The 72,089-nt window shown below is 32.1% G+C and overlaps 3 protein-coding genes across 4 annotated transcripts in view; 1 reads left to right on the top strand and 2 right to left on the bottom strand.

Moving 5' to 3' along the window:
• Positions 1 to 23,133, bottom strand: part of PolrMT (mitochondrial RNA polymerase) — a 25,183-nt gene extending 2,050 nt beyond the window's left edge. Inside the window, exons 1-22 of the mRNA XM_088236923.1 lie at positions 22,884 to 23,133; positions 22,629 to 22,745; positions 21,213 to 21,822; positions 20,760 to 20,843; positions 20,379 to 20,556; positions 19,526 to 19,636; positions 18,858 to 19,019; positions 18,309 to 18,638; positions 17,892 to 18,032; positions 17,574 to 17,692; positions 16,143 to 16,311; positions 15,796 to 15,917; positions 14,191 to 14,406; positions 10,987 to 11,136; positions 10,097 to 10,294; positions 8,780 to 8,989; positions 3,647 to 3,801; positions 2,858 to 3,009; positions 2,393 to 2,552; positions 861 to 990; positions 647 to 787; positions 1 to 172 (exon numbers count right to left, since the gene is read on the bottom strand). Coding sequence (XP_088093049.1) covers positions 1 to 172; positions 647 to 787; positions 861 to 990; positions 2,393 to 2,552; positions 2,858 to 3,009; positions 3,647 to 3,801; positions 8,780 to 8,989; positions 10,097 to 10,294; positions 10,987 to 11,136; positions 14,191 to 14,406; positions 15,796 to 15,917; positions 16,143 to 16,311; positions 17,574 to 17,692; positions 17,892 to 18,032; positions 18,309 to 18,638; positions 18,858 to 19,019; positions 19,526 to 19,636; positions 20,379 to 20,556; positions 20,760 to 20,843; positions 21,213 to 21,822; positions 22,629 to 22,745; positions 22,884 to 23,025 — 3,969 coding nt within the window. The 5' untranslated portion in view covers positions 23,026 to 23,133. The remainder of the gene's footprint in view (positions 173 to 646; positions 788 to 860; positions 991 to 2,392; positions 2,553 to 2,857; positions 3,010 to 3,646; positions 3,802 to 8,779; positions 8,990 to 10,096; positions 10,295 to 10,986; positions 11,137 to 14,190; positions 14,407 to 15,795; positions 15,918 to 16,142; positions 16,312 to 17,573; positions 17,693 to 17,891; positions 18,033 to 18,308; positions 18,639 to 18,857; positions 19,020 to 19,525; positions 19,637 to 20,378; positions 20,557 to 20,759; positions 20,844 to 21,212; positions 21,823 to 22,628; positions 22,746 to 22,883) is intronic.
• A 5,843-nt stretch (positions 23,134 to 28,976) lies between these two features.
• On the top strand, positions 28,977 to 57,949 carry LOC148274576 (uncharacterized). 2 transcript variants are annotated; one of them, XM_088236925.1, is made up of 12 exons: positions 28,977 to 29,159; positions 29,771 to 29,873; positions 32,532 to 32,608; positions 50,685 to 50,904; positions 52,153 to 52,422; positions 53,031 to 53,223; positions 53,310 to 53,477; positions 53,897 to 54,048; positions 55,385 to 55,702; positions 55,968 to 56,027; positions 56,220 to 56,385; positions 57,557 to 57,949. In XM_088236925.1, exons 3-12 carry the CDS (start codon positions 32,538 to 32,540, stop codon positions 57,616 to 57,618), a joined length of 1,680 nt encoding a protein of 559 aa, XP_088093051.1. In that variant the 5' UTR covers positions 28,977 to 29,159; positions 29,771 to 29,873; positions 32,532 to 32,537; the 3' UTR covers positions 57,619 to 57,949. The 2 variants fall into 2 exon arrangements, with proteins under 2 accessions (XP_088093051.1, XP_088093050.1); XM_088236924.1 differs by lacking the exon at positions 29,771 to 29,873.
• A 4,047-nt stretch (positions 57,950 to 61,996) lies between these two features.
• On the bottom strand, positions 61,997 to 63,705 carry LOC148274575 (uncharacterized). The gene is made up of 3 exons (XM_088236926.1): positions 63,357 to 63,705; positions 62,931 to 63,067; positions 61,997 to 62,853 (listed from the first exon to the last, which is right to left on the bottom strand). Exons 1-3 carry the CDS (start codon positions 63,511 to 63,513, stop codon positions 62,647 to 62,649), a joined length of 501 nt encoding a protein of 166 aa, XP_088093052.1. The 5' UTR covers positions 63,514 to 63,705; the 3' UTR covers positions 61,997 to 62,646.
• Positions 63,706 to 72,089: the final 8,384 nt, after the last annotated feature.

Below are 72,089 nucleotides of genomic sequence, written 5' to 3'. Positions count from 1 at the left end.
CTGGTTCATCAAATCAACGGTAGAAGCGTGGGTCCAGAAGCAGTCATGAACAGACACAAAGGTGATGTCTCGCTCTTCGCAGTTAAGAGATGTGAGCATCATGTGACTAGAGTCCAGCGAATGGATAAAGTTTGGAGGAAACGCATTCTTCTGCTTCATGACACAAGGTTTACTGAAAGTAATACAATAAGTACCTTAAAACAATGTAAATAGGCGCAATTCTTAACTTTAGAACTGAATTTTATGGTGTCGAGGAAATTTTAAATACTACATATGGCGGTCCAGGGGAACAATGAAATATTTTAAATAAAAAACTTTAATATTTAGTCTACTACACCACATTATCATTCCCTTATTCAATTCAGCAATCGCAGCGTATTCCAATTGGTCTTTGTCATATGAAGAGAAACATTTCAATGTCAAAACACATTTTAAAATAAATATTTAATATCAACCTTGTCAGTAATTAAACATAAGACCTCATGTATGATAGGCAAACAAGCTAACCATTCTTATAAGTGACCAAAAAATCTGCCGAGAAACATGCTGTCCACCTGGAATATATACAAACTTTTCATGCATAAGTAAGTTAAATACATTTTTTTTTATTTTGACGGTCCAATATACCATAGAACTATCAACTTACTCATACTGATCACAGGGAGAATATTCCAGTGTACCATCTCTGCTGTATAATGCTTTGGACGTTTTGAGATAAGGTTGGACTACAGGAAGGCCCAGGGGCGTAATCCATTCCACATTTTCGTTGCAAACTCCTGATATGACCCTGGAAATCAATCAGTAAGTAATTTCCGTTAAACACACAAAATAAAAAAATACATATGTGTAGATAAGCTTACTTAGCGCACTCCGTAAACCAGTCTTGAATTTCTTTTGTAGATGTAAACATTTCTCTGAGACTCTCAAATGTTTTAGAAGTTAGATACGTTGACGCCGTCCAAACGTGTTCTTTAGGAAAGCCCTTCAGATCTGCAATGAAAACGGAAAAACCATTAATGTTAAATATAAATCAATAAAATATCAAAAAAGTAATTATGTTTATCTGATCACTGGCAACACAATCCGGAGGATCAAAATTATTTGTCTTTTTTTTTTTGCTACGCTGACATATTTACATACAGTAAAATCTTGTTTTTACATTCCTTCATTTTATGTTTTCCTGATTTTTACGCCGAAATGTTCAGGTCCCATTTTTCTCAATACATTCTCATAAAAATATTTCCACCAATTAATATTTTTCACCAAACTGGTTTTACAGTTAAAAATTTTCAAAATTTGTTTGATGAGCCGATCCATGATTTGGTCAACATAAAAACGGTACCGAGCGCCGCATGTGCGCAAAATGAAAAATAAAACCAGGTAAACAACAAATAAATAGTAAATTATTGTCTCAAACTAAACTCAAAGTGGGTGCGGGGTAATTTACCATTCGTTTAAGTGTCTAATTTTGTTTAAGACTATTTTGTATTAAATTTTTATACATTTTTCAAACAGATACACTCTTAGTGACGTCTCAATCTCCTTTTAAGTAAGTTTTTATTAAATCCTTATAGGTTTTTTGAAAAAAAACGCCATATTGCCATTATATTAAATTGTGATGTGCAGTTGACGCAAATTTATGAAGAATAAAGTCTTTACATCAATAAATTGCGATGCAAAAAGTTTAAAAATGTAGTAATAGAAATATTATTAAAAGTTATAAAGGAGTAATGTGAAAAAGAGAGTGTTTTAAAAGTTATCATAAAAGTGTGAAACAGTTTTGCAGCAATCTAAATGACAGTTGAAATTGCAGTGATTATATGGGATGCCATAGTAAAATAAGTGAAACCATATCAATAAAATCTCCAATATTTACTTATCATTAATTCGTTTTTTTTTTTTCAATTTTAGTATTTACATATAATATTATTAATAAATGATGTTTATAAAATAAAAAACAAATTACAATATTTAAAAAATATTTAAAATACCATTTTTTTTTAATTAAATCATTGAAAATAGGTAAAAATATTTACAATCCCCAAATAAATAAAAAAAACAATTGCATTTTTTTCCTCCATATTTATATGAAGTCCGGAACAATAATGTTATTTTTATTTAATTCCGCTTCTTTCATATATTTTTCATTTCCTCACAAGCATTTTCCTCAGTTTTAAACTTTTTTTGCTAAACCTTGAAAAATGTTAGGGCTTTACTGTAGTTGTTAACGTGGTGTATTATTCATAAATTCTTTCCATATCCTTTCTTTCCTACCTGCAGACAAGCCTCTAAAATAGAGGCTTAGCAGGTTATTCCTTTGAAAAAATATTTAAAAAAACAAAAATTTATGTGTGTCAGTATTTTATACATTTAAAAAATACACATAAATTACCTTTCAACTGTTTAGCGATCTGTAGTCTAGCTCCGAATCTTGTAACCCCATAAACAGTTGTCATGACAGTTTGTTTAATAACCTTCCTCTTGATGAATCCATCTAAAGACTTGGCCACTTCTATTCCTGCTGCCGCATCTCGGGCCCTACTTCCTTCAACCTATAATATTAACAATTAGTAACTTATTCTGTGTTTTATTAACCTATGTCCATATTTAGTAAATACAGTCGCACATAATTTGTCAAATACAGAGAATCTTTGAAATAATGAGTTAAAAATCAAGTAGATAGTTCAAGTAGACAGTTCCAGACAGATTGTTTAAAAAAACACAGACTTATTTATCGCTACCATCCCTGAGAAGTTCCAAAGAAAAAAGCATGTTTCTTTTTATTCCAAACTACATGTTTTACTACTGCTTTGTAAAAATGGTGTTCTTTTATACAATAATAGAAACCTGGTATTACCAGAGAGACCACAGCGCTGTAAACATCCTGGGGTACTTCAGCAGGAGCCAGATTCACACTGTGCGCTCCTGCAGTATCTCCTCCGAGGGCCGCATAGTGCTGAAGCCCATTGCATGAACCATCCTGGTGGATGGGGAAATGGCAAATATATTCTGGAATGGAAGAACACACCGTCTTAAAAAATATTAGTACTGACAAATTAGTTCTCTTAGAATTTATAAGTACTCTCGTCTCAGAATTATTTGTCCTCATAGACCTTAGCCTACATACATTTAACATAAATATAGTTTTAGAAAATTTTACCAACCAAATCTGCCGAGAATACAAACATATATTATTTTCAATGATTTTTTATATTTTATAAAACACAAAAATTAATATTAGAACATTCACGGTGTGGATTCAGAAATCTGATTATTATTCAGAAGTCTCCTAGGAAATCCATTGGTCAGATGCACTTATGTACACATTGTTTTAGCATTTAAACATCATTCGTTGATATAAAACTTCCTAAAAAAAATAAAAATTTAATAGCAGTGAATACGATGAACTACAAAAAATATAATCAAACAATGGTTTAATGAATCATACATTTTTTTTCAATTTTGGCAAACTATACGTGGACTGCTCGACCGGGAAGTATTGAAAATAGACTGGAGCTTGGAGAAGTAAGTGCCTGTATTGCAAAATTATTTACTTTATGAGAACTACAGCAAGTATGGCTGGACCTAATAAAGAAATGAAAAAATCACAAATTATTCACAAAAATCTACATAAATTAAGAGATACCTTCAGGATTGGGTGAGCGTGAAGCGTTTGCTATCTCCATACAGCAAGCGAGGGTCTGCCACGGTTTCTCGGACAATGCCCACCAAAGTCTTCCCTCCAGGGGCCTATCTGCTGAGTCCAGGATATTATCCATTTCTTTATTTGCTTGATTTAACCTGTGGTACCAAATATTTATATTAGGATAAGAATATAAAAAGATAAAACATACTGCACTTTCTAAATCATTTGAAACTTGTTGCAGTGTCATAGATAAGAGATTTGCAAGTTCTATTTCAGAATAACCATGATCTTACATGGCATTTTTTTTTTTTATACGAAAAATAAAATTTCAAAATATTTTTTTACTAAAATATTTTCTTTTAAAAATGATCGGAATAAAAGGCTTCGTCCTTGAACAGTAACGGTGAAGTGATTATCTAGTAAATTAGAAAATTCTGACGAAATGATTGTTTCTTCTGAACCTCGTACACTTTAATTACACTTTATGTGGAATTTTGTCGAGCACTGTTGAATATGATAAAAAAAGGCTAAAAAGTACACTCACATACGTAAGAAACAGATTACTAGATATGTTTGCTCAATACAAGAATTGCTTTACTGAAATAAAAATAACAGATTACTTCATTTGGTAAAATAAATGTTTTTAAAGCAGTAAATGATGAAGTTTCCACCTTACTTTCTGATCTGATAAAAATGATAGCTAAAGAACAAATTCATATACAACATATTAATTAACTGATAATTTTATTGGATAAGAAAACAAGGTGTCCTTTTATCAAAAAAAATATATACATATTTTTTTAAATTACCATAATTTTTAAAAATTTGATTTATATTTAAATGATAAAGTTAAGTGCTACGGGAAATTGGATATAAAAATTGATAATTAGCAATCTTTTTTTTTTTTAATTCGACAATCTCCAAAACAAACGCATCAAATGATGGTGTATTATAGCAACCCCACTCAAATGGTTGACTTTGATGACCTTGCTTTTATTTTTTTCTCGCTCACACATCATATTGTCTCATTTAAAAAATATCAATTTCAATTTGCCCTTAAATAAACATATTCATAAAGGTTTGAAGTTCAAATATGATCAAAGTCACCCCATTCCACAGTGCTCTACGAAAAATAGATATTTTTTAGGAAAATATATATTTTTTAGGAAAAACAATATACGACATCACACATCATCCGAAAATGTCGTACTTGATGACGTTACGAATTATATGTTTTTATATTTATCCAAATTACTAGACTTTGATCCCGTTTATCTCCCTTACTTCATAACAGATTTTAATAAGAATAGTACATATTTATTGTGTATGCAGATAATTGGTAGAGTTCCATATTACATATTATATTTTATATTTATATTATAGATATTTTAATTTGTTGGAAAGGGACATTAATTAGTTTTTCAAATTCACTTCATAAAATATAAAAAATCACACTAGAGATAGAAAAAGATAGAAGCATTAATTTATTAGTGTTATCTATTAGTCGAACATTTGAGAACAAACAGATTTGTAAAATCTACAGAAAACCTACCTTTACAGACACCACAATCCACGCATCCTCAATGCATCCGTGGACACATAAATTAGCAGCATACCATTCTATGATTTATAGGCTAATGAACTACCCACTAGGTATAGTCATTCAATGGAGAATTAAAGAATAACAACTAGACAAAAACAAAACAAACAAACCACATCACTCTATCTTTGCATACAGATCTCGCTTCCTCTACATTCATACATCTTCTAATGCACGCATGCTGATTATTCCGACTTTTGACATGTCCATCTTCAAGTATTTATTGGATTTGGTCATGCCATGTCTTTCTCGGTCTTCCTCTATTTCTGCATCCATTAACATTCACATCGTAAATATACTTAGCCGTTCTTTCGCTTTCCATTCGCTCTACATGTCCAAACCAACGCAGAGTTCACAATTATAGAACCATTATAGATAATATTTGAAAAAGAACGTACATACGAAAAACTTTAAATTAATTTACCCCAAAGATTCTAATAATTTAGATAAGAAATATGGCCCCATTAAATATATATGAAATATTTGGGGAAAAAATTGGGAAAAATCTTCAGAAATAATAATATAAACGTTGCCTTTAAAACAAATAGCATAGGGAAAAAACCAAAAAATTTTATCAAAAATATTAATATTTTGGATAAAAGTGGTATTTGTAAATTAACATGGGAGGAATGTGATACCATTTATATCGATCAATCAGGAAGATCTTTCAACATCAGATCCAAAGAACATGAAAGTGCGTTCATTAAACAAAAGCCAGAAATCTTCAATAACAAACATAATTTTGCAAACAACAATAAACCCGACTCAATTTGTTAGAACAATTAGAAATAATAAAAAATGACAATTACCCAGTGTATATACTTATAAATGAACAGTTAAATCTAGTTAATTCACCTTTGCTTAATATTTTCAAAAAATAAAAAAACTCTACTATTTGTAATTGTAATCTTGTAATTGTAAATTTTCAATTTTGTAATATGTATAATAAACTTATTATTTACCCACTCAATATATAAAAACTTGTTTTATTCTTCTCAATAAATGAAAAAAACAGCATTCCCAATTAATTCAATCAAAACGATAACATATGAGAAAATAATTTTATAAAATCTGAATGTATTTCTACCTTAGTTGACATTGAACATAAATCTTAGTTTTATAATGAAACCTATATTTGGGCTCTACATTATTGTATGTATATATTTATATATATATGTATGTATGTATGTACAGTAAAACCTGGTTTTTACATTCCTCGATTTTACGTTTTTCCGCTTTTTACACTGAAATATTTAGGTCCCTTTTTTTTCCATACATTCTCATTCAATATTCCCCCAATTAACAATTTTGACATTTTTCATAACCCCGGTTTTAAGTCGAAATTTTTCCATAACTCATTCAATCTGTCAAAATATGAGCCGCGCGCCGCCGCGTGAATGGAGAATAAAATCGAGGTAAATAAAAAAAATGTGTAAATTCAAAGTAGGTGCAGTGTAATCGACCATTTTGTTTAAGTGTCTAATTTGGACATTTTACTAAATAGTGACATGCAGTTGAAGCATGTTTAGGAAGATTAGTCTTTACATCAATACATTACGATGCAGAATGTTTAAAAAAATAGCAATAGAAATATTATTTGATATTATATACATAATGTGAAATTTTTTCCATACATTTTTCATTTCCTCACTTTAAAGTTTTCCTCAGTTTTACACTTTTTTGTTGCTCCCTTGAAAAACGTAAAACAGGGGTTTTACTTACTTTGCGTAGGTACCTATTTTTTCAGATTAAAATGTCTTAAACCAGCCGGAGGAAAGTAGGAGGGCGGCCGTATTTGCCGTACACAGAAATTAAGTTAAATTAATGTTTGGCGGCAATCATGGGGAAAAAAATGAGTGAACGACAGGTAAGCAAACATTTCAACATCCCCAGAAGCTCAATAAGGTTGAAAATGAAGGCCATCAAAGAGAACAATGTGGCATTACCTGGTCGAAAGACGGTGTTCACCAAAGATGAGGAAGTACTCGAATTATGCCTTATAATTCAAGATTATTTAGATTCAAGTGGCAAAAAAGAACACCGATTTACCGACAACTTACCAGGGAAGAAATGGATGAGCCTGATTTTTGAAAGACACGAAAGACTCTCAAGGCGTTTATGTAGTAATATTCACAGAAATCGTGCTGCTGTAACTAGATGTGGCATACTTTCGACCTATGAAAATGGCAAGGAGGAAAATTTTGGATGATTAGAAGAATACAGCAGCAGATCGTAGATCACCCACAATACCAAAGGATGTTTTCCCTACATTGTTACGACAACTCATGCAAAATCTTGAAAATAATGGACCTTCAAATTAAATATCTGGATTTAAAAAATGTGGAATATTTCCACTGGATGCTGAACCAATTTTAGCAAGATTGCCACACTTTTCAGCTGATCCTACACTGACTAATAATTTTAGCGAGTCTTTCGTTGAAGAAGACCAGAGAAGCGGACACCAGCTGCAAGTCAGAATTGAACCGGGAACCAGTATTGGTGTTGAGATTATGATGGCTGGTAATTCTGAAACTGCACAAAATGTGAACGGTGAAATGATTCTATCGATTGCGAGTACATCTGGTGCCAAGAAAAAAACTACAAAGCGCCAACTAAAAGAAAAAAAGCAAAACAAAGACACATATCGGATGAGAGTAATGAGTCTGAAGAGGAAGAACCACCGTTACTGTCTGAAATAGACTCAAATTTCAACCCGGAAAGTAGTGATGAATCTGCACATGAACATCAACGAATGAATAACAATGAAACATTACAAGTGAATGACTGTGTCCTTGTGCTATTCAAGGGAGAGACAATTCTCTCCCTGGCCAATGCCAGGGCAAATAAAAAAATGGATGATGCTGGAATTACGGTGAATTGCATGTTCAGATGCGGAATAAATCATCATTGGGTTTGGCCAGTCAAGGAAGACTCTTCAATTTATAAAAGCAAAGATATTATACAGAAAATAAAAACCCCAGAAAAGATTTCTTCTACCAGGGCAGCATACAAAACTCCAGAGCTGGATAGGCGTTGGGATTCTTAAATAAAAACAGTTTGTTTGGATTTTCATTACTTTCACACCTACATACCTTTTTTCAGTTCAGTTTAATTAGGTTATATAATTTCTCAATTTTTCTTTTATTTTTGCAAACTAGATTTTTTTATCTTGTTGAAATAAATTACTTTTATTTAAAAACCTGTGTTTTTATTTTAAATAATACTTGTAACTTGAATACAGTGTTGACATTTAGCGTTACAACTATCAACAATACTTGTTTTTTGAGAAATAAAGTGGTAATTTCCAAGGTGGTACATAGTGGGTACTTAGATGCCTATCTATGTACCACTTTTAGAAAAATATTTTAATATACTTCCAATGAATATTTTCAAGAAATTGTAACTTCGGAATATTTCGTAGATAGTATATTATTTTAAAAATACATAATAAAATTGATTCATACATAAACAAGGTAGTTCTTTGTGAAAATACACTAAAATTGGTACATAGTTAGGGAGTTCTACGGTATTACCTTTCTTGTGCGCTATCTCTCTTCATGGTTCCACTGAGGTTGATGCAGTGGAGCTTCAGCCAGTCCAGGCCTCGGGGGCCTAGAGGCTGCCCACGAGCGAACAGTAACACTGCCCTGGAGCCATCCCCCCCGAGATGAGACAGGTGAGGGTTGACAGGGTACACACGGCCACGAAAATCCATGTTGTGGGGCAGCCAAAATATATCATTCCTGGAAATTATATTTAGTAGACTCCTTTTATAAAATTTCTGAAGAGTTAGAAACAGCAATACGTATTGCAAAAACATTTATTTTAAATTATGCTACTTTGCTCCAAAGTCATGTCATGAAGAATATTTTTTTGTAACATGAAAACAGAGTGCAAATACAGTTGTAATCCAATACTTGAAAAAAATATTAATTACACAATGTTTTGTCAGTGAATATTAATAAAACAAAGATCATGAGTCTAACTAGGAAAGAAATTTTCATTAACAATTATAAAATCGAAGTGGCTGCTGAATACATATATCTAGGACGCAAAGTCAAACTTGATAAAGATAACCAGACAATGGAGTTGCCAAGAAGAACATGGCTAAGTTGGGCAGCTTTCGGCAAGTATATTTTTGAAAATAAACAAGTCCCAGCATGTTTAAAAAGACAAGTCTAAGAACCGTGTACATTGCCAGTGACGACATATGGACTAGAAACTATGTCACAGAAAAGTGACAGAAAAGTAGCCAGAAACTGAAAGGCATGTAATGATTCATGGAAAGACAGATGATCGGTGTATGTCTAAGAGACAAAAAAAGAAATGAAGAAATAAGGCGCCGAACCGATGTCGTGGATATCATGGATCATGCAGCAAAATTAAAATGGCAGTGGGCAGGACACTTGGTAAGGCAAAATGATGGCAGGTGGACATCCACAATAATAAAGTGGAGACCATGGGCAAACAAAAGAAGCGTTGGAATGCCACAAATGAACCAGAACTACATATACTCCAAAACAGATTTGTGTGATTTTTATCTCAATTTTCTTTGATGCAAAATATTGAAGAACTATCCACACAAACCAAGATTTAACATACATATTTAAAGTGGAACATACATCAACTCGTGGAAAATAAACTCAAATTATGAGCACAGATTATTTCGTATTTTAGGTTTTTTTACTGTTACCAGATTTTACTATTCTATGTAATTTACACAATTCCCTTGCCACGTGTAATTGTAAATTATCTTACCCTACTTAATGCATAATTGAACAAAAAAGTGTAATGGAGCATTACAGCAAAAAGTAATTTTAATTCAAAAGAGCGATAAGATTGAGTTTTACCTGTAGTGATTAGCCAAGGACAGCTTGTAGAGAGTATCACACCATAGGGAGTACATCTCTTGACGCCGACGCGAGAGTAATGCACGCGTTCGGTGCGCAAGGGCGCGCTCGCGCCGTGACAGCGAGGCGTTGATGGGAGGGGGCATGGGAACAGCACTGGCGGCTTGCGCTACCTTTAGGTCGCGAGAACCCCCAGACCTAATAGACAAGAGTAGATATAATAAATCTGCATGCACTGGGAAACAATCAGATTTGGCTGGTATTACTAAAATACATCTGTATTTCTATAAAGGAATTCTTATAGATCAAACACTTCAGAAAAAAATTAGGAGTTTTAACCGGTATACTTCCTTCTATTTAGAATAATGTTTTATTTGAATTAACTACAGTAAAATTATAGGCCTACTTATTTTTTTTATAAAAAACCTACAGATATTAAATATTTTTGAGAAATATCTGTGCAAAAATATTATGTAGTTATCTTCTCTTATTGCTAATAGAGTAAGGATGAAACACTTCCATCACAAGACTAATGTCTTACCATTCTGGAACTATTTTAAGAAAGCTTAATTTTATTTGTCAGATAAGTTAGTTAGTTTACCAAAAATATTTTTGTAAGAAATGATAAGTTTTAAATCAGTCAAATCCCAGAATTTGTGGTTTTTGGAATGAAAATCATCACTCCAATACTTCACCGGCTTTAAGATTTTTAAAGGGTTAAGAAATAGTGAAATATTGTAGCGAGTAATTCCCGGTTAGAGCATATGGGCGGGTGCAAAACACAGTATTATTAGGTCAGGCACAAAAAAGTGTGTAGGCACAAATTGTTATAAAAGATTCTAAAAGGTGTTGTTACATCAATACGGGGGAACTAAAATTACAATATTTACCTAAAAACTTGAATGAGAACATCTAACACAGGGCGGTTAATGCACCATGGTATAGTTCCGAGCTGGTTAAGGCAATCCAGTGCAGGAAGCAGCGCAGAAGGAGGGGCGTCTTCCAACCTTTGCTTCTGTTGAACATTTCCCATCACGATCCTAGTTTTAAACAAAAAAAAAACGTCGTTTAATTATTTACATCTTTAAGACATTATGCTAGAGAATGATTAGTATATTTATGAGGGTATGTTTACATCAACAATGTTTTAAGTATGCCTTGTGTGCCAAATGTTCATAGACAGGTTAGATTTCACACTAGGGAGTTATTAAGATCTAAATTTATTGCAACAGAGAGAGAAAACTTTTTTGCAAAGGGAAAATGGAAGTCTAGGATGTGTCATAAAAATGAGTTCAATTTTCACAATAAGTCGGTACACATGAGTAATTTATTTATTATTTATTTATTTGGAGGACTTATGCAGTCCATTCTAACGATGGTAAATACAATTTCTTATAATAAATAAAGGCACTAATAAAATAAAATACAACTAAATAAAATTAAAGCTAGGCCAAAAAAAATAAAATTACTACCTCAAGACAAGATCCGGTCTATCTTAGTGATTTTTAAAATCTATAAAGACTTACACCAAAAAAGTCCAGATCTTGTCTCGAGTTTACAATACGTAAGTACAATGAGTAAGGTCACAATTTCCAATAATGTTAACACGAAATCATTATTTATTTATTTTAAAGCGTTTTCATAGTTTCCCTGTACTGATATCTAAGTGTAAGTCTGATCATCGCACCATCATATAAAAAATTTCAAAAAATCTGCAAGGGAATCAATGCCGTTCTCTTTGCACCATTAAATAGGGATAAACGTAGTGTTAGTTCCAAAATTAATTTTACGTAATGCAAATAGAGTAGGGTAGATTTTATTAAGAAACCTAGTAAATAAATTCTTTTTACATATTGTAGTAGGTTACATTGTTTCGCTAACAAATGTTATTTATGCAGTTGTATTATGGACCAAGGGGGTCTCATAAATTTTGTGAAATCTGACCGGGATCCTGAACACGTAATGTCGGCGACAAGGTTGGAGCTGAAATGAACTAGAGGCGGGATGCAACCGGAGATATAGTCGGCTCTTTTTGGCACATGCAATTTACGTAAACGATCAATACCGTGGACAAAGGCGACGCTAATTTTTACTATTTACGTAAACATAAGACGACTTCTCATTGGCTTAAAATGCACCAATTACAGACAGCGCTTTACAAAAGTATGCAATCGTTGCGTTGGAGCTAAGTATTTGTGTGTTTTTACAGTTAGTAAATTTGAAATAATTGCATAAATAATACGGAAATACTTTAGCCCAGTAAATGATAAGATGACATTGTCTTTCCTGAATAGGAATAAAGTATTGTAATTTAGTTTTAATGTAACATTAGTAGCATTGATTCGTAGAATTTATTTGGACTTTTATTATATAAATCATTTTACGGAATTATAGGATGTGTAAGTCTAATGTAAGCAATAATATGATGTATAATATAAGCAATAATTAGCTTAGGTATTGTGTAATTATATCTTAAATTAGGAATATGTGTATGGAATAAAAATAAACCATAAAAAAGGGAGTGTCCTAGAAAATTGGCGCGCCAAAAAAATAAAATAGGGAAGGGCCTCAGGGATCAAGGATAATTATTTAAGCTTAGGTTTCTGAGAGAGACAGACAGTTCTGAACAAGAAGCCGCAAGAAAGAGACGAACGGAGATCACCCAAAGAAGAAATTCGAGACACCATCTGAAGATTCAACAGTGATTCACCGCTTTATTTTTAACAAACTGTTCTTTGTTATATTAAAGTGCTTGAGTTAAAAAAGTTCACCAGTTTGTTTGACTTGAGAAGGCCCCTCACCTGAAAGTTCTGTCTGTGCTGGTTTTCACGTACCACTGATGGTTTGAGCACAAGCACGTAGTAAGAAAAAACATTACATTCACTTTTTTTTTAAGAGAATCTGTTGATATTTGACTAAATTACTAAACTCGATTTGACTGATGTTTCTAGAATCTCTACTGAAAGTGACACTTTTGAGGTTTCTAAAGTAAAAATCTCTTTTCAGAATGAATCGAAAATAGAAATTAAGTGTATTAAGAAGGATAAAACACAATTAAGTTCTGTTAATTTTTGGGCTTAGAAATACTACAAAAAACATGACACTGGCAAAAGTATAAAATTTGTTATACAGTTTAATTTTATTTAAGGAAGAACTAAATATAATAAAGGTACAATTGAGGGGGTTAAAAGCAAAAATGCCACTGTCCATGATCATTGTTTTAGGAAAAAGCAACAGAACCAGTAGCGAAAAGACTATTGATTTTAAGTTCAATGTGCATTGAACTCAAAATGAATGGTCATCTTTTTTTTTTTTTGTTAATAGAATATTAAACTGAGCCAAAATTTTTTGTTTTTTTTTTTTTTATATCATATTATCAGCGCTATGATTTTTTTGAGTTTTGTATTTCTGAAATAACTCCGCATGTGACGTCAGAGGTTGTTCTCTGACAGTTCTTCCGATTGGTTCGTTTACGGTGACCAAACCGGATATCCTTCAAAGCTCTCATATCATTGGATGGTTCATATGAACCAGTGATGTCATTCAAAGTAGTGGATTTTTATTATTTTTTTTGTACATTTTCAAGAAATTTTGCCCTACAATTTAATGCTCTAAATTTTACCGCGCGCAAGAAAACATTTTCTGTATCCAATTTCCCGTAGAGCTGAAGTTCCTCATTGAGGACCGTTTTCACAAAGTGATAAATTTTCAAGAGAAGGTTTTTTTATGATAGTAAAATAACTACTAAGATTATAACAAAAACAAAAATACCATTTTATAGAAATTCTACATCCTAACTCAAATACTGGGAATCAATAATATAGAAGAAGTGGAAGTATTCATTTAAAAATACAAACTTTTCCAAATTTTCCCAAAACCGATATACATATTTTGTGATAGGAATGTATAGAATTATCAAGGGTTTTTTTTACTAAAATATTATTTCACCAATTAATAAATCTCATATGAAGGAATCGATTTCCGTCAAAATACCCATTTTGGTTTTTTGTAGATATTTCGCTGTGTGAAAACGGTCCTCAATCGCAGTATGTTTTTTTTAGAACAAAGTGGATGAGTCACTAATGAATAAGTACCGCATGAGGTGGGTTTCAGTGAGGAGGTAGCCTCCATGTAAATGGTCGGTCCAGGGCAGAGGTGGACAAAGTGAAGGTACAAGTGAGGCATCCAGACAGATGTGCAGTGGACACGACTCCCTCACTAAGCGTACTAACAGGGGATGAAGCTTCACCTCCGAGTTGATCTTATACCCTTGTCCTCGGTACACATTGTACAAGGCCGGCATATATTTTCTGTAAATAATAGCCATTTATTTTATTTTCATAATCAGTGGGTAAAAATTATTCAAAGCATCGGTTAATAGTATATATTAATTAATACACATATTAATAGTCGTAAATGCATACAGTCGGTGATACTGCAAGACCACTTAACCTAATTGTATGACAAGAAAATTTTTACTGCATAAATTAGTTCTAGGGACTAAGAGACGTTGGTTTCAAATAATTGATATTTCTATTCCAAATAATGATATTTATTCCAACACTCAATATATTGACAAAACAGTTTTTAGGTTCCCCTGTAAAAAAATCAATTTGATAGTTATACGGTATGACAGTATCTTTATATATACAAGTAAGTATATTGTAAATTTAAAAACACAGAAAAAAATTTGAATTTGCATAAAATACATACATTTGAGGTCTGTTCAAAAGTATCCGACTTTTATTCATAAAAACAACATTTATTGAGATACAATTAAATGACACTAATCCTTTCAAAGTAGTCCACTTGAGCTGCTACACACTTCTAACGGCTCTGGCACTGCCTGGAAGCAACGCTGGAAATACTATTTTGGTATGGCGCGCAGGTTGTCCGTCGCAATGTTCATGATGTCTTCCTTAGGCTGTCAGCTAGGGAAAAAGCCAGAAAGCACAGGGAGCGAGATCAGGAGAGTAAGGAGGTTGACGAACCACAGGTGTGTTATGTTTGGCTAAGAAACTCCGTATCATGTGTGAAGAATGAGCGGGTGCATTATCATGATGAAGTTGCCAACTACCATTTGCCTCATCTTCAGTTAGAATGGAATGAATAGATCTAACACTAATGCTCACTTTATCAGCAAGTTCTCTGATCGTTATTCGACGATCCTGCATGACCGGGGTCCTTACTTGATCAATGACAACATCAGTTTTGGATGTTAAAGGCCTACCGGATCGTGCTTCACTCTCTACTGATAAGCGGCCATCTTTGAAGCGGTTATACCACTACTATATCTGTGTGGTGCCCATTGCTTCGTCCCCATACCCTTTATAATTTTGCAGATAGTTTCCACTTGAGAATCCCCAATCTTTAAACAAAATTTGATGCAGTAACGTTGTTCAACTTTTTCTGTCATTTTGTTAAAACTAAAATCTGACGAAAATAGCGTACACGTGCTCACTCTTCAATGGCGTGGCAGCGACTGTGTGGCGCTGTAGTCGTGAAAAAAATTGAGCATGAGCACTAGGTATACCTACAAACAGTCATCTAAGCTCCTCCCTCAAAGCGTTACTTGTTTTGCCAATAAAAATTATGGTCAGATACTTCTTGAACAGACGTCGTATATACAAATTCCAAAAATTATTTAAAGTGGATAAAAAAAAAAAAATAATGAAAAGAATAATGTTTAAAATACTCACGGTTTCTTTGAATCTTTTTTAAAAACATTTATGTCTACCTTTATATCATTCATCAAAATATTGTACAAAAACTTTCCAATACTGACACAAACGGAATTCGGCCAACTATGTTCCTTAATATCCTGAAAACGTCGATAAAATTAAAATTATATTTATTATATGTTATATTTGCTAAAATATTGCTCAATATATTTGTCGAAGATGATTTTTGTCATAGCAACTCCTGTAGTGTAAGCAAGGCTAAGTAAAATGCACTCTGTAATAAGGCCTCGTGACCCAATCACAAATTCATCAAGAAGGTCGGATGTTTTTATTGCTGTAATTCAAATATTTATTAAAGAACTTACTATGGAAGCTCCGTCTCTATTTTCATGGATAAGTTGTTGTAACTTTCTTCTAGAATTATATTTTTCAAAATCACTTTCTCTTCTATGAATGTACCAGTCGCAGTATTTTGAGTACACATCTTTTACTTTTTCCATAACCCCATTTTGTTGCTTATTTTGTATTTGATATCTGCAATAAAAATATTATTGTAATAACATTATTTTTATGTTTTACATCTAGATAAAAAATGATAAACCCAAAAGCTCAATAACTTTTTATTTGTGATTAATGGTTAAAGTATTTAAATTGCACTGGATAATGTATTGGATCCACCATCTAATTAGGATTATGTATACATGTCTTTAGAAAATCTAGTTCTTATATGTTTTTAACCATAGAATTAAGAATAGTCCAGAAACCGCATACGCACATCAAACAGAAGGCGACTCAACTACTCATAAATGAGTAGGTTTACGTTTTGATCCATTAGTTTCTTTGTAGACGTCGCTCAGTACGCAACTCCTGATTCGAATTTAACCATGCAGTGTTGTGTTCTTTTAAAGTGTAGAAATACTGCTAGGATCTTAAAGAAACAGGATGCAATCACATTTCATGTGTAATTATCAAATGAATGTGTTTGTCACAAATGCGTTACTTAAAAATTTAATTATTTTTCCATCTGTCAGATTGTCGAAGAAACAAAATGGAAATTTCGTTAGTGTTTCCAGGGTAGTAAAATTGTTTACCCTACTTTGCTCATATAATAAGAGAAATAATGAAAATTGAACCTCGGATTAAACAACACCGTGGTGGACATTTGGCCGACATTATCTTTAAAACATAAAATATTATTTAACATGCTATAAAAATATCCGTTTTATGTAAAATAAAATTTGTTTTATATTTTAAGTTCAAAGTTCATTAATTCAATTACTCTTATTAAATGACCCTTTACTTATCTACTCTGTTGTGTCAATCAATGTTTCCGAGTGCATAATAAAATTGTAGAAAAATTAACAAATTGTTTTTTTTTACCTTACATTTGTGTTATGATTATATTCTTCGCTATCTGGCAATATTACTCGGTGATTTCAAGTATGCGCGCGGCGAAAGTGTGTCTAAGTGGGGGAATTATTGGACACAGTTCGATGTATTCAAATATGATTCTACGCTCCTTCTGGACTATTCTTAATTCTATGTTTTTAACATAAATATAGGTATACTGTAAGTAGGTTAGATATTTTATGATTTGGGAAAAAACATTTATGAAGAAAATAAAATTTGAAAATTCAAACTAAAAGTTAAGAAATGTGTTAAACAACTTATAAATTAAATATTTGTAAATTGTTATTATTAGAACACACATAAGAATATATTTATGTGTGCCATACATCAACATTCAAAATAATAATAATAATACAAGTAAGTCAAATGTCAAATTAAATCATTACCTTAGAAAAACTTTAAAACCTAATTCTCTTTGAAGTGATCTAACTGTGGGACTGTAAGTTTCACTTCCATCGGACAATTTTCTAATTTCTAGGATAAGTAACTCGACAAATTCTTCTACCTAAAAATATAAAACACAGATGATGATGTACCGAGGATTCATGATTAAAAAAAATAATAGAATGCATTTGGCGAGGTCACATTATTAATTTACTTTTAATAGCTACCACCGGTATGTATTGCACTATTGCTAGTAGACTCAAAAATTTAAAATCAAGGTGAAGGCACGACAAATAAAATTAAGGTTATATAATATTTACCTGGATTGAAGTGAGATATGGACAAATATTCAAGGCACTGTGAGAAGCTGAAGATTGTGTTTTTAAGACATTTAAATTTCTATAAAAAGCTTTTCTTATGATTTCCTTCCAATCGTCTTCCCATTTTTTCAATTTTTCTCTCTGAAACAGTTTTAAAATACACCAAATACCTATTATTATTAATACAAACCCACCAATGCTAAAAATGATCATTTATATTAAATCAAATGTGAAAAAAAGTTTTTTTTTAAGCTCAATTGAAAATTCAAATAGCTTTTTAATCAGTTCCTGTCGATATAAATGTTTATTTATGAATAAAAGCTTAAACCAAAAATTACATTTTGTTTATTATTTTCTTCAAAAATTAAGAACTTTTTTATATTAAATCTTATTGTAAACAATTTATATTTTACTTACACAAAACAAGATGGTTTTTGAAGGTTCCACATTGTTTGTTATATTCTCTATCTTTAGTGTTCCTGATATTTCATTTTCTATTTGATGCTTAGCCTTTTTCATCAGTCCTTCGGTATTTATCAAACCTTCTGCAGGTGAAGTATATTTTCTGTCACTTTTCTTTTGCGAATTGGCATTAAGGTGATTTGTAAGAGGACAATTGTATTTTATAAGTGGTGCGGTATAATGTGGTTTAAAATGAGGCTCTAATAATAATATGGCTTCGACAACATGCTGTTTTTGGTCTTTTGTAAATTTGCATTTATCACATAGATCATTTAGTTGGATTCCCTGAAACAAGAAAAACAAGTGGTTAATGGAATATATATAAACATGTTTAATGCCATATGTAAATGACCAAAGAAAATTATTAAAAAAGAGATATTGAAGTTTACGGTTGAAGTTGACATTGATTGAAGTTACTTGATACATACAGTGCTGCCTTGTAATGTTGTGGTTAGCGCATAATAAAGCATAAATACAAAAATATATGAATTAAATTAAATGTACCTTTGAAAACATTTCATCTTTAAAATTATTTAAAAGTGAAAACTTATTATTTATTTCTGAGCGCTGCAGACATTCAAAAATAGCGGCATAACTTTGAGTGTCCTTTTCTATAGAGTCCTTTTGCATAATTTCTAATATAGTAGAAACACTTTTATAATCACCCTATAAAAAATCAAAAGTGAATTAGAGTTAATTATACAAATTAATTGTAATAAACATTGTTTTTTTTGTGCCTTGACAAGACACAGTTAGATGAATTCAATCGTTATTTTATTTAGTATTTGAAAACAAAGTTGATGGAACATAAATAGTTCCAATATATTAAAGATTTTGAGTGAATTAAAAACAAAGTTTTGTATACTGTAAGATGATACAAATATATATGTAATTAAAGTAAGTGTAAATATTAATTTACATGCAAATTGTAATTTAAGCTAACTTAAGAAATAATAAATAAATTAACTAAAAAAATATAATGAAATCATGATTCTTGAAAATGATATATTCACTGATTTGACTTGTACTTAAAATTTAAATCAGTATTTAAATGCACAACATCACGTTATCACTAATATTTATTAAATTTTTATGTACCAAACCACTCATCGTGACAATTTTTTTTAATATTTAAAAAAATAAGAAGTATTACAATTTCTTAAAAAACATACCTGTCCACCAAAGCCGTGTAGTAATATATTGTATAATTCTACATTTAATGGCGATGCATGTGTTTGTGACTTATTTGCTCGATTTCTATAAAAATTAAGTATTTGCATCACCTGAAATTAAGAAAAACCAAACCAATACAAATACAAATATTTCAACACAAGACAGATACCTAACCCTTCTGAAAAGACAATGTGGATGTGAGGGAGTTTACAAAGTTATGACCTTTGTTGGGTGCTTCAAGAGATCACATATACACTGTAAACATTACATTCACTATTCTACCTATATTTGAACATTCATATTTCAATCGTGAAGTAAAAGAGCCGAAACTTTTATTGATGTGGGTCAGATCACACTGAATTATTTCACCTACTATAAAATCCTAAAAACACTTTTCTTTTTTATACTTTTTTTAAGAACAGTCGTTTTCAAAATTTAGATTTGAACAAATTCAAAATATTTTTATTAAACTGCCTACAATTTAATTCTATGGCTTGGGTCTAGAAGAGCCAATGTCAGACTTCATATTTTTCTTGCCACCATTTTGTAGAGGGTCAATATCAATTTCAAAAAACCTGTATGTTTATCTGTTTTATACACACGTACATGTGTTGAAATGTTTTTTTATTAATATTTGTTATCAAAAACATCAAACAATTCAATATGATGCCACAAAATAACTCAATACTAAACTTTCCTGTAAAATTACGATTTACGACATTGGCCCTTATTAATTCAATCCAAAGTTATTAATACTATTAACAGCACATCCATCTTGTGCTTCCATTACCAAGTCGAGAAAAAATAATTTTACAATTTTTAAAATACATGTTACGTTTTGTAAATATGTACCTTATTTAAGGATCCAACAGCAATACAGACTTCTAGGTGAGCCATGAGTAACAAGTTAAGTGATTCTGCTTGAACCTTTTTTTGCATTTCTATGAATTTTTGTTTCGCGAATTGGTCTGCAACTGATTTTTTGTGTTTCGCCTTTGACTTTTTGGACTTTTTTCCTGCGAGAGTTTTACTAAAAAAAAAAAACTTAAGATAGTTTTCACTAATCATAATGAAAAAGTAGAAACTTATTTACATGCAATTTACATTTCAATTTGGATTTTAAAAAACATAAGGGCTTGAAAGAAAAACATTGTTAACAATTTATCTATCTGCTCCATATACATTAAATTATATAAGTGATACCATTTTGTAAAAAAATGTGTATTTTCATACCCTTGTTCTTCTCCCTTGCTAGAATGTAAATCATCTGATTCTTGGGTGAACTCAGCAATGCATGGGATATGAATTCCTCGAGCTCTGAAATTTTAATAATAAAATTTAATTGAAATTGTCAAAGGTCAGTGAAATATTCATAAATTCCTTATCTGCACCTGATGGTGCATATGGCACGCTATTAGGTAAGATTATTGGTCTTACATTTTGGGTTGACCTCGTTAGGAATCAAAGCCAGGACCTAAAGCATGGTAAGAAAGAAAAAAGCGAACTCGTCAACTACTACGAGACTTAGCTCCACTAGATTTTCTCTTTCAAATGTTTACCTGCAACTAGCAAACAAAACCAAAATACTTGTACAAAATTCTGCTTTTTTTCACACACAAAATTGTAGTGTTAAACTGGGCATGAATAAATATTACACAAAAAATTTACATTTTTTAAAAAACTTACTCGAGGTCTTCAATATTCCTTATGTTATCTATATCAAGAGGGTCATGTGATTGCTTAAATTCGGATAAATATTCTCTGAATATCTCATGAGCCCCTTTACTCTTGTTTAAACTGTTACTGAACTCATCTTTAATATCTTGTGCGGAAGGTTTACTATCTTTATAATAATCTGCATCAGGAACAATATTCTGGGTGACACCTTCGTTAATGGCGGAAATGTGGTCATTCATTTTCTGATCCCGCACTGTTTCCCGGCGAAATTTATCGTAACTGTCTTGAATCATTTTAATAATGTGTTTGTCTCGAAAAGGTTGAAGATCAAAAAATTTCTCAGACATAAAAATTAAGGCACCATCTTGTTTATCTTTTTCTAATTCAACGTCATTGTTTTGTCTGTACATATTTAATACGGAATTTTCTATTTCTTTTATAAGCTCCATATCGAGACTTTTGTCTTCTGGCACTTTAGAAGAAGTTTCAGTCTGATTAAACTTTTTTAATTTATGCAACTCTCCAAGAGACACGTCATTACTTGAAGCCAATTTTGAAAAATGTTTTGCTTTGAATTTTGTCACGACCGCAGTAGTTTCTTTCATAACTTTGTCATTAACTGCAAAAAATCATAATGAAAAATATTGATTTTATTTGAAATTTTAATAATATTATGGTGAAATGTTTTGCTAAAGAAAAGTTTATAAAAAAAAAATTCAATGAATAACGCTTTAATCCACTTAGTTTAATAGACCAATAACCAATTTCATCACTCTGACATTGTCAGAGTGGTATAATTTTTGAGTCTAAACTAGGCTGGGAAATTTAATTATGTATGCGGAGCATGTAAAAAGTGTTTTTCTTAATATACAGGTGTTCTTTAAACACTGTCACATCCGAAACCACAATGATTAGTATAGGCAAGAATACATATTAGCATATTTAAAAAAATATTTAGAACAAAGAAAATTATTTTTTTTTTTTTTTAAACTCATGGTTGCTTACTTCTGCAGGGGAGAAGTGAGGGGAGCGTGGCGCAGTATCAGACTCCCCTTTCCCCCTCCTCGTTTCTCCCCTGCAGAAGTAAGCAACCATTTGCTTTTTTGATTCTCATACTGATTATCGTGGTTTTGGATGTGACAGGGTTTAATGCACATCCTGTATAGTTTACATTATTTTTACCATATATACTTAATACATGAAATAAATTAAAAATATAAGATGATATGTATGGGTTTTATACCAGAATTTCCTTTTCAATATTAAATTTAAATATTTTATTTGACTCTTAATTGTGTACTGTTTCAAGTAAAGGATTGTGTTGATTATGACAACGTCGGTATACTGATAAATCCTCAGAGCAATAATTCGCTACCCGCTTATAGAGAAGCCCTTTCGCTCTGTTGCATTGAATGAACAACTTACCTTCAAGAAGCTCAACATATTTGCGAATGTTTTTGGTAGTTTTTTTTTTCCTAGTTGATCTTGGAATTAAAGCCTCTCTTGTGCTTTGGAATCGTTTGTTAATATAAAAATGAGAATCTGAAAAACGATTATATTATGCAACTTTTATAAATTATTAAAAGGATTCGGATGCACTTAATTTATACGACAAACATTAATAAACAGACTTATAAATAAAAACAAAAATTAAAACGCAAACAAATAATAATAACATACCGGATTTGAGATGATTTTTCACATTCCGACAATGTGAACACGAGGTAAAATACACTTTGGTATTAATTGTAATCGCACTCGAATTTGCCAAGAGTTGAAACTTGCTATGATAAAAACTTTTCAGGTTTACAAAACGATGCATTTTAAAAACAGTAAATGTTATAACATTGCTAATACATTCATTTTAAAGTCAATGTTATTATTTAAAAGTTAATCACATGCGATTACGACCACAGACACAATTGACATTGACAATTGACAGAAATAGACAACTATAGACAAAATATAAATAATATAAAGTAATAGACAATCGAACATTAGGAGAGTAAGGAAATGACATTAAAGCCCCTTGCATGGTTGAAAGTAAAAACACGCCAAGATGCCATTTCGCTCTATTGCGTAGAATTAAAGCTTCGAAAATTTTTAATTTACCAACAAACGATTAACGGACGATTTCGTCGATGTGCTCGCGATTCTCAACTTGAGTACGTACGGCCCATAGTTTTTTTGTAAACTATACCTAACTTCTTGTTACACTATAGCTAACTTCGTGATTGATAATCCTAGAATGATTTATGTGCGGATAAGCGGCTCTATAGCGGTACTGCGTTATTCCTTTAAGATATATGGTTTGTTTAAATTTTTGACATTACCTCTTAGACGTGTAATAGCACAATCACAATATTTAAAAAAATGATATTTTTTCTCACCACGGGCAATGAAAATAAAAAGCTATGTTCCTATGTGGTTCTTTGATAGACTAAATTACTACGGGACTGATATCCGTCCTGTTTTTTTGGAAAATGACGAGATACGGCCTAAGCATGTTTGTAGCTCTTAAAATCTTTAATATTTCAACTAGGAAAAAAGCTAGGAGCGTAAATGTTTTATTCATCGTTCACCAGGGGTACAATTATGAATCTTCGTTATCCCTTAAAGAGTTATTCATTTTCAGATTTTTATTTTCTGCATGCGTTTACACTTTGCTTCATAAATATGCCCAAATGGGCACACCGATTATTAAACGTCAGAAAATATGAACACGTGCAATCAAACTCGACGATTTTTATTAATAACATTATTACGACATTAAGCATTACCCAAAACACTTAATAAGGTTGAATTGACCAAACCGTATTAGTTTTATTTCCATTTTTGAAGCAGCTTTATAAACCATTTGACGTTTAATCATCAGCTTGACCATTATATGAAGCAAAGTTTCATCACATTGAAAAAATAAAAATCTTGAAATTTATCACTCTGTAGGGAGTACAGAAGATTCAGAATACCACCACTGGGCTGCATTCGACAAGAATGCATACTTATATTTAAAAAATGTAAGGGTGATGTTTTTTGTGCATTTTTTATTTTTTTATTATTATTATTATTTATTTTTGCACCACAACAGGACAGAAGGCCCAATAACAGTGGTGAATTACATTACAGAACACCCAGGCTTGAAAAAAAACACATTTAATTTTTGGGTTTTCACCGGGAATCGAACCCGGAACCTTCCATGTGTGAGTCAAGCGTCTTGACCGCTTCACCACAGTTGCCACCGAATGTTTACAAACAACATTAGTTTTTTTATGGTTCGCAATCAGATTCTTTCTTTAAATTCTGTACAATTTCAACAAATTATTTCTTTTTATTATCCAATAATCAAAAATAATATTAACTGGCATTTAATGCATTTTTGAAAACCATATTCCTACATAAAGTGCATTCCTGTTGGTAGAAGAGCAGAGTTTGACATTTGGAAGAAGAATTGAGTATTTTAAAATGAATTTTTCGAATTTTGGAAATCATTTTTTACGTTTGTCCGAAAGGTTTTTACACACATGGCACAATCAGGCATTTTGGTTTCGAATTAAATGTCAATGTCACGTCAAAACCAGGCTAGCGGTTAAAAACGACGAAATACGCGTTAGGCGTGACTGAGCGTTTGGGCATAAGTTTAGTGTCATAATTTTAGAGGGCTCAGGGTGCGTCTATGTGTATAGGTCGATGGTTTTATTTTATTTAATTATTTTAATCTATGGTTGCGTAAGAGCATTATAAAGTAAAGTTTTGTAAGAACACTTAATATTCTAAATAATGTTTAATCTTAATAGGAAACGCGGTCTGACTTTTCTTCATACAAACGTACTCCCGTATTTTCTCCCTAAATTATGGCACTTGAGCAGTAATTTCTCACACTATGAGTATTTACTATTAGCGTATTCCTATTGCTTTGCCCAGTTGTAGGTATCCACTGTCTTCGGGCGCACGGTATACAAATATTTGTCAAAATAACAAAGTCATATGATAACTATTTTAGAAAAACACAAGACATACCGACACAGAAAATTTTGAACTGATACTCTATCCAAAAAATAATGAAATAGGTCCAGTTTTGAGGTTCGGAAAACGGGACAACGAAACTTTGATTTTGTTTTTTTAGTTAGGCATAAAAGGTTCGATATGCGGTTATCTCTCTCGCATTGTATCGGGGAGGCATCTGCAATATAGTGATAGAAAAACAATGTTCAAATACATGTTTATCAAAATTCGCTCCATCATCACAATCCTCACTCCTCACAATTTATGTTAACCGAAATACAAAAAGAATAATGTAGGTACTATGTATATCTGTACATATCTTATTTGAACCAAACACAATAATAGAATTAAAACTGTCGATTTTGTTCATTTAATCTATAAATTTAGAAATATCAAAGCATTGCCGAGTTCCGCTCGTTGTTAATAATATCGGTTGAGGGTTAAAAATCTTGTGAGTTTACTAAAATTTGAACTTACTAAAAATGATGTGGTTGAGGATTAAAATAATTTATGCTTTTACATTATTATTTTATTTTATAATTTGATAAAAATATGCATGCTTGAATATGCGTTTTTAAGTACTTATAACTTCTGATTAGTCATTGTAAAAATTTGCTTGTGACTACATGTTTAATATACATACTTTAAGTCAATGCAACTCGTGGTTATCGAAAGACGTCATTTTACACCGATGTTCCTACATCAAAATTATGGATCATTAAAAAATATAATTCGACAGGTATTGACATAATTTAAAAAAAACTTTCTTGTTTGTTTATTACGTTACCACTTATCTATTTCCCGGTAACCGTTCCACTTTTTTGTTTATGTACTTTATTACAATTTTTAAGGAAACAATATAATACAAACCGGATTGTGGTCCCGTGGTAGCGTCTCAGACTCATCAGTGGATCAAAAGTTCGTGGTTCGAATTCTGCTCTACCACAACTCGATTCCCATTTTTAGCACAAATTATTTAGTAACGACGATAACAAAATATTATTATTCCTAAAAATATTTTATTTGAAAAATTCTTCATAGAAATAAATTACACTAAGATAGATGTTTTCTATACAGTATGGTAGGAGAAGTGACGTCCAAAGGCAAAATGTAGGTTCATTTTATATTGAGGGGTATCCGAATCACCCCCATGCATGTTCTCCGATTTAGCGTAGTTTTCGACTTATCGACCGGATCGGTTTTGTTTAATTTTATAATTTGTGGAAGGTTTTTTAGAAATTTTGTTTTGTAACTCTTTTTTTTTATTGTGTACTTTCACGCATAAAATATTGACCTTTAGGTCATTTTAATGGCGAATTTACGTTCGAGCGAGTCAGACAAAAAAGCGTCGGGGTTAAGGTCAGGGGAGCGTGGAGGCCAACTCATTGGTCCGTTTCGTCCGATTCATCTGTTTGGGTACGTTTCGTTTAATTCGCACTTGCGTTGCGTAGTGACAGGGGGCGTCGTCATTTTAAAACATCATAATTCGTCTAAGTTCGAGATTCACATCTTCCAGCAACAATGGTAGTTCGTTTTCCAACAAAAACTTTTTTAGGTTTCTGCATTAATTCAGGACAGCGCGGCAGTTGCGAAATTACTTAAACGAAACGTACCCTAAAAGATAGACGGACCAATTAAACCACGCTCCCCTGACCTCAACCCCATCGATTTTTGTTTGGGGTTTTTCTAAAAAAATAACAAACGCCCGTTCTTGTTCGAGTGAACAAGAGCTGAGGGGGAAAATTGAAGAAACCGAACGTGTGGAAAAAGAGATCAGATAAGCTTGTAGACGATTTAAAAAAAAAATCTTACGTAGGTGTAGGATGTGTATTTCTATTGAAAACATTAAAATATATATTTATATTATCACAATCAACTGTCACAAAAAAATAACACAAAAAATAAAATTTTTCCTAGAAAAGCTTTTAAGTTATTTTTTCTAAGTTTACATACTTTTCATCATAATTTGCTTTAAAGGAATGATCAAAAATTCAATATTTTTTTATTTATTCAAATTTTCCACCTCAGTATCTTTGAAGGCTGATTTCAGCGAATAGTAGCCATTTAAGTAATAATTTTTAAAATTTATTTTTAAAGCTTACAGTCTAGCGCAGTTTTTAAAGATACCCAGAAACAAAGTAATTGCCTTTTAGATTTTAAATTTAAATTTTAAAATTCAAGTCTGACTCGCTCGAACGTAAATTCGCCATTTAAGGTAAAAAAATGTAGCTTTCATCAATGTTGCGAAGTTGGTTATTTTATACCGGAAAGTACAATTCAATATGCGATTTCAGACTGCTACAACGACTGCTGCTGAAATTCATTAACTTTTCTTGGAACGAATAATTATTATTAATTAATAATACAATTCTCTAACTCATATAGTGTCCATGCGGCTCGACTGTCGACTGTGGAATCATCTCCCATCCACCATCAAAGATGTTACTACATTATCTTTGTTTAAATCACGTCTGAATAAACATCTCCTTTCTCTTCCTTAATCTCTCCTCCTTTCCTTTCTCCTCTTTTTTCCTTTTTCCCATTGAGTAATAGTTTTGAAAGAGATTTTTATAAACATTTAATATAACAATATATAATATCAAGATTTTTAAAATCAGTATTCTGTACATTAAAAATGTTTTTGTGTAAGTTTTGTGAAAGCACCATCACTACATAATCGACCTATTCATGATTCGATTAAATGAAAATACCTACATATTCATAAATCAGTGTTTTTAATCCATAACTTAATACTCGTACCTATTTTTGTATATTTACTATTAACAATCGCAGCGAAATTTAGACGAACGCAGAAGCATCCTGTGTATATTATATTACCATATCAATAGCAACTAATAAAGCAATAGTTGTCTATGTCACGCTCATAAGCGTGTCTGAGCGCGAGAGAGACGGAGATTATTTTCATAATGCGTATGCCGTGCGATGTCATACCATGGGCTTATTCACGGATACTATATAATGCGCATGTGTAAGTATAGCGCACGCGCCAGCTTAAAAAATCCACCAGTACGTACAGGGGATAACGTAAAAAATCAAAATGGTTTTACAGAATATTCAGTACGTAAATGACGTGCTAGCAACGCGTTCTCCACCCCCGCGAGAGCGTTCAGAATACCAGCCTATGAAGCTTTTATTTTGTATACCTAAATATGTTTTATTATTTAAAAACAAATATTGTATCTTATATTTGCCGGAAATCATGGCGGGGAATTTAAGAAGACATATTGGCACATTAAAATAAATTAAAATAAATAAGAACGAAAAAAAAATTAAAAAAATTAAATATTTAAAAAAGTAAATGGTTGCTTACTTCTGCAGGGAGAAACAAGGAGGGGGGAGGGGGAGTCTGATGCGCCGACACTGCGCGGCCGCACTCCCCTCACTTCTCCACTGCAGCCATTTGTTCTTTTAAATATTTTATTTTTAAAAGTTTTCTTTTTTCTAAATATTTTTTTAAATGTGCTAATATGTATTCTTGCCCGTACTGATCATTGTGGTTTCGGATGTGACAGGGTTTAAAGAACATCCTGTATACCACACCACGAAGTGGACGTAAATAATGTTTTAATAAATAATCTCCCCTTCACCCTCGACACAATATAATTGAAACGATTCAATATATCTTACTAATTCGGAGTAATTAAAACCTCTAATTCAGCCCTGATAATTTCTAAACTAAGATACGGGTAGATGCTGGAATTTATGGGCAGTTGAGAGTTGTGAATTTCAGTCCATTTCAGTTCAGTGTTCAGTCTGAATGTGAACTTGTTTACCGGCGGTATACTGACAACTGACACCGAGTGCCGACATTATTTATTCTGACTATTGACCTCACTTCCCATAGATTATACTTCTTCTCCTTTCAAGATTAATCAGTGAAAATTGCTTGTGTTTACATATCACCAATAACATAGTCAAAACTAACAGAGAAAGGTATTTAAATTGATGTTTTTTTTTCAGTTTTATAAATTTAATTGTAGTTCAATAATTCATTCACCCTCGAGTCTTTTTTGTACTCAATCATGAGTCACTTTAAAAAAACAAATCGTATGCTAATCTGAAATTATTTATATACATCGTTTACATTGTGTTCACGTAAGAGATTTATGCTTTTCTAAATACCATCAAGATCTCATGACTCTGTACGTTTGCAGTTTAAGAAGTCGAAAAATTTAGTACCTACATATTAATTTATGTGTAAAGAGTTCTTTTGACCCAAAGATAACCAATACATCGGGGTCAGTTTCATTTCATGCAAATATGTACCTATTACGCACACAATATCGTTTTGTTTTAAATAAATCAATTAATTTATAATAGTTCTAATCTTTCTACTTATTGAATGTTATTGATAATAATTGGCTCGTTCATAAGACACGTAATGGGCATTTTAATCATTCTTAGAATACGAATAAACTTATGTATTTTCACCAGCTAAAAAAAATAAAATATATATACATTTTAAAAGGAAATACTTACATAACTTTATTAAATAAATTATTAGTTCTTAACACAATATGTATTTGATTACTTTGTTTTAAAAGGATCGTATGTATGTATCATCATCACCTTCATAAAAAAAGTTTGTTTTGTGTGTGAAAAAAACAGTTTTGATGTGGCTCCATTTTAGTAGATAAAATATCAAAGGTTCGTTAATTGAATTATGTTTTCTGTATAATCCATAAATTGCTATCGTATTTTTGTTCGTGTAGATTTTAGCTTGTTGGGTTACCATGCATGAAGGCATGAGTTCGAATCCTAACAGGGTGGACGAAAAATATTCAAAGCGGTTTTGCATAATATTTTATGATTTTGATAAAATTATAAATAAAGTTATCAATAAAACTTCTTGGTTTAGTTTTACTTTTTTATTATTAAATGCTTAATCCCAATTTCGGTCTAACAACTCCCAAAAATGAACTTTTAGCTAACTTGTAAATATTTTTGTTTTCCCTTTTTTGTTAAAATACTTATTTGATCTCCGTATCTCCAAAATATGTTATAAGTAGTATAAAAGCTGTAAACTTTGTAAACAATTTATCTGTCTTGAAGATGCCTACTTAGGCAAAAGCGCTCGTTGGTCAAAATAATAAAAAAGTAAAACTAAACCAATAAGTCTTATTGATAACTTTAGTTATAATTTTATCAAAATCATCAACTATGGAGTTTTATCAAGAAATATCATAAAAAACATCAATATTATAATATTTTATATTTCCCTGGACGATATTGAAAACATCGTTATCGGTAAGAAAAAACAGGAGTAGCAATAAAACAAATCTATATATTTAACATTTAAAAAATTGCATTTTAGGTAGGCACTAAACTAGATCACTAACATTAATCGATTATTATTAGGTAAAACGGGGACTTAAATATATTTAACGTATTTTCGATCATTATTATTAATCACAGAACTTCTGTTAGGTACATATTAAACTAAAATTTGGCATATTCTTAGGATAAGTAATGAATGAAATAACTAAGATTTTTTTCACAACCCTAATAAATCCCCATAATGCCCCGTAGTTGGGGCAGTATGGGATGTTTGCTTAATATTGCATTTTTTAATGGAATTTCGATCACTTCGATATTTTGCGTGCGTGGTACATGTTACATCACCATTCAAATGCAGCAACACATTATTGCTGAGCGAAGCACCAGAAAATCGGGTAAACTAGTTGAACTAGATCAGAAACGTCTCACTGGTCATCCATCTGCGACAACTACATTTTTACAAAAATATGATGCATTGATTTTCACTTTAAAGTATCCGATGTAGATCTAATCTAAAAGATTAACAATTTTTTTTTTTCATATTTGTCATAATTCTTACGTTTTCACACACTTTTTTATGCTCACAGAAAATTAAATAAATCCATTATGCCCCTCCCTCCCTTCTCCTAGATTGTTACAAAGTTTTAAAGTGCTATTAAGAGACAGCTGTACCAAAGTGAAGTTTGAAAAAATTGACGTTACCTAAATAATGTATTGTTGCGTTTCGTCCAAATGACAAAAAAAGTTGTTTTATTCATTCAAAAATTAAATCCATTTCGACGAAAACGATTATTTAATATAATTTATCTCTCATTGCCCTGGTGTGTAGTGTTTTTTTGGTGCAGCTGCCCCTTATTTGAAAACTAAACTATTATGTATAAAGATAAACTACGAATCACCTCATTAAAAAAATATAGAACCAGGTTGTACTCCCTAATATTGTAGATTCAAATCCCTTTCTACTACATCTCGATTTCCATTTTTCTAGCAAAGTTATTTAGACTTAAAAGTCTAAAAGTCTTTCCTAAAGGAAATGGCCTGAAAATTTGAATATTTGAGTAAACAACAAGAACTCAAGTATTTCTGTTTTTAAAAAAAACTAAAAATATTGAACATAATCGTAAACCTATTTTCGGCATGTGAAAAATATATTTTATCTGAACTAAAAATAATCATAAAATCAATATTATTTTATGAGAATGTAAAATAAATACGATAATATGTTACGATCATTTTTTTAATATAATGTTATGTCTACCTATATGAACACATAATATTATATTTTTAAAACCTGCCGTCACTACTTGATAGTATATTACACAAAGGCGTATTTTCATTATTAATTTCAGTGTGGAAAAAACAAATAGTATTAATATTTAAAGTTTAAAGCATTAACTTTGTACATAAACATTTGGACAAACTCAGAATATTGCATTAACTTTGTGGTCAAACATTTTAAAATATGTTATTAAATATTTGTGTATGACCATTTACCGACCTCTTTTTGTTTACCGGTTTCGAGACGTACCCGTCCTTCATCAGGACACCAATTAAACCAACATGCAAAAACCCACTAAACACCTTCACCACAGTTGTTGCACAACAATATAAAACCAACATGTTATGTTTTTTACTGACAACCCTTACATGCACTAATTAGATCATAAAAAAGGTTTGATGTTGTGGCAGAAATAGTTGAAAAAAGAGAGGGGATGAAGGGAGGGGCGTGAGTTTAAAGGTGACCATTACAATGGAACATCGTATAATGGGCTATATCGAAAGGCTTTTTGATTATTGATCAAAGGAACATTCTTTTTTCAATCTTTCCTAATGTGAAATATTTCCATATTATTTACTCATTTTTTATTTGTATGTGAGATTTTAACTCCCGTATCTTTAATTAAGTCGTGATTAAAATCGATTAGGTGATTTGAGAATTTGGAGAAATTGTTATTGTGAAGACACCTCGTGTGTTCTTTATCGCGAATTTCAAAATTAAATATCCATAAATACTTTTATTGTTTTCAGGGCAACATGAAGTTCCTTCCAGTTTTTCCAGTACTCATTTTATTAATATTCCCAGCTACCCAAGCCAGAGAAGTAACGTAAGTATTTTATATTTTCATTATTAGAGATTATAGGGAGCACATTGTCGGCAGTAAATAAAACCAACACACGATAACATCATCATCCCTTTATTCCTACATAGAACATCGTACCTAATGACGCATGCACTGCATTTGTACAATAGTACATACTTTAATTATTGCAACATAAGGCCCATTTTAACATTACTACATTTAAACATTATTCTTTTCACACCATGATAAAAATCCACACTGCACGATAAAATAACTTAGGGTGGATTGATATTTATTGAATTATAATGATTTTTTTTTATTTAATGCCTCGCAAACGCAATAACCAGTCTGACTTATCTCCACCGATTTCTAGCTGCGTGATTTTTACCTGAAAGTAGCCGCTGAATAATTCAAAAATAAATACACACCTAAGAATGTAATAATAGAACGATAGAAGATAGAAGAAAAATTATAGACCTTTTAAATTTATTCAAAATTGTAAATTCAAAATGGGATTGCCCTGAACTATTATCTCTCATCAACTTCAGGGTGCCTGGAAGAATGACTAGACAGGTGCCACCGTTTTGTAGCAACAATTCACGGACAGTGTATACTTGTAATGCCGTATTAAATAGACTTCGTGAACTCGGCAATAGTTATTCCCACGTATCTGATATATTTAGTGTAGGGCAGGGGTCTCCAAACTTTGAAGCCTTCGGGCCATAATGATTTTTTCAGTTTGTTCCAAGGGCCAAACCAGTTTTAATTTTTCTGCCCTTAACTATATTTCTAGATTAGAATAGTCGCAAAGTGCGCGACCTAAGCAAACTTACGCTTTTTTGCATTTCAATTATTACTGTGTATTGTGACACTTAACGACATCTAGTGGCGCGTAGTGGTACTATGTATTGAACTATGTACTATCTATTTCAGCTACTCGCTAACAGGTGGCATTAGTCGTAATTAAATATTTAAAATTACCGCGTTGGTTCGAGAAAGTTCTGGTTCTGGCTAGTGTATTCCGATCACTTCGAGATGGCAGTAATTGCATATAAAAAGGCTAGCGGCGCAACCGCGAGTCAGTCTGCGAAAGGAGAAAGGCGAAGGAAGCGAAACTGTCTATTGTGAAATAAAGTAACACCCGTGCATAAAAGTATTTTGATTTGATTTATTGTTTTTATGTGTGATTTGTTAGTATGGAAAAGAAGCGAAAAATCGACAGTGAATGCAGAACGTTTCAAGATAATGGAACATTCAGTATTTTGTGATTGAGTCCAGTAATAAGGCGCTATGTTTAATTTGTAATGAAACCATAGCTGTTCTCAAAGAATATAACATTAAACGACACTATGAATCGAAACATCTTCAAAATTACTCCAAGTATACAGGAAGTTTGCGGACGGAAAAATTTGAAGCTTTGAAACGCGGACTCAAATCGCAGCAATCTTTATTTACCAAAGCGAATACTGAACAAGAGTCTGCAACTCGCGCCAGCTTTCGTGTGGCTCTTGAAATCAGAAAACGTGGCAAACCATTCACCGATGGAGAAATGGTAAAAGAATGCTTGATTGCAGTAGCCGAAGAAATATGCCCTGAAAAGGTAAATTTATTTCAAAGTGTCAGTTTGTCAGTAAACACCGTGGCTTGGAGGGTGCAAGACATCGCAGAAAATATATCATCTCAACTGTCTGACAAAAATGGACATCATGAGTGGTTTTCTCTAGCATTGGATGTATGTAGTCAACGGATGTATCAGATACTGCTCAGGTGTTGATTTTCATTCGCAGAGTAGATAAAAGCTATGAAGTGTATAAAGAACTTCTTGATATTGATAGTATTCACGGCACGACAACTGGGGCAGATATTTTTAAGGGAGTTGAAAATGCCATTAATAAAAAGAACCTTCGATGGAAAAATTTGAAATCTATTACAACTGATGGAGGTAAAAATATGTGTGGTAAAAATGAAGGAGTGGTTGCACTTGTGTCAAAGGCTGTAGAAAATGATGGTGGTTCAAAACCATTTGTCTTACATTGTATCATTCATCAACAGTCCTTGTGCGGAAAATGTTTGGATATGTCTGAAGTTCTAAAACCAGTCATATCAGTTGTTAACTTCATCAGATCCTCTGGGCTGAATCACCGGCAATTCCGCGAGTTTATTCAAGAGATTGGAGAAAATGACTTACCATATCATACTGCCGTACGCTGACTTAGTTGCGGAAAAGTCCTTAAGCGCTTTTTTTAACTTCGAGCAGAGATCGAAATTTTTTTAATAGAAGCAGCGCCCTTTTGCCAATTTAGAAAATAGTGAATGGATATGGAAATTAGCATTCTATGTCGATTTGACAAATCATATGAACGAACTGAATTTGAGATTGCAAGGAGAAAATCAGCTTCTTCCTGATTTATACACCAATATCAAATCCTTCAGGCAGAAAATAATACTATTTCAATCGCAATTACGTAAAAAATGTTTCACACATTATAAAATATGTGAAATATTCAGCCACACTACAGAGACTTAATTTCCCGTCGATTTTGCAATCGAAACTTTGAGTGCTTTGAAAATAAATTTTGATACTCGTTTCTCAGATTTTGATGTCATTGCGAATGAAATTAATCTTTTTCAAAATCCTTTTGATTCTGACATTGAAACCCTGGCTCCGGAAGTCCAAATGGAAATTATTGATTTACAGTGCAGTTATATGATTAAGAACAAATATCAAAATTCATCTTTGCTGGAATTTTATAAGAGTCTTCCACTGGAACAATTTGATAATTTGCATAAATTTGCTCGTGGGTTGTTTTTTGTTTTTGGTACTACTTACTTGTGTGAGAAAACGTTTTCCAAGATGAAGTACACAAAGAATGTTTACAGATCTCAATTAACCGATGAGAATCTTAAATCTCTTTTGATAATTGGTACCAGTAAAATTGATCCACAACTACAAACTATTGTCGGTGGAAAATCACAATTACATAAATCTCATTAGTGTTTTTGTTTTACTGTGATTAGTGGGATTCATTTAAATTATTTGTTAGTTATTAATATGCTTAAACTTAGATACTTAAGTTAAGTTTTCTGGGTCATCATTTCTGTCGTTAAGTTTTACCTTGCAAGTAAATAAAACCGAGTAATTATCATTCTGTGTTTTCTTCTTCAACTTATCACAACAATAAATCATTGGCTGTCGCGGGCCAGATTGATGACACTGGCGGGCCGGATTTGGCCCGCGGGCCGTAGTTTGGAGACCCCTTGTGTAGGGTATTGTTCCTATAGAACAAACCTTTTGAACTTTTTCAAAGATGGTGAATTATATTTATTTATTCATGCATTTCATAATATATATATATTTACAGTTTTTTGTTCACTTTGCCTAGCTGTGTAAAACAGTACTTATGATTTTCTTGTTGTTTTACTGTAGTATGTTTTAATATTTAAACTTTCTACTGAATATGCTGTATAATTATTAGGTTATTTTTTTAAATATAAATCTTGTGTATAAGGTAATTCATGTTTAAAAAAAATATATATTTTAAGCCAAATATGTTAATATTATAAATGTTTGTAAAAGGCAGATTTGCCGTTTATGTTTATAAAATAAAATAGCTATGACCGATGGCTGCAATAAGACCATTCCACCCGTAGGTACCGTTCAAATGATCAAGGCACGGTGAAATAATGCTGGATCGGCATTTATTATACAGGATACACATCCGAATCCACGATGATCAGTATGAGCAAGAAGACATATTGGCACATTAAAATAAATTTTTAGAACGAATAAATAAAAAAAATAAAAAAACAAAAGGTTGCTAACTTCTGCAGTGGTGAAACGAGGGGGGGAAGGGGGAGTCTGACACACCGTTAACCACGCGGCCGCGTCCCCCTCGCTTCTCCCCTGCAGAAGCAAGCAACCATTTGTTATTTTTAATATACTACTTCTACTATCCTACTTTCACTATCTATTAAAGCAATTAGTAATGAGAAAATGTTTAAAAAGGCTATAAAAAAATGGATAGTGGAGCTAGGTAGAAGTAAAATGGATTGTCTCATTCGCCCATACCAATGCTGAATCAACTGCTCCACAACTGTATGGCTTATGTTAAGTTTTTTTTGTTTTCATTGTGTGTTTTGTAATATAAATAATATAGATGTATATAAATACCTTGTTTTTAAAACTGTCTGAATATTTGTTAATTATGTTTGTTTTTTAAGTGAGTCTTCTTGGTTTATTCTCAAATGTAATAAAAAAAAACTAAATTGTTAAGTGTCCTCGGCACGGGAAACCCCAGTGAGGTCACATTATTTTTATTATTAATTTATAGTTTGTAAGCGAAAAATATGAATAAATAAAATAAAAATATTTTTTTTTTTTTTTTAATTTTCTTCGTTCTAAATATTTTTTTAAATATGCCAATATGTCTTCTTGCCTATACTGATCATCGTGGTTTCGGATGTGACAGGGTTTTATAAAACACCCTGTATAATTATGTATTTATTTATCAGCAGCTACTTTCAGTGGAGATTAGTAGGCCTCATGGCGTACTGGTAATTGCGTTTTCCTGTATTCAAATAAAAATAATTATAATTAAAAAAAATATATAATTCAATGAATATCAATCCACCCTACGTTATTTTACCGTGCCGAGTAGAGTACCATGGTAGGAAATGAGCCTCATCAATAAGCAGTCATCTTACGCTCCAGGGGCCGGACCTCAAAATAAGGCAATAAAAAAAGACGCATTAAATAAATATATATTTCACGTCAACCTTTCTGGAAATCGAATCGAGACCTAAGGCATAGCAGGTAAACGTGCTAACTACTAAACCACGAGGCGGACTAACCTCCACTCGATTTCCTTTTTCTGGATTTATACCTAACACGCATTGAGTCGAAAAAACTCGTCCAGGGTTCTGGTTCTATTTTACACACGGAACTGTATTCTTCATCCGCCTATATCTAGGTGTATGTTTCCTAAAAGCATTCGTAATTTTCGCCGATTTTAAAGCAATTTCCTATTACTAGCAGCTTTAAGCTGATGTATTTTGTTTTTTTTAAGCCTCCACTCGTTTGCGAGTGATTTTGGGTATTTTGTTTAAAATCTATAAAAAAATAAAAAACGAAACATATAACTACTTTAATTAATCACTTTCCCGGTAAGGATTATTCCATTGATCCACAACTCAGATTGTCAAGATGTTGTTCCTGGGGACGTAGGAACGGATGTAAAGGAGGTTGCGTTCAGTTTCAATTTGACCTAAAACTATGAACTGTGAAAAGATCTCGTGATCAAGATAAATCAATTCAATAATCCCTTTTTGTAAATCCAGACTCGGACAAAGACACTCATTTTTCATAGCTCCAAAACTGTTCCATGCATTTCACAAGGACAATATGATGGAGAATAATCATTTGAATTTGTTTCGATTATTTTTTATTTTTTTTAAAGAATAACCCGCTAAGCCTTTATTTAGAGGCTTGTCGGCTAGCGAGATAGAGGGGTTATGGAAGGAGGTAATGAAAAATACACTACAACACCCAGACCAATTAAGAAAAAAATCTTTCTTAGACTTTTTTCTTGCAACTGGCGGGAAACGAACCCGTGACGCCAGTTTCACAGTTAGCCGTCTAACCAACTGCGCCACGGCGCCTGTCAAAATGAAATTGTGGATAAAAAAGCAGGTTTAAAATAGCTTCTTTTTTTATAATTTTCTCATTTTTAGCGACAAAAAAATTATATTCTAATGTTAGCACTCATTTTTCAACTTTTTTATATCTATCGTATTCTTCCTCTATTTTAATATAAAATAAAATGTATGTACACACAGGCCATGCCTTTATGGAGTTTTAGTGTTTATGTAATGGTTTGTTTTGTATTTGTAACTTATGTATACTTATTGTTTAATGCAAAAAAAAAATATAATAATTTAAATTTAAAAAAATGAAAATAATAATTTCATTTGTAAATTAATTGGAAAACACGGAAACTCTCTTGAGTTGAGTGTCACATACATTTCTCAATGTTTTGTTGCTTTCCAAAGATCACGAATTTAGTTTATTCTTGAAATAATTCACATTTCCGTAACCATCTTTAAATTGTTTTATTTTTTAGAAATCTTATTCCTTTTTTAATCATAAGTGGCTACAAGACGTGTTAGAATCTTTATTGTACACCGCCCTTTAGGTGATTTTGACAAATTTAATTATCCATATCGATAATAAAAACGTCGGACCAATTTTTTAGAAATCTATTTTGTATATTTTTTGCCATATTGTATTTAGTTACTCAATAAAACATATTTAAATTTACTGATAATTTTTGATAAAGTCAACTGAATTTTCTAAAATTGGCAATTTTGTATGAAATTTCCAGTTATCTACACTGTACACAGCACCAATAGTACCTCTGCAATTCCTTCCAATCATTTAACTTCAATAATATATCATAAATAATATGTAAATATCTTTATTTTATTTTAATAAATTACATGACAATAGAGTTATGAAGTGTGGAAAACGAGTGCGGAGAAAGGTTGTGGAAACAGCAGTTGGGTTGGAAGTTAGGAGTTTCGTCAACCCTTATGAAAGATCATGTGAACAAGTACAAATAATTAAAAACGCTATATTTATTATTAAAATATTGTCGATCTGTTTTGTTCACATTTGGCCCTCGATTAAAAAAGGGCGGTAAAATATGTACCGATTGGTTGGTAAGATAAATAATAAAGTTTGTCGAAAATGAGAATAAATTACAATATTGAAATAAACCCGACAAAAATATACTTGGTACAAAAGATTTATGGAAAACAAATATGGCAGGAAAGAGTTGGAAGGAAAATGGGTGGCGGCGATAAGATGAGTAGGTAAGGGATTCACTTGTATTTTTTAGCTAAACATAAAACTAAATCTATATATATATAAAAGGCAATGTTCGTATGTGTATCCTCGATAGACTGAATAACTACTGGACCAATTTACATGCGGTTTTCAGCGAAATGTAGAGCTTTGCCATGAGCATATTTGAAGTTTTCAAAATCTTTAATATGAGAAGTAGAAAAAAAGTCAGGAGCGTAAATGTTTTTTTCATCGTTCACCAGGGCTGCATTCACCAAGAATGTATATGTAAAAAAATTGGAAAGATGTAATTTTTTGGTGTATAAAAAAAGTTTATTTTTGAATTTTACAAACAACATTTATTTTTTATGAATCCCAACAAGATTATTTCTTTAAATTCCTCATAATTTCTATCCATTTATTTTATTTTACTGGATTTTTGGTAATGCCAAAATAATAATCACTTGACATTCAATGCATTTTTCCGAATCGCATTTCCAAATAAAAGTGCACCCCCGTTGGTGAAAAGAGCAGAATTTGATGTTTGCAAAAAAAATCTATATTTAAAAGTGAATTACAATTTTGTGTTTTGGAATTCAAACATAAACAAGAACTTAGGTACTTACTTCAATTTAATATAATACGAATATGAATTATTTTTAGATTTAAAATTTAATCATAAGCAAGTACCATAAACAACGAAAAGTTACACCATTATTTTTTTCTAGTTTTTACACACTTTCATCCACAATCAGGCATTTGGGTTTCGAATGAAATATCAAGATCACGTCAAAACCCGGCTGACGCGGCGGTTAAATAACGACTAAATACGCGCGGGGCGGGACTCAGCGTTTGGGCATGCGTGAAGTGTCATAAATTTAGAGGGTTGCGTGTACGTCCTTGTGTACTAATAAGTCATATTTAAGAACATGGTTATATTTAAGAACACCGAACCTGTTTCTATGGTTACGTAAAATCAAAAGCATTATGAAGTAAAGTTTTGTAAGTATACTTAATAATATTTAATCTAAAGAGGAAATGCGGACCGACTTTTTTAAATTCAAACGTACTTCCGAATTTTCTCTCTGCATTATGGCACTAGAATAGTAGTTTTTTTACACACTATAGATATTTAGCATTGACGTCTCTCTATTATATTGTTTTTTTGAAAAACTGTTTATTATGGGAACTAAAACCATCCAAAAACCCGTAAAAACGCACAGTTTTATCCGCTGTCTTCGGACGCACGGTATACAAATATAACTATTTTTGAAAAACACAAAACGTACCGATACAAAAAATTTATTCTGATACTCTCTCTCTAAAAAATAACAAAATCGGTCCACTTTTGAGGTGCGGAAAACGGGACAATGAACCGTCGATTTAGTATATTCTAACAAAAGGTCTGACATGCAACGAAGAACTTCAGCCCTACGGGAAATTGGATACAAAAAATGTTTTCTTGCGCGCGGTAAAAATTAGAGCATTAAATTGTATCGCAAAATTTCTTGAAAATGTACGAAAAAATAATAAAAACTGTTAAATAAAAATCTCAAAACAGTGTCAGGAAAACAACGTTCAAATACCTATTTTTCGAAGTTACCTGTCCTCACAATTTATGTATACCGAAACACAAAAATTAAAATGTATATGTTGGACTAAATACAATAATTGATATCAAACTATCGATTGTGTTCATTTTATCTGTATACGAGTATGTTCTCAAATCTAGCTATAGCAATAGCAAAGCAATGCCGGGTTCAGCTCTTACTACATAAGTAACGGTTGACGATATATTATTATGATATTATATATGTATATCCAGTTCCCAGTAATTGCCAATGGCGCCCGACTGTACAAAGATGTGCCGACAGATGTTGTTCGAGCCAGGGCCGCACAGTATGTCCAAGCGATTAATGCATATTTTAAGTCGAACCTCAAAAAAATACTATAATTTTTATTTTTGGCACAACCGTTCGTTAGTCATTCCAAATACCCTACCCCTCATGGAGTCATGCCGCACGTCATGCTTCTTGTCGTGCCCACCGCTCCCTATTTGTCGGTTTTTGAGCGCGAGTCAAAGGACCGGCAATATGAGCGTGAGTAGCTGGCCACATAATCGTGCGGTCGCAGTACGCATCGACCACTCACACAAGACGCACGCGTCATTTTTGAATGATGTATATTTCTTTGTATGACATTGATATAATTAACTATACTAAAAATGCATAGCGCGCACGCTGTCACAGTTTCATCGTCCATTGTATAGAAAGACAAATGACAAGTGCGGAGCGTCGCGATTAATTGCGCAAGTAGAGCAGTGTGTGGGCGGAGAGGGCAACATCGGGTGAGAGGGCGGCAGCGCGAGGAGCAAAGTGAGGAGCAGCGTAACTAATGGTCAAAACGTAAAACGACTCATTTATTGGTAGTTTAGTCGGCTTCAGTTTGATGCGCGTACGCGGTTTTTGGACTATTATAATTATATGTATAAAGCTGTTTGACGGAAAAAAACTAATACGGTTTGATTAATTCAACCTAATACAGTGTTTTGGGTTATGCTTTAGGTCGCAATAATGTTTTGAATGAACATCACCGTGCTTGGTTTCACGTGTTCGTATTTTTTCGACGTTTAATGAAATTTAAGTCTAGCCATATATGAAGAAAAGTGTCAGCGCATGCAAAAAATAAAAATTTTCAAATTAACTAGAGAGCTAGAAGGTACAGAAGATTCAGAATAGCACCTCAGTTAGCACAAGAGTCACAGTGTTCGTTCGAATAGCAAAATACGATTTTGATAGCATTAGAGTGAAATGAACTTACACTTACGAAACGAAGGCATGACATGCTAAGGGGTCAGAACCCTGACGAGTGTTTTCTATTTGATGGCCACTTTCAACTCTCAAGAAATAATTCTGAAAAGGAAATCCAGTAGAAATTTGTGTGCATCGTGGTCTACTGGTAAGAGCGTTTGCCTACAATGCCTGAGGTCTTGAGATTCGATTTCTGGCAGGGTCGACATGAAATATTAATTTTAAAATGTGATTTTTACTATAAATATTCATTGGATGAAGCGGACGAAGCATGAGACTGGTAATCAACATTTTTGACAAGGACTAGACGTATGTGGCGTAGGTAAAAGTGATAATCTCGCCTTTTATGTAACAAAAAATAATCGAGATATGCTGCAACTAGAACAAACTATGGCCAATTCTCCAATGACCTGTCTTAGGAGTTTTTTGGTTTAAGTTTACAACGGTTTAAACGATCACTAAATAAATAGTCCAGATCCTGTCTTGATGTCCCTTATGTTTGTCAATGCTTCTTTCTTATATTTTAATGATTTTAACTATTCTTATATTGTAATATTAATACTCAATGAATCGGGCAATGTCCGTAAAATAGATAAACTAGTGCACCAATACATGTCCTGTACACAATAATAATGAAATATGTAGATATTCAACAACGATGTAAAAAAACCTAATGCAAGAAAATATAACACCTCCCCTGGACCGCGGCCGACAACTTGCTTAAGTCTGGTAATATGGGGCGTTTATATCGTACATAAACGCCATAAAATGAACATACGAAGATAATAAATAGTGCATCCTGTTTATCCCCGTTGTCCATTAAGGAAGTCTGGCCCATAAATCGTCTTTTGAATGCCATGTCAATTTTAAAATACACATCTTATTCATATCACTGCACTGCTTTGATTTGCTCAATTTTTCATACGTATGACTAATTTAAGTCTAATACCTAATTAAAAATGGTTGAACATTGCATTGCGATTTTAAGGTCACAAGTATAGTAGTGTCGCTAAAGAATAAAATCATAAAAAAATATATATCCTTATAGAATTAAGAATAGTCCAGAAACCACATACGCACATCAAACAGAAGGCGACTTAACTACTCATAAATGAGTAGGTTTACGTTTTGACCCATTAGTTTCTTTGTAGACGTCGCTCAGTACGCAACTCCTGATTCGAATTTTACCATACCGTGTTGTGTCCTTTTAAAGTGTAGAAATACTGCTAGGATCTTAAAGAAACGGGATGCAATAACATTTCATGTGTAATTATCAAATTAATGTGTTTGTCACAAATGCATTACTTAAACATTGAATTATTTTTCCATCTGTCAGATTGTCGAAGAAACAAAATGGAAATTTCGTTAGTATTGCCAGAGTAGTAAAAATAATTACCCTACTTTGCTCATATAATAAGAGAAATAATGAAAATTGAACCTCGGATTAAACAACGCCGTGGTAGACATTTGGCCGACATTATCTTTAAAACATAAAATATAAAAATATCCGTTTTATGTCAAATAAATTTTGTTTTATATTTTAAGTTCAAAGTTCATTAATTCAATTACTCTTATTAAATGGTCCTTTACTTATCTACTCTCTTGTGTCAATCAATGTTTCCGAGTGCATAATAAAATTTTAGAAAAATTAACAAATTGTTTTCTTTTACCTTACATTTGTGTTATGGTTATATTCTTCGCGATCTGGCAATATTACTCGGTGACTTCAAGTATGCGCGCGGCGAAAGTGTGTCGAAGAGGGGGAATTTTGGACACAGTCCGATGTATTTAAATATGATTCTACGCTCCTTCTGGACTATTCTTAATTCTATGTATCTACCATAAGGATCGAGGCTGTACTGACAGAATGCTTATGCATTATTTCAACAACAGTCTTAATATGTATAAAGACGTATGCATTTCAAATATTTTTAAATATAGGTGCAAGATGTGGATTTCAAATTTTATGCTAAGCCTAGAATAAAGATTACTTTTTCAAAGCTTTAAAAAAATGTGGGAGAAATAATGCGTTGAAATAATAAAACCGTTTTAAATACTATTGTCTCGGAACTCGTTTTAATGACTTAATGCATTCTCGATATATAACGTGCATAACTGAATAGGAACCTACATAAATAAATTCAGATCTTTCGAAAATTGCTTTACACAATACCAAATATAGTGCGATTTTTTTTCATGATTAATGTATGTATGGTTATATTTATATTTCATTTGTACTGAAATAGTTTTTTTGTATCTTTATTAATTTGTAAATATGTAATCTGTAAACTTTAAATGTATGCCAGTAGATATTATTTATTTATTAAAACACTTTATATACATATTACATACATATGCGTAAGGGCGGGCATATTGCCTTGAGGCAATTTCTTCCTACCTACCCTAACCGTTCAATTCGAGAAAATCAGTGGTATATGAACATATTGTTGATGTATTAATAATTTAATTATGGAACAAATTATTTATAAATGCATATATTTTTTAAGAAGTAAAAATTAACTTAATATCTACACTATACTATGAGGCGGTAAAGACGAAAGGAAATATTATCATATTTTGGTAAATGGTCCCTCAATTATATCTGTAAATTCATTGTTTTTATAAATTTAGATAATATTATATAAGTATAAATATAAATCTCCACCAACAAGCTACAGAAAGGGGCTTAGTGGGATTTTAGTTTCAGTTATAAATAATGCAATTGATATGTTAAAACTGTAACAATGTTTAATTATAAAAATAAAATAAATATTTTTATTTTTTTTAAATTAAAAAGAAAAAAGATTAATAAGAAAAAGAACTCCGTTTGTCCGAACTCCAGTCATCCGGATTGTCAAATATCCAAATCGTTATCAGGAAATAAAAAATAAAGGAGATATAGATTTTTTTTATCGTGCAATTAATTTTGCTGGACATGTTTAAGTTTTTAATGCTATTCCAGTTTGCTGTATTATTTCAAAAGTAATAAAATCTGCTACTCATTAATCCATCCGGATTGTCTTATATAATTGAAGTTTTACTGTACATATAACGGAGAGTTAAACTATTAGCTGAATAATAAATAAAATATTAGCTTTTCTGAAAATAGTATACACTATGTAGCTGTTTGTTAAGTAAAGGTGTTATTCATTAAATTACATAAGTTCACTTTAACCTTTACGATTATGCCTATGTTTGAACATCCTTATTTCTTTAATTCTTCCACCTGTTGATTTCTGTAAAGTAAAAGTGATGGAATCTACTGATATCTAATACTACTGGGTGAGGTTCTTCCGAATTATTTCGCCCACTTGACAACGCCTGAAAATACCTTTTTCCATTTTTATACTTCTCTTTGGACCAGTAAATTTAGTCAAAACACTTTGGAAGTGTCAAAACGCTTGAAGACAAATACTGCATTAGAAAAAACCTACCTATATTCGAAATTCCTTTAAGAAAATAACTGTAATTTTCATTTAAGGTGATACTAAACGAAAATATGAAACTAATTATTCATCATCATCACTCCCTCTCCGAACCTAATGGTGCATAGGGCACTGCATTGGTATACCAATCGCAGGGTATATTGGTAATTTTTTGTTACATGAAGGTAAGATGGTCAGTCTTAGGCTTCAGGTACCAGTCCAAGGACTATGAAATATTCTATTGAGAAAAACACCTTTTAAATAAATATTTCATATCAACCATGTCGGGAATCGAACCCGAAACCTTCCGCATGATAGGCAAACGCACTGACCATTTTTAAGTGAAAAATGCAATTTTTACGTTTATTTTTAATGAAAAGTTACTAAAACTTGGTTTGCGGAAACCTAACACTATATTTATTGTAACAAATACCATAACCATAGATCTAAGAAAAGTCCAGAAACCGCATACGCACATCAAACAGAAGGCGCGAAACTACTCATAAATTAGTAGGTTTAAGTTTTGACCCATTCGTTTCTTTGTTGACGTCGCTCAGTACGCAACTCCTGATTTGAATTCAACTATGCCGTGTTGTGTCCTTTTAAAGTGTAGAAATACTGCTAGGATCTTGAAAAAACAGGATGCAATCGCATTTCATGTGTAATTAGCGAATGAATGTGTATATAACAAATGCATTACTTAAAAATTGAATTATTTTTCCATTTGTCAGATTGTCGAAGAAACAAAATGGAAATTTCGTTAGTGTTGCCAGGGTAGTAAATGTTTTTACCCTACTTTGCTCATCTAATGAGAGAATTAATGAAAATTAGATCTCGGATTTAACAACTCTGTGGTGGACATTTGGCCGACATTATCGTCAAAACATCAAATATTATTTAACATGATATAAAAATATCCGTTTTATGCAACATAAAATTTGTTTTATATTTTAAGTTTGAAGTTCATTAATTCAATTACTCTTATTAAATGACCTTTTACTTATCTACTCTGTTGTGTCAATCAATATTTCCGCGTGCACAATAAAATTTGAGAGAAATTAACAGATTCCTTTTTTTTACCCTTACATTTGTGTTATGAATATTTTTTTCCCATCGTGCAACATTACGCGGCTACATCACGAATGCCTGCGGCGAAAGTAGGGCATGGTGGGGGAATTATTGGACACAGTCCGATGTATTCAAATATGATTCTACGCTCCTTCTGGGCTGTTCTTATTTCTATGACCATAACAATATAATTTAGGTTATTTTTACAAAATGGTGTACAAAACAAAAAACTATTTATCTTATTTTCGTTTAGAATCACCTTAAAGCTATCGTTTAAAAATAAATATTGATAGCATTTGCCACAAGACTATCAAAATATCTTTTAATTCGGTTATCTTTGGTTGAAAATGTTTAGCTGTACCGACCTACGTTTTATAATAAACTCAAGAGGCTAATAGGCCGAATGCGGAGCTACTATTTTAGATTTTTGAAGGGGGAACAGACACAATACACAGCATTCATCGCCGGGTCCATATATGACGAGAATTAGCCGTGACGTCTTGGAAAGAGAAATGACATCGAGCAAGATTACGTTTGATGATTTCATTATACCTACTTCATTTCCAGTCTATTTGAGATTTCATTTTCCACACTGGTGGATTTTTATAAGCTGGCGCGTGCGCTATACTTACACATACGCATTGTGTAGTATCCGTGAATAAGCCCATGGTATGACATCGCACGGCATACGCATTATGAAAATAATCTCTGTCTTTCTCGCGCTTAGATGCGCTTATGAGCGTGACAGACAACTATCGATTTATTAGTTGCTAATGATACGGTAATACAATATACACAGACGCTTCTGCGTTCGTCTGAATTTCGCTGCGATTCTTAATAGTAAAAATATAATAATATGCACGAGTATTTAGTTGCGGATTAAAAACATTGGTTAATAAATATGTAGGTATTTTCATTTAATCAAATCATGGATAGGTCGATTATGTAGTGATGGCGCTTTCGCAAAACTTACACAAAAACATTTTTAATGTACAGAATACTGATTTTTAAAATATTGATGTTATATATTGTTATATTGAATGTTTTTAAAATTTTAAATGTCATATTTACGAGTATTTAATTTTATACAAGCGTGTTTTTTATTTAATATTTTGTGTTCATCATAATAATAATTAATAGAATGTAATTAAAATGCACAGTACAAATCATATCGGAGAAAATATGTCTACAAACTTATTGATAAACAATAAATCTTGTTATTTATATACTTAAAACAATCTACACAATTTCGCATTCTAGTTCTAGAGTAATTGACTATTAAAAAAATACATTTTTTAAATTTAAATTGTCCCTTGTGCTTGGAAGGATTATAATTAGTAAAATGCAACATAAAAAAATTTAAAAAAATTAAACAAAGTATTTGAGTGAATTAATATTACATTTTCTTAACCAAGTGGTTTTTTTTTCATCTACACAACCCTCTAATCCAACACCGAATTTTAAAAAACGATAGCACATTTAATTAAAATTGGATACAACATTTTTTTATCAACACCTGTAGATTTTAAATGCGTTAGTGTGAGTTTTCTGAATGCGCTAGCTTAAGTTAAACCACCAGTACGTTTCCGTGAAAAAAATGTTTTTAAACTAAATCTGTGGGACCATTGCACAAAGCACAACTCGTTTAACTTAATTACTTGAACATAATCATAATCAACATTATTTTGATTTTGTCCAAATTTTTGTAGACATGGACTGGATTCAACTCCCTAGAAAGCTATTAATATTAACATATTACAACAAAGATGAAGAACATTTAAAAGAAGGTAATATAGAAGTCTAGGCATCTACGGGGCTTATGAAAGGTCATTGGCTGATTTAAGTGGTCACTTTTGTTTTGGAAAATTTGTTTTATTTTTTAAGTTCAAAGTTAATTCAATTAGGTACTTTTATTAAATGACCCCTTACTTATCTACTCTGTTGTGTCAATCAATGTTTTGCGTGTACAATAAGATTTTAGAGAAATTAACAAATTGCTTTTTTGTAAATATAATTATCTTACATTTGTGTTATGGTTATATTTTTCGCGATCTGGCAACATTACGTGGCAACTTCAAGCATGCGCGCGGCGAAAGTGGGGCAAAGTGGGGGGATTTTTGGACACAGTCCGATGTATTCAAATATGATTCTACGCTCCTTCTGGACTATTCTTAATTCTATGGGATGAACTTTCAAAAATTCATTTTTATATATATAGATTTAGAACAAAAGAGCAACTAAAGCTTTGAATTCACAATAAACCGGCATAGACGGTTAGACTTTTTTACTCTACTACGCGTTTTGCACAACGCTGATGCGGCATTATGCGGCAATGCTGATGCGGCTCATTTTCAGAACATAATTTGAATCTATCGTTCTATGAATCATCATCTCTATTTAATTATATCTCAGTGAATACAGCATATGTTTTACCTGTCGTATTTATTATACGTTAGTGATTGAGATGGATTTTTACAAAACTATAAGAGGTTAAAGAAAAAATAATTTTGTATTTTTTGCTTTATTTCAATGCTTTATAAAAAGTGTTATTATGATCCGATTTAAGTCAAATATGCGCCGTTCTATTTAAAAACATGTTGCCAAATCAAAAATCCAACCTCTCGTAGAAGCCCTTAATCCCTATTGGCAAAGAACTCAGACATCCAATTTTCACAAGCCTCTATTGAGGCCAAAGTTGTACCCCTAAGCGCGTTAGCCATAGACAGGAACAAGTGGTAGTCACTTGTTCCGGACAGATGCACAAGAACTTCCCATTCGAGCACCTGGAGCTTCTGGCGCGTTATCAAAGACGTGTGCGGCCTGGCGTTGTCCTGATGAAACACGATTCCTCTCCTATTCACCAGTGCTGGCCGCTTCTGTTCAATCGCCAGCTTCAAACGTTGAGTTTCTCCCAGTAGAGGGCAGAATTGAGCGTTTGGCTATAGAGGAGCAGCTTATAGTAGAGTATTCCCTGCCAAACCCACCAACACCTTCCTGGCCGTCAGTCCTGGCTTGGCTACAGTCTGGGCCGCTTCGTTGGCTTACGACCACGATCTCTGTCGCTTGACATTGTCATAAGTGAACCACTTTTCATCACCAGCTACCATCCGCTTCAGAAGTGGGTCGATTTTCTTACGATTCACCAGCGATGTGCAGATGGAAATTCGGTCCATAAGGTTTTTTTTGCGTCAGCTCGTGTGGCACCCAAACATCGAGCTTTTTTTAAAATCCAGCCTTCTGCAAATGGTTCAAAACGGTTTTATGATCGATATTCAGCTCCTGGGCGATGCTACGACTGCTAACACGGAGGTCTATCTCGATATTTTCCAGGGTTTTATCGACATTTTTTATTACAGGCCTGCCAGAGCGTGGTGCATCATTCACCTCCACTACACCAGAAAGAAATCGCTCGAACCACAATCTCTGGTTTGTGCTGCATAACAATGCAGCACAAACCAGAGAGTATCGGCCCCAGTAAACATCGCAAATTTTTATGGTCGCTTTTGACGCTTTTTTCCCTTTCAGGTAGTAAAAATGTAAAATATGGAGAATTTCTTCCTTTGAGACCTCCATACTCGACGCATGATAGTTCACGACTGAACTGAACAAGCACAATACTATCAAACAAGCGTTTGTAGTATACACTCACACCTTTACAACTTATGATCCGATGTGACCAATAATGAACGAGATATACTTAGTTTTAAAAAAAAGGGCGCGAAATACGAAAATTCTTTTTCCCCAACCTATTTAATTTAATTTTTCTGTTTTAATTTTAACGAATATTGCCGACTACTTTTGAGTTATATTTTTTAAGAATAATTTATACTTACAAAGTTTATATGCCCAGGAACAGGTGTAGGTCCTCTGTGGAAGAAGCAATTAATTTATGAATAAATTACATATAATATTTTATCTCATTTGTTAAATAATTATTTTGGTGTCATGATTTACAGACACGAAGATATTCGAGATGCAATGTTATCGCTGATTCACATGTTCAGAAGTTCGGAAGACAAGTTAGAGAGACACGAACAACGTGAAAAAGCACTCGGGGATCAACTAAAAAAGGCCCTAGCGGGTTTGGACAAGCGTCACAGGTCGCTTGATCCACTAAAAGGAGCTATATCTAGACTAGATGAGAGACTTTCCAATGTAGAAACTATCCTTATACAGGTTTGATTTAATATATTATTAACCCTTTCCGCACCTATAATGTACCTCCTGTTTTTTTTACTGAGAATCGCCCCAGACGTTTCTGAGACCATAAAATATAGTATTATTATTAAATTCCAATTCAGAGCAAATTACTAATTCAATATTTTATATTTTAAAAACGGGACACCCGTAAAATGCAGTTGGTCACCCTATTACCTAAACAAATTTTCGAGATCGTTTTTTTCTTCTTATGAATCTCAAAGTTCTAAATATTTTATGAAGAGCTAAATCAGTTATAATAGTAATAATACGTTTATATTGGGTGATAACGCTGTGTCCGTTTATTTCCTAATTTAAAAATAAACACCAAAATTTTTCAAAAATGTCACACCAGTCTGATGATGTCAGTCACAATGACACCCGGTCACTGGTGAAAATTATAAATGAAAGTGGAATGAAACTATGTACAAATTTTTATTATTATAATTAAAATGCAATTCCACCAAGAAATATCAGTATAAGAACTCAAGAACTAAATAAGGTTGTATTATCAGAAAAACAAAAAAATATTCCAAACAAATTAAAAATAAAAAATATGTAATACTATTGCATAACACAAAAGGGAAAAAAATATGCGCTTCAAGATTTCTTAAATATTAACTATAAAAATTTTCATTTTCTAATAGTGAGTTATTTACAACTCTTTGAAAATGGATCCCAAAATTAAATATTTAGGTAAATCATAAGAACGCAAATCTTTCTTTTTTTTTTAATTAAAAATATTTTATTATGCCAAGCATTCAAATAATTTTAAAATGTATAAATTTCTCCCATCCCAAAGTGGCATTAAATAATGATAATTATTTTGTAGACTTCAGTTGAAATATCCATAAATTATTAATATATTTGAAAAAAAATGTCTCCATATAAATCATTTATTAAACTTAAAACATCTAGGTTTTTTTTATTACAGATAAATATTTTTAACTAGTCTTTGTTCAATTTCCCAAAAATCAAATTTCAAACACTTAAAAATCTAACAGCTTATTGTTAAATGTCCAATAAATATATAAAATAGAGTAATGTTATCACTACCCACATGCTATAAGTGATTGCCTTGGGAAATATACATACATTTAAAATAAATTTTATATTAGAAGCACTTAACTTTGTGGTTGTTCATTATAGATCAAATGAAAAAACTTTGTTTTTCATAAGTGGTTAAAATCAAAGTTGTTTTATTTTTATTTTAAGTTTTTTTTTTAGAAAGACGAACGAGAAAAACAGCAATTGCAAAAAACCAATGAAATTATTGCTACCATACAAACAACACTGAATTCTTGGAGTGGAAATCTCGCTAACCTTATTAAAACAGAAATAAGTGGAATAAATATTCCATTGCCAGATACTAATGCTACAAATGCTAAACTGGCTGTGTTGGAAGATAAACTAAACAGTAAACTGGACGGGGTAGTCAAAATGGTTGACAGTATTAAAAATGTTATGCTGAATCTAAAGGATGACAAAAAGGAAATGGTAATAATTGTTGTGTAATGAGGCTAATGGGGAAGTTCAGTGCTAAATTAATACTAAAAATCTAAAAAGGGGGTCGGTCACATTTTTTTGTTGATTAATATTTTTTTATCCTAAAAAAGACCACACATAATAAATCAGTTATACTTTTTGTGTGGTTTTAAAGCTTCTAAAATTATAATATAGATAACAATACCCTAACTGATGAGGCACAAAATCTAGTCCATAAAAAAAATAACAAACTTATTCACCATTCTTCTTTACATTAGTGTTATTTTTACACAGCACGGTGTGGAATGTATCCACCGTGTAATATGGGAGGTCAGTGTACTTTGACTGTAAATTTTCTTCCCAAATAACTACTTATTTATATTTTATGTATGTATACATATATTATATACTCGAACCAAATCTATTAGATCTTTGGCTTGACATAACTACATAAAAGCTCATATTTATGTATATTTTCCTCACGATATATATTTGTGACGCATTAAGAATCTACTGTAAATCTCAATTAGTGCACATATATTCAAAGATAATCAGTACCTAATCATATTATTTTTGTGTGAAAATAGGTTTGAAAAACTAACTTTTATATTTTATTTTAGCCAGTAGCTAAAGAACCGAGCATACGGGAAGAGCTGTTTATCAAACAAATTGACGAGACTGAAAAATTACTGACCAAATATGATTCTAAGCTGATGGAATACCACGTCAACATTTCTAAAAAAAACACAGAGCCTGAACCATATGGAGAGATTTCTTTGGCTGATGAAGAGTGGCACAACAAAATGACATTAGGTATAAACTAAAAATTATTAAACTATATATGAATTGTATATTTTCTCAGATTGGCACAATATCAAACTCCGCAATCTTAATTTCAGCTCTAGAAAAACAGCAAACTAACATGCAAAATATACAGAAGGCGGTACAGTATATAGAAGAAACCATAAAAGATTTACCAACGAAAAACGAAACTTCTTATTTGAAAAATCAGACAGTCAGGGTCGTTGAAGAAACGGCCTATAATCAGTTGAGTAGCTCAGAGAAAGGTGAGTTAGTCTAATGTTTCTACAGGCCTTCTAATCGTAAAATATTTCATGCAGCAATAAATTATCAAGTACTTGCATCATAGAAGCATTTTTTAGCAAAACAATGATTTAATTTGACTGACACATCATCTCATTTGCCATTTTACTACCATGTTAGTACATAATTTACTTTGTTCAATCAAAGATAAAATAATATATAAGAATTGGTTCAATTAGATACAAAAAAGACTTCTCCAGTTTATTAAAAACAAGAATATGCACCCAAAATGTTAGGATCGTGTTACAGAGTAAGTTTTTAATATGATATTGATAAATAAGGGTAAAAAGTACTGTATTTACATTTAAAAACCAACATTGCTTCAATGTTTGATTGGCTTAAAAAAAATACTGTATTTAAATAGTATAAATATAAATTCCAGGTTTTATGAAAGTCGCATCTCAGTTGTTAGATATAAAAACAATCTTCCAACAATCACTTGATGAAGTAACAAGAAGCTTATCGAATACTAACACAGCTGCAGAAAGTGGACATTCCGAAGTTATGAAGAGCTATGAGCAGCTCAGAGGCGAGGTAAATAAAATATGAATTAAGTTCTCCTATCAGTGCTCCAAATCAATTTAATTTAGGTTTAAGTCAAAATAATGTATTGCATTTATCATCAACTCGAAAGTTCTCCTAACTAAATATATATGTGAATAAACAAACACCTATATCCAGAAAATGTACTTTTTGATTCTTGGATAGTAAATTCTTCTACTTTTATGGGTAAAGATAAAAAATATTTTAAGTTAGAATCTACCTCTTCTTCTATTGCAAATACTTCTTATTGAATCAGATTGTGATCGCAGATCAGAGGTCCAAGGTTCGAACCCCACTTTACCTCAAATTGATTCCCATTTTCTACAAACAAACAATCACGCCGTTTTCCATAAGGGTAGGCAGAGAGGATAGAATGCCATATCACTCTGTCTTTGCGTACAGATCTCTCTTCCTCTACATTCATACATCTTCTCATGCACGCCCACCGATTATTCTGACTTTTGAAAGTCCATCTTCAAGTATTTGTTGGAATTTGGTCATGCCATGTTTTTTTCAGTCTACCTCGTTTTCTGCATCCATAAACATTCTCATGAACACCTGCCAATTATTCAGACTTTTGAGATGTCCATCCTCAAGTATTTACATGCAATGTCTTTCTCGGTCTTCCTCGTTTTCTGCATCCATCAACATTAGCATCATAAATGTTTTTAGCTGTTCTTTCATTGTCCATTCGCTCAACATGTCTAAACTAATGCAGAACTCCTTTCTTGATTTTGTCGATAATGCTTATCTCAGCCTTGCATAATGTAAGGATCTCGACATTTGTGCAGCTACCGTTCATATTCTGATACCTTTCATCCTGGTTTTTCCATTTCCATACTTTGCTCCCATACACAAGGGTCGGCACCGGGACTCCATTGTGAACTGCTAAGAATGCCTCCTGTGACAAACGTTTATTTTTCAATGCTGAATAAGTGCACCATTCACTGTTCCAGACTCTAACCCTCCTTTCAATGTCTTTCTCAATCATTCTATCCTTAGTAAATATACTTCCCAGATATATTCATTCCTCACCTGCTTCAGTATAACCCCATTCACAGTGATCTCACATTGAGTCGTACTTTCATTTATTATAAATACAATCATGTTGCATTTATCAACATTAATCAGCAAATCGCTCCCATTGTAAAGTGAGTTATTTACAACTCACTGAAAATGGCATCCGAACAAAAATATTTGGGTTAATTATAAGAATGCAAATATTTATTTTGTATAAAAAAAAATTAAAACAAAATTCAAATAGTAATTCACAATGCCAACTTTTCCTTAAAATATGTATAGAGTTAATTTTCTATTACAACTTCAGGTTCAAGTACTCTCGAAAGGAGAAAAAGTCATGATACAAACTGCAGATAATGTAATGGATACGAAGAGGAGAATAGAGTACGGTATTCACCAGATATTACTGGAGGTCGGAGCTCTCGTCACCGGGCAAGCCGAGGACCTCAACCAAACAGTGAACAAGAGGTTCGATGAAATAGAACATTCCATCGTCGACAGTCAAATCGGCGCACTCACAAATTTGAGCTCCAAAATTGAACATGAAATATCACAAGTTTGGAGACAGATTGGCATTATGTACCAACAAGTTACAGCAAGTAATACGGCATTAGACAGGTTGCAGGTAAAATATGATTTAAATTTAAGATGCTATCAATCATTACAAATTTAAAACATTGTAAAGCAAAAACTCTCTGAAAACCAAAAATAAATGTTATCCAATTGCGACCCTACTAATTCACGATTTATGTAAAAGGAGGTAATTTTAAGTATGATTGATTGATATGAAATTCAAACAGAAAGTAAAATCATTTGTGTTCAATTATGTATAAACTAATTTCCCACGTTTATGACTAACACTTATTTTTATTATATGTTTATTATTTCAGGCACAAACGGAGCAATATGTAAATGGTACGGTTACCACAATGGATAGCATGGAAGGAAAGGTTAGTGTCACTAATAAATCTATTTAAATTAAAAAAACATTGCAATATTTAAAATAAAAAAAATACCTAATATCTGTCTCATGTTTTTCAATGCAGTTTTGAATAATGTAACAGAAGTTATTAGACACACCCGTATTATATGACTTCCAAATTTCTTTAGAATAACCACAAAAAAATATTTAATTTTACCAGGTCGGAATGATCACATCGAGGATGAGTGAAGTAGATGAAAACCTCAACTATCTCCTCGGAAGATTATCTTTAGTTACTCAGGAGTTTAATCAGATTAAACTTGGTCTCGGCGATGCATTGGACAATATAAAATCTAGTTTCTTAGCAGTCCAGTCTAAAATCAAAGGTAATTGACAATATTATGCCTACTAAAAAAATATATTTAAGAATATTAACAAACAATGTTATACACAACCCCTGTGTGAACTTTAGAAACAGAGAGATGACCGATGCCAAATTGTTTAAATAATTTAATCAGATGAAGAATGGGAAACATGAAAAAAATTAGGAATCAGTGCGTCTGAATTTAATAACTTATAATATAGTAACTGAAATTATTTTTGTATATATTGATATAATGTAAGTTATAACTAGTTATTCAAATTTATACATTTGTACAACTATCTAAAAAAAAATATTCCATTACATTACAATGAAAATAATGTAACCACAAAAAAATGTTATCTAAAATGATTCTCAAAGCTGTCAATAACGTTTTCACAAGAATTACATATCTGAAGTAATAATAATGATGATTAATAAAAAATATTATTTAATTTATCAAATTTTTCATTCCACAATTTTTTAAACCAAGTAAATATGAGATTTTTTAATTATGAAGTGATATTCGCATTAGGTTAGTGGAATACAATAAGGATTTTTTTTAAACTACCAATTAAACTAAGGTGAAAGTTTTTTTTAAATTTGTTATTTCAACTTCAGCAATTTATAAAAAAACCTTTTAAGTCTTAAAATCTGTACTGAAATTAAGTATCTCTGATGTCATTATTTTTTCACTCATAATGCGTCTTCGCATTCCAAAAACAATGGACAACAATAAAATTAGTTAAAACGACAAAAACTCAAGGGATAAACATACCCATACTTTAATAGTCACTTGACGATTCTCTAGCTCGAACATTTTTAATTGATAATGATAAAATTGTACCGAGTTGAATTTCTACTGTCAAATAATCAGTTGGTCAAATTGTGTTTAGCAGTGTTAACAGGAAATTATGATTAGTAATCAGAGGAGTTTTTCTTCCTCATTATTGCTCCTTTGCTATTTCCCAGTATAGAATATCTACAATCAAATCTATTTATATACATACACTGTTTATATTAACGAATACTGATTTTCTTCAAACATAGTTTTATATTCATTTTATTCCTATTTCAAATTTAAGCACCATATGGAATAGTATACTTGTTCTACATCATTTCTGATTAGTATGTGACCAGACCTTTCTATTTCCAAGTATCTTAAAAATTTACTTTATACTTCTTTTTAATTTTAGAAGCAGGACCTGGGCCACATAATATACCCCAAACTGAGCAGACAACAGACAGTAAAAATTAACACTTACTGGTAACATCAAGATGATGAGGAATATTCCAAACTCCGGAACTAAACATAACCTAGAAAATGTTAACCAATAATGGCAAATTATTACTATTTAATATATTTCTAGAGTAACATGGAAGATGGAATAACTGTATCATTATATATCTTTTAAGACTTAAGCTATATAGTACTGCTCTTGACTGCTGTTATAAAAGGAAATATAGAACAAACTCTGTCAAAATATAAGGTTAATATTAAAAATAGTACCTTAAAAGATGTATCATTTGTATTTTTCAAGAAAATTAGATAAGGACAAATAAAATTTTAATTTAACAGTCAATACAAATCTTGATTTGTTTTTAAACTAGTTTAATGTAGATTATTACGTTGGCTATTATCAATATGTATGATCTTCTTGGGTGACCTCGTGCAGGTTGGCCTCAATCCGACGTTTCACAGTTACCCTGAAACAGTAGCAGAATTGTCAGAACGAGTTCAACAGAAGTGATCACCCAAAAAAGACCTTAAACATTACTTAAATCAATATTTGAAGCAATAACTTTTCGAGTTTCCATATTAAATCATTTATATAACTAAATATTTATTTTTAATAATTTAAAACAATGATAAACATGTAAATTGTGAAATTAATAGTATTTAAAAGGGGTGCTTTTTAATACATATGTCATAAATACATTCTTTTTTATACATCAAATGAAAAATGGAACCATTTTTAGAATGTAGCACCATAAATTGAGCGATAAAAACAAATTTACAACACTTTTTAAAAATCCATATTTCCTTCTCTAAACAGTTCTCCATCTTTGTTGTAATTTGTAAACCTTAATAACTCCCTAAGGGGTGAACTTTTGGGTGGTCTTTTGTCTACAAACATTTGGACACACTCAAAATATTGTACTTTCTATAAAGCACATATTTAGCTATACTAAACATATTGCATTATCTCCATAATAATAACAAAGTGGGTCAGTTAGCCGAACATTAGCCAAAAGGAACTTAATATTTCTGTTAGTACAAAATGGGGAAATATAAAAAATAAAATATTTAATAGATTTTTGCAAATATTTAATTTAGGTTTCATAATTGTGTATCTATATGCAAATATTTATATTAATGAAAATGCATTCATTTATGGTACAATGTACTGATGACCAATTTTATACAAATTTCACAAGAAAATATGACATGTGGTTGTAAACATGCCCAAACAGCGTTCAACAATAACGGGATCATTACAAATATGGCAAATAAAATCACCACCCGCCGAAATGGAACAGTATAACTAGAAATGTCAGCATCGAGAAGAGGAAAACAAAGTATAATACATCTCGTCAAATATAAGGACTATTGGTTGCTACCTAATTGTGGCTCGGAGCAGTATAGAGAGCCTCGTGTATCTCTCATGTCTGGTAAAGCAATGACCAACACTAAACCACTCGGTGGTTACAAATAATTTACAATTTGTAATCATTTATCAGTACCAAATGATTTAAAGCGAATTAGTCCAAAATTTTAATGTGATAATTTTTAAATATAATCCATGTCCAATTTAGCATTTTACAGCTTAAGCATAGTCTATTTGTAGCAAATCATTGTCTCGGCAGATGGAAATCCTATGGGTACATAGGCATCTACGTTAGTAGTCGAGACTTCTCGATCCACATTTATAATATAATCAATACAAAACTCCCGATTTCAAAAAACTTAATACAGGTTCACCCCAATTTATTTTTAACTTGGTGTTTTCATTTTCAATTGTAAAAACATGGCAAATATATAAATAAATATAATGTAACATTTGTACAAATTCACAACAAAACAAAATGATGTAAATATAAAATAAAACAATAAATAATTTATCATTATAAGGAATTTCGATAATATAATGCAATTCTCTTGAAAATATTTTGTACAACGTCAACATTTTTACAAAACATGTACAGTTTATTTACGGCTCCACGGCTCCACTGGCAGAGGAGTATCGATCGCCAAATATCTAGTCTATCAAGGCATGAACCTGTTAGTGAATATAAAATGAAAAAAGGTTAAAAATGACGAAGCAAGAAAATGCCTATTTAAAGAGTATCAAAACATTTAAAAATGTGAAATTCCTTATATCTCCATTCATGTCAATCAAGTTATGGTTGAAAATATAGAATAATATAAATTGGAGTATTTCAGTTTTCCAGAACAACCAGAATATAAAAATGAAGAATCTTAGGAATGATAAAAAATATATAGGAAAATTGCTTTTCTAAAATATAAAATTTGTGCACTTCCTTATAGATTAACCAAACGAAGAACACTGGATGCCAGTGCATTTCACAAGCAGTGAAATATTTTCATTCCTATCTATAATTATGTAGTTAGTGGACATGGGATAAACTCGCTTCCACAATATGTTACGCTACATAACCTAACAATATTGCCTGGCAAATTTACTATCGCTCGCTGATACGACGGAATGTTTGTTACCAGTTTGTGTACGTGGCTCCGGCTACCCGATATATTCTACTATGGTCACCCCCAGTTCGCAATATTTACATTCTTTAAGCTCAGTAATCTTACTAAGTATATAGATGTTAGTCTAATTTAGATTCTGCTAACTGTTAAATACGTGGGCCCAAAATAATAATCAACTAAATAGTATAGTGTACTTAGACATTTAGAGTAGAATAGAAAAGTATTTTTAAATAGAATAAGGAAAAACCTATTTCACAATGTATGCATATTCAAATTAAAATCTTTAAATTAAATTCATATTTCATAATAATAATATATTATTATCTATTGATCGCATTCAAACTAATTAAATGTACTAAAAACATGTTTTTAGAAATAATATACAATAATAAAATATATTAAACTTTATGTAGAAACAAAATATTTTATTCCAGGATGTGAGCAACATACATTTTTCCGAAATGATAATATAATATATATCAAGATGACACTTAGATTCTCACACACAGAATAGGATTACAAATCAACAAATCAGAGGTCTATTGCATCTTACATGGTATGCTGGCCCAAACATTATTATCACTTTCAGGAAACGTGTGGATTCATATGGTACTCTTTAGTGTTACAGATTGGAAAGTGGGTAATAAGAAGAGTGTATGAACATCAGAAGAGTTGGGTGTAGAGGGACGGTTCGAAGGTAAATGACACACATGTGTGATTGTACTTTACAGCGAATAATAAATATGATTGTACGAATACAATGCAAAAAAAATGTTAGTTAAGAAGCATTGATTTGATATGATCTTCGAAGTACGGTTATATGTAGCTTAATAAGGAAGGAAATTGAGTGAAATCCTAATCACGCACGCACACAAACACGCACACGTGTAAGTAATGTGTGAACACATGGTGTATATATTTAATATTTACATCTTCTGCCTATACATATGTACACACTGTATTAAAATTTTATAAAAACTTTACACTGATTGCAGATATTGCCAAAACCAATGTTTGGATTATACTATAAGATGCAAAAGTGACATTTCCAATGGTGCATATCAAACCCATTTACTTTCTATCACTTCCGTAATGAAATGTATACAATTACCTACATTAGGTAACTTTAATCCCTTAATACAATATTATATGTGAAGTCTACGACTGGAAAAAATGGTCAAGTGTATGAAAATATAAAATAGCTTCTATTCTTATACATATATATGACAATGTACTCTTCTGCATTTCATTGCAATGTGAAAGTAAATGGACTATAACTTACATAAATACTATGCATACAGAAAGGCGAACTCCAGTCCCAGACCACCATTTAAACAGATTACATACTTGGCTGTTTTTAGTATAAGCATTCAATTCAAAATAATGAATGTACGGCACTTTTAACTAGTAGTCACTGATGGCTGCACTATCTGAGAACTACTCCTGGGACATGAGGAAGAAAAGGTTTTAATTTAAGAGCATGTGCAAATAATAATTGGCTGGATGCCTAGCACTAGTGTACTATATAATATCAACATTCAGGTTTGTTATCGCCCTTTACCTGCTGAACTGAATATCATGTTGGCCTCTACAAGTACCTATTGTTATCAGTATTATCTGCACCTCCGATTTGGACTCGATGTGTATCGATAAAGTCTAAATAATTCAGTACTAAAAAGAGAGCCATTTTAAATCAGCGGGCATATTGAAATAAATGTGCTTAGATTTTAGCGAAATCGTGACAGCTATTTCATAAATGCCAAAACAATTACACCATTTTGCAAAGCAATACGAGTATATTGCTTAAGAATAAAATGAAGACTTCTAGGGAGAATGAGGAATGTCAATAAGAGGTAGAATTAAGAAATTCACATTTAAGTCGACAAGAAATTGTAGACTTAACATCCCATTTATGCTTAATTTATTTGAATTACCATTCTCAAACTCTGTTATTTTTGTAGTATACTTTAGCTAACATTTTACAAAAAAGGGTGATATTCCTGGTTCTTCCCAAAGGGTCTTTAAAATAAAGTCAAAATTGGTGGTAATGGTACTACACACCGTGTGTAAGCGGAGTTTACATAAACAATTGGATTTATCACGAATATAAAATTGTTAAATATTCCCGGATTGATCTATTTACATATTGTCAAGACGCATCAATGGAACAATAAATTATTTATAATTTCTGTCATTTTATTTACAAAGTTCAACGATATCTATTGTATGTACTATTAAATACTTGGATAATTTAATAATCTATTTACATATTGTCGTGTCGAGAATAGAGTATAAGTAATTAGTCGACGTAGAAGAGAAAACAAACCATGGGAGTGCAAAGTGACTACAGTATCTAGCCGGCACCCTCCTCGGTCTCCTAGAACCAACTCACTATTACATCTATCCAGTAAAAGCACATTCACTAAAACAAGATATAGTCAGGAGGCGTTGCGGGCCTGCGACCGCGAGTGTCTGTCCACGGGAGGCTTATCTGCGCGTGGCCTTGGAGGAGGAGCGCGAGTGCGGTGTGTGGGGGGTGTGGCTACCCCCCGGCCGCTCCTAACTGGAGCATGACGCCAGCGGCGACACAGGCGAAAGCGGAGAGTCACGCGGGCAGCCCGACAGCGTGACCACCACCTTGCGCGAACCCGCATGGTTCCGGTGCTCGCACAGCCACACGCCCTGCCACGTGCCGAGGTTCAGCTTGCCATCCGTGATGGGGATGCTCAGCGACGAGCCCAGGAAGCAGGCCTTTACGTGCGCGGGCTGTAACAAGACGCGAGATTACTGCGCTGCTCCTCACCGCCACCGCTACTCTATATCTACTGCCACTTCACACTTACCATATCGTCTGGTCCTTCGCACGAGTGTCGGTACGGTAAACCTTCGGGGACTATTTTGTTTAACATCATTTCCATATCATCTCGTACATTGGGATCCCAACTCTCGTTTAGTGCCAGACTAGCGGAAGTGTGCATTACTGAAATGAATAAGACATTTTAGTGCGGTGTACGATATAACGATAAACGATAATGCTTACCGAACGGTTGATGGTTCCTGTCAAAATGACAAGCGCGAAACTTGCACGTCGATATAAATTGACGGGCACAGAACTAGTTACCCCGATTATTGCAGTAGAAATAATAGGTTACCGTATGAAACATGATTTGAATAAATGATACATATTTTATAATATCCGAAGCAAACTTCGCGAGTGGGAGGGGGTGAGTTTTTGACCATGCGACATTTCTTGGGAAAAGTATACTCACTTTGTATATGACAGAGACCCACAGAAAACTGAGATAATTCGGGAATTTGCTTTAGAATCTCTTCGGTTACTAAATGGACACCTCTGTGTTGAGGTCGCAGATTTAATTTCCTCTGAAACCACGCTGATCCGATCTGAATTCCTCTATTTGAAGCCATGTTGAATGCAAAATTCTTTTATTACCGACGAAGAAAAACACACACAGTTGCGTTCACCGTCACATTATTAGACATAAGTTTAAATTTATTCCATAATTATCATAAAAGAATCATCTTGACTTCGTAATAAATATAAAAATTAATAAAAAGGTTATAGAACAGATTCCGACACCCTATTTTCTGCGGGAAGATGAAATAGCCATACAAGAAAGAGAAAAAGGATACGGCACACTACAAGCTCACCATTGTCAATGGTATTATACAAGGAAAAATAGTCTTTATATAAACTAGGTGTAAAGAATATAATGAATTGTTGAATAGATTGAATCGTAAAATAAAACACGTAATGAGAAAACAGCTGTGTTTTTGCAAAAATATAATAATATTATTATAATGTGTCAATGGATTTTATAACAATTCGAGGATTCCAACAGTTTAGGTTAAGAATATTATCAATCTCTAATATTTTTGAAAAAACACTTAACATAAAAATCTAAAAATAAAAAGTTTTTTGCAATAATTTATATGAATATTATTATTATTAACAAAAGAAAAAAATTAAAAAGTGCAACTTTACACATTTTCTCAACAACTCGCATTTTTATCATGGTTGAAACTTACCTGTGGAAAGTATATAAAATTATGTATTTACCCAATGTTAGATTGATAATATTTTTTTTGCTTAACGTATTAAAAAAATAGCAGACAAATGTGTAAAAAATTGTTTGAATTAATGTATAAATTACCTACCGTACAAATCCGTAATATTTCAAATGCTAAATAAATCAGTAATCTTCTAATTCTGAATAATTTTATCAGCCTCCTTTTTTTATTGAGATAGTCGATATCCCTAAAGACATCAGTCGACTGCTGCATTAAGTTACAACATGTTGCGTGTTTTTAATTTTTCAAAGGCATAACAATTGGCTTTAATTATATTTTTTCAAGTGCCGCGTCTTTTTCTTTTTATGTTTAAAACTATATTTTCTATTGCGCAAAGTAATTTGGATAAATTCGTTCGGTATGAAATCAATACCAACCGCTTCGATTTTTTTTTATTCAGAAAATTACCTTTTTATTTTGAGAGAGAAAAACAAAAAAGTTTGCTAGTTCTTCCTTAGAAAAAATAAATTGATATTAATTCTATGATGTAAGCAACACTTGTTTTGGCGCGATATATAAAATGAACTCTAGTGTTTTAGATCAAATCTTTTTAATGTAATGCGTAAAAATATTATTTTTATATCTCGATTAAAAATTGGTAATTGGATTAATATTTGTTGTACAATATTTTTATACATTATTTAAAAATAATTTGACTCAACAGCGACATTTTTTAAATTTTGGGAGTGCCTTTATTGCGTGGTGCAATAAAGGCGCGGCAAACCACTCCTTAATAATTATATGGAGGGAAGGTTAGGGGCTGTAGACGTAAAATCGGTTAGTTCCATTTAGGACGTCAAAACAAAAGCCATTTTTCTTTCGAGAACATATAATTATTTCAACATGGATGCAGTAGTTGATGGAATGTTTAAAAATGCACAGGAACCTCAGTGGTTGGAACAAAATATATTTGGAAATTTCCGAGCCTGGCAAATCATATTTTTAACTCTAACTGGACTAACAGCGTTTAGTAAGATTTTAAAAATATTTTTTTAATTTTTCCTTCAATCAAATACTAAATGTCACATGTCCACCAAATTTTTTATTTTAAATATGAGTAACTTAATACACATACCATAACTTTTTCTGTGAGGTGATGCTGAATTACAGAAAAAATAATAAAATTATATTGGCATTAAAAACCGTTTTGATTATCAGTAGATCTCAGCAAAGACAGAGAAAAATCTATTTAAAGATAAGTCTTGGCATTTATGGAGCTCTTATTGGCTTGTTTAACTGATCACTTTACACACTATTCTGTATATCTTTGAAGATCCATATTACTTCCATTCTTCATTTGTTGTTTTTGTGAAGTAAAAGACCTTTAACCTTTATAGAAGTAGGTGAGATTCATTAAAAAAAATTCACCTACTAGGAAACGCCTGACAAACTGTTAAATAATATGATATATGTATAAATCTAATTAAAATTTAGGTTAGGTTAGATATTTATAATAATTCTTTGTCAATATTGATAAAAAGTTTTTTAGTTCTACTTTATTTTTGCATTGATTATTATTAATTTACAGTCATTGCATTGTGTTGCTGTATCAAGTTTAGAGTTCCTCGCACTAAACAACAAATAGAAGCAGATTATCAACGAAGAATCATCACAAAAAAGTTTCGTGAGCAACTAGAGAGAATACAGAATTCTCAAATGGATGCCATTGATCTAAAAGCAGGTACATAAGTGAAAACTTAATTTCTGTAAATGAACTGTTTTAATCATAAAAAGGAACAGATCTCCCCATGGTGTAGTATCCTGGGTTCAATTCTTGACAAGACCCGCATGTTTTTTCACTACAGTATTTCTTAGTCTCTGAATCGTAAGACTACTTTTGTAACAATAGCGATATATGCTGCAATTTCAGTACCCCTTGCACTATTAGGTGTGGATAAGGTAATGATTAACTCTTTTAAATTTATTTGATCAGTTTTATGTTCAAAATGGAATTTCTATTGAATGCCATTAAAAAATCTGTTCTCCAGTAAATGTGGAACTCGCGTGACATTTTACCTTTTCCTAGAGTACAGTGCGTGTGTTAATGCCTGTTGTTGAACCAAGTAAATACGCAAATTTCATTTGTGTTAGTCCGCATACTAGAATATTTTATTTAAAAACTTTCTGTCACACACACAAACAATATTCGAAGGCACTGTACCTTCTTACACACTTTTTTCAGTATTATATAATAAAAAATATTAGTTTTTTTTTAAATACTCTTAAATTCTGGAAAGACAAACATTTTGTATAATATTATGAACTACAATAAAATTGTTTTCATGTTAGTATTTAATTTATATTTCTTCAATAAAAATGTTTCAGCACTGGATTTGGTTCGGGCAGAATTTTTATCAGATACTGACAGTGAAAGGGAACAACAGAGCGCTTCCCTAATAAGCTCCATGATGTCACCCGCTCAAAGTAAGAATTGCATTTATTCTGAATTTATTGTTTTTACGCAGTCATAATGAAATATTGAATATTTGCATAATTTTAGTATTCCACCAATAATGTTATCATATGAAAAAAAACATTAAAGTTTGTCAGTAAAAATTTTTGGTTGGAAGTTCATTGTAATTTACTATAGAAATAAAAGGCAAGGGATCTTAAATTACCAATTTTTGAATAATCAGGGACCAGTTTCATCGCGTTTGCAACATGTTCGTGACTGGTATCTTTATTTCAAAGTACAGTGTAACAAAAACAGTAAGGATAGAGAAGTAATTGAATTTAATTATTTTTGTTTGAAGAACCAACACTTTGTAGAAAGTTCTTAAAATAACCTGCTTTGACTTCATTATCATAAAAACTATATTTGAGATTGTTACTTACTACTTAGGTACCTATGAAATTGTGATGATACCTAAGCCTACACTTTATTTTTAGGTTCGGAAGAATATTCACTAAAGACCTCCACCAAAAACCAGAGTGGTTTGCCAGATGTAGATACAAAGGTTCCTAAAAAGGCAACAGTAAGCTTTAGCAGTAAAATTGCTGCACTTGTCAAAATATCTCAACAGAGGACTGAAAATCAATCACCACACAATGTAATGTGTTAGTAAAAAAATGCATAAATATAAAAATGTGAGGATTTAGTCTTCGAGTATGAATATGTACTAAAGTGGATTTTAAATAAATATAAACACCCATAAAACTACTTAAATTTTGTATTGAGTATTTAATTCATATTAACCAAATAAAATACTACAAAATAATGTTAAATTTTTATGTATTTATCCTTGACATTTTCAAGTGAAAAAAGGTAGTTACCGACCGATACAAGATTTTCAGCCGAAACCAAATTTCGGTTTCTGTTCTAGTTTCGACTCGTTCTTTAAGTTAGAAGTCACTTCATAATGCCCAAGATTAGGCGTTTTTTTTGTATAACCGTACGAGTTCATTAAAATAAAATACACAACGAAATAAAAGGCATAAATTTAATGGGTAAATTTGTTTATTTTTAGCGCTTTTTAGTTCATTTTTATGTTATACATATATAACTTATATGTAACAGTTTTTTAATGTATGCTATAGGAACTTTAACTTATTAACTTAAAAGGAATTACAAATATATAAATATTACTGATCTTAGAACTACTAACTATTATGGTCAACAAATCACAGAATAAGTAAAAATTTGTTTTTTTATGTTAAACAATGGCAATACAATAACTAATTATGTGAATGGACGACAGCCCAATATCCCTAATTGTGTAAATTTCCCCCCCCCCCGAATACAACCGAATGTAATCTGACACATCCCTACCGAAGGTTTCGGCTGAGTCGAAGTTTCAATTAATTTTTGACCGAACCTGAAACCGCAGCCGTAACTTGTTTTACTGGCCGAAACCAAAACTTCAGTCGGTTGCTAGAAAAAAATAATAAAAGAATATTTGACATTTCCAATAATATTATTATTATATTATTCTTAAAGAACATTTTAAACAATAATTTTAGATATCTTATAGTTTTGTAAGTTGTGGAAGGGCTTTTCGGCTTTCTGATTTTTTGGTGGATTAATAAAAATAAAACATACTGCGCCAGAGAGGTAAGTTGTATACAAAGACATTTTTTTATAGATTCCCTATGTTAATACATATCTATAGAAACTTTGCTGGAGGTATTTCTCATTGGTGAGTCAAACTGTAGTGGATGATCGGAGTCAATTTCACTAACTTTTATTATGTAACATCAGATTTTTTAAGTACTTACCCATATTTGACAGTTTTAATATTTTTTATTCCTAACTGTATATATTTTTTACTTAATTTTATGTTTATGCTAATGCACAAATTTTCTTAACTTTATTTTTTGTTACCCATGTAAAAAAACAAAAAGACAAATTAACTGACGCTACAAAATCACTTGTTAAGAAGAGAAATGATATGCGAGGTGAAGGAAAACAGATTAAACCGGAATATAAAATATTGAATAAAACAGTTCGTAAAAACATAAGGAAAGATGTGGCAAAGTACAAGGAAAGTGTGGTCAATGACATTATAAAAGACAGTGGAGGAACTAAAATTTTACAGAAAAAACTTAGCATTGGCAGAAAACAAATAACGACGTTGTGTAAAGAGGATGGTAGTGAGAGCAGAAATAGATCTGAAACACTAAATATAGCAAAAGAGTTCTACGAAAAACTTTATACCTCACAAATACCTGAGAGTGAGAACCAAAATAAGATTGGAATTAAAAATATCGGATCAGAAGACATTCCTGATATAACATGGGAAGAAGTCCAACATGCCATGAGACAGATGAAAAACAAAAAAACCCCTGGCTCTGATGGTATAGCTATCGAAACCATAAAATGTGGGGGAGAAATTCTTCAACGAGCAGTTGTGACTCTATTAAATAAATGTCTGGAAGAAGAACGTATACCAGAAGAATGGAACAACGCAACGATAATTCTCCTTCACAAAAAAAGTGACCATAGGAAGTTGGAAAATTATCGACCTATTAGTTTGTTATCTCACTTGTACAAGCTGTTCACAAAAATAATTAATAATAGACTCTCTAATAAACTAGACGCATACCAACCGGTAGAACAGGCAGGATTTAGGAGAGGTTACAGCACGAACGATCATATACAGACCCTGAAAAATATCATCCAGAAATATAATGAATATAATATGTCACTACAACTAGCATTCATTGATTTTGAGAAAGCTTTTGATTCTGTAGAGATATGGGCAGTAATGTAAGGTTTAGATAATTGTAGAGTGGATCACAGGTACTCAGAACTCCTAAAAAACATATACAATAATGCCACCTCTATTGTACAGCTCCATGAACCAAGCGAAAAGTTCCGCATAAGAAGAGGAGTAAGACAGGGTGATACAATATCCCCAAAATTATTTACACTAGCTCTGGAAGATGTCTTCAAAACTCTTGACTGGAACGACAAGGGTATTAACATCAACGGCAAACTCATTAGCAATCTCAGATTCGCAGATGATATAGTCCTATTTGCTAAAGATGAGAAAGAACTCGAAAACATGATAAACGAAGTTAATACAGCATCCCTGAAAATAGGCTTGAAAATGAATGCTTCAAAAACTAAAGTTATGAGTGATGCAAACCAATCATGTAACATCTTAGTAAATGGAGAAATAATTGAAAAGATTGATAGTTATATATACTTAGGACATGAAATAAAGCTCGGCAAAGATAATCAAGAGGTAGAAATAGAAACAAGGCGAGGTTTAGCATGGGCCGCCTTTGGTAAGCTCTCATATATCCTGAAATCTCCGAAGTATTCACATTATTTAAAGAAGAAACTTTTTGATGCTTGTGTTCTCCCTGTACTGACATATGGCTGTGAAACTTTTGTGTTCACGAAAAAAAATTTACACAAATTATCAGTGACACAGAGAGCCATGGAAAGGAGAATGCTGGGTATTTCGCTGAGAGACAGAAAAACCAATACATGGATTAGAGCGAGAACAAAGATCGCCGATGTGGTCCATAGGGCTGCCAACCAGAAATGGAGCTGGGCTGGTCATATAGCCAGAATCACAGACTCTAGATGGACCAAAAAAGTCCTGGAATGGCGACCCAGAACGGGTAGAAGAAGTGTCGGCAGGCCTCAGACAAGGTGGTCTGATGACATAAGACGAGTTGCAGGAAGTGGTTGGATGCGGTTGGCTCAGAATAGGGAAATATGGAGACTAAAGGGTTAGGCCTATGTTCAACATTGGACAAGAGACGGCTGATGATGATGATGATGATGTAAAAAAAATGTTTATCACTCATGTACAGTACTCTCTCAGTAATCTGCTGCTCGATTATCCGTCAACTACTACAATCCGCCTATTTTTTTACTAGTTGAAAGCACAAAATCAGGCTCAATATTCATATGTCGAATTCAGTAGCCCGCCGCGTGCCTGCAGTTCGCGACTCGACTTTGTTCCTTTAGAAGAATTGATTCAGAAGGCGACTGAAAACTCAGAACTAATGCAAATGTTTGAGAAGAATGGATGACTTAAAGTTCTGAGGAATATGCGCAGCTCATGCATATAGTCATATTCTCACACATATTCCTTAAAAACACTATGTTTTACGAAATATTGGTTTTGAATTTTACTATATTTAGTATGCATGTATTATAACCCGCCGTTTTCAGTAATTGGATACATGCCTGGTTTTTAGGGTGCCGGATTAATAAGAGAGTACGGTACAACTCCAATTATCCGAATCAATTGGGACCAGATCCCATTCGGATAATCAAAAATTCGGATAGATGGATTTTTTCCGAAAAAAGGTTCTATTTTTAAAAAAATGAGAGCTTTCAATTAATTGAATGAAAAAACAACACTTTAACGTTAAGCATAGTTACAAGTGCTGTACATTAGTTCAGTATGTACGTACCGTAGTGTAAATGAAAGTCATTGCTTGCTGAACATCTCAATCAAAGTAAGCTGTTTGACTGTCATCACCCATCCATCATCATCGGCGTTGTGCAAAAACTCAGGATAGTAGGAGTCTGCTACAACTTAAAATTTTTTAATTAAATCTTCTGCAGCTTTGGAGTCCACTGATAACTTCTCGCCACTTAAATCTAATTCACAGACACTATGCCTGGACTTAAAATTTCTTAGCCAGCCGTTAATAGCTTTAAAAGGTGAACAACCAAGCTTCTGAGCTAAGATCTTAGCTTTTTTACAAAGAATCGGACCCGAAATTGGGATTCCCATAGAATGTTGCCGCAAAAACCACTTGAAAACGGCATCTTCTAAAACTTTATTTATTGCTGCCTTCATTGATTTTCTCGAAGAACTTCCATCTTTGTTTTCAAGCACTGACACGAAGTTTAAAAGTGTAGGTTTGCTTCTTTTAATGTCTAAAATCGTTGATTGTACAACACCATATATCTCAGCCAACTGTTCACCCGCTACTCCTTTACCTGATTGGACTATAATTTTTAATTTATCCGCGATAACACAACACGTTTTTTTTATTATGTTCATTTTAAGCGAGCAGCTTTAGGCTGATATGCTTAAATCTATTTTAACGAAAGTTAGTTGTTGCGCACTTTAACTTTTCCAAAACAAATCTAGTCCATTTTTTAACCCATTGAGATTAGCTCTTATGGCAGCTTATTCCAACCATCAACAACCCTATTGCTCAGGAAATGCTTCCGTGGATTTAGATTGAATCTCATTTTTACCAGCCTGAAACTGTGGCCTCAACGACGAGTATCTTATTTAAGCTCGAACGTGGGATCCAAATTCAGGCAGATATAGTGTCTTGTATGTCTCTATCAGGTCACCCCTTTCTTGCCGTTCCTGCAGCGTTGTGAGACCGAGAGTTTTCAGTCTCTCCACATATGGAAGCCGTTTTAGGCTTGGCGACAAACTTTGTAGCTCGTCTTTGGACTCTTTCCAACAAGTTGATGTCCTTAACAA

This window comes from Micrasema longulum, unplaced genomic scaffold, assembly GCF_059751315.1.
Source record: "Micrasema longulum isolate JH-2025_06_02 unplaced genomic scaffold, ASM5975131v1 h1tg001620l, whole genome shotgun sequence".
NCBI lineage: Eukaryota > Metazoa > Arthropoda > Insecta > Trichoptera > Brachycentridae > Micrasema > Micrasema longulum.
This window is presented reverse-complemented; position numbering and strand designations above follow the sequence as displayed.

Excerpts from the sequence above, each read along its gene's own strand:
- LOC148274576 (XM_088236924.1), top strand. The coding sequence starts at position 32,538 with ATGAAGTTCCTTCCAGTTTTTCCAGTACTCATTTTATTAATATTCCCA. Across the intron at positions 53,478-53,896 it reads GTTGAGTAGCTCAGAGAAAG|GTTTTATGAAAGTCGCATCT; the intron begins GTGAGTTAGTCT and ends TATAAATTCCAG. Across the intron at positions 55,703-55,967 it reads CGGCATTAGACAGGTTGCAG|GCACAAACGGAGCAATATGT; the intron begins GTAAAATATGAT and ends TTATTATTTCAG.
- LOC148274575 (XM_088236926.1), bottom strand. The coding sequence starts at position 63,513 with ATGGCTTCAAATAGAGGAATTCAGATCGGATCAGCGTGGTTTCAGAGG. Across the intron at positions 63,068-63,356 it reads GGGTCTCTGTCATATACAAA|TAATGCACACTTCCGCTAGT; the intron begins GTGAGTATACTT and ends TATTCATTTCAG. Across the intron at positions 62,854-62,930 it reads GCGAAGGACCAGACGATATG|CCCGCGCACGTAAAGGCCTG; the intron begins GTAAGTGTGAAG and ends GTCTTGTTACAG.